A 72089-nucleotide genomic window follows, 5' to 3' on the forward strand; every position below is an offset into this window, starting at 1 on the left:
ATGAAGTTAGATGGGTTTACAGCTGCTGTTGTGATCCAAATAGACATGAACTACTTGAGAGTCTTTCAGACCATGTTGTTACTGATTTTGAAGGTACAGTTGCTTATAAGTAATATTTTGAGTTAATATATAACCTCAATACAAACTTATTAGACTCTTTGTTATAAAGGTATCCAAATGATTCTCTCTGTTGAAATCTATCTGTTAGTTGAAATCTATCTGTTAATACGAAACTCAAAACCTCAATGAATAGCAACTCTCTGTTTAGATCTTTTCTATTAAATACTTATATATCATGAGATTTAACATATATCTATATATCTCTACGTATTAACTAGTATTTTATGCCCCGCAAGTAAAAGTTAAGTTGAGGGCATATTGTTTTACCCCTGTTGTAGACCGTCTGTCCTATTATGCGTATATAGTTATTCTGCATTTCTCCACCTACAGTTTGAATGCTAATGTTTTCACATTGCTGTCTGTTTGTACACATATTGAAGATGTACATGTGGATGTGCATGTGGTTAGGGTATTGATATTTGCTTTTATGGGAGATAGTTGAACTTAGTAATTTTTGCAGTATAAACTTGCATATGAGATGCATAGCATTTTCTGAAAACTTCTCTTACAATTTGAATGCTATGATGTGTTCACTTTACTGACTGTTTTTACATATACTTATTGTGTGCCTGTGGTTAAGGTTTTGATTTTTGTTAATAATTGCTCTTTTGGGAGAAAGTTGAACTTAGTAATTTTTAGAGTATTTATCTGTATAAGAGGAAGTCCTACAGTGAACAATAAAACTATGTGCTCCCATGTTTAACTTTGTGTATTTTGAAATAAAACTTTGCATCTGCAGGGGCATACTTCAGAGGGGAGTGGGCGGGGGCATCACTTTGTCTAGTATTGTTAATAATGATAATTACAACCTATTACCTTTTTAATGAAAATTACTTATTTGAGAGAAATAACTGTATGTATGGATTAGCTTATGTCAGTTTTCATTTATCTTATATTTTAATGATGATCTTTTTTTAACAGTTTTTTCAACAACTTTTAAACAATGTCTGCATTGCCAAGCTGTATGTAATATCTTGCAAGAAGTTGATGGTTTTTATGACATCTGCCCAGAAATTCAGAAAGGTATAAAATATTTATTATATATACTGTCTGTTTTAAAATATCTGGTTATATCAATGAATATGTGACGAGAAATGGATGCCAGTTGAATATTGAAAATGTTTTCACACTTAAAACTCTCCTTCAGAAAAAAAAAATGCTTAAAAAGAGTTTACATCCTCTACAAAAGTTTTGCTTTTCAATTTTGTTTGATGCAGTGTTTGTCTTTTGGATACGAAAATGTCAATAAAGCAAATTCAATGTAGTAAATTCTCTCAATTGAACAATATTCATTGTTTTTTTGGGATTTGTTTTAGCAACACGTTTGACAATTTGAAACAATCTGATATAATATTTTTTAGGAGTTATAAACTTGGGAATTATTGCATTAATAATAAAGAAAATACTATTGAAAGTCTTCTTTTATTCAAGTCTGTTCTCATTCTTATTAGATTACACAGTATTATCAAATGGTACCTAAATTATTTAAATTTTGCAATTTAAATCCTTCAACTCCTGCTGTATTATTTTATTTACTGATGTATGTATTCTTTGCTCTTTTTGTTATGAAATTTCTAGTTTGTTTTGATATATTGTTTTAAATGTTCATTAAGTAATCAGGGATATTCCACACTCAGGCACTGAAGTCTTTCCCATATCAGGAAGAAGTATTAGTTGCATTTATATGGAGATTTACCAGTGATGAGCTTAGCACTATAACCTATGCAGCTACTATTTATTCTTTTGTTACAAATTGAAAATTAATTGTACTAATTTTGGTCCTTATAGACACTTAGCAGATTAAAAAATATTAAAGCTGTAGTGCTTCTGCAAATGGAATGAAGAAAGTCTGATAGTTTAAAATCATTTTTTTTTCAGATCATGATTACACCAATAACACATCGGCTAATGTTGAGGTAAGAGAATAGTTTCTTTTAACAAATATACTCAGACATTTGTTTAACTTATCTTATATGAGTTCACTTAAAGATTTAAATACCAAATGTGCACATGTCGTACTATACTGGTTAAATTAAATAATTTGTTTTCATATTTAGCACTGTTCATGGTCAAAGACTGTGTACATTTCTGTCATACGACATTACAGTTCTTTTTACATATAAAATATGTATCTAGGACTGTAGATATTATCTCCCCTTTATGTGTACCTATTTACAGGTTCTTGTTAATAGATAAAGGAAGATGTGGTATGAGTGCCAATGAAACAACTCTTCATCAAAGTCACAATCTATAAAAGTAAACCATTAATAGGTCATGGTACTGTTTTCAACAGGGAGCCTAGGCTCACACTGAACAGCATGCATATATATATACATTTCAGTATTTTATTTTAAATCATATGCAATGCCTACTGATGAGTCCCAATTGCATATGAACTTACATTAATTTATTTTAGAAAGGGACGAAACTCACAAGGCTAAAAAGACATTTATCACAATGATATAAACCATCACTTTGACACTTATACATAAAAATTGATATTTCAAACAAAATTTTAACAGAAAGATCTAAATCTACTTTTCTATGATAATGTCACGATAAATATCCTTGTGAGTCTAGGCACAATTTTGAATCTGAAGTTGCAAATCTATATGTGTTTAAAGGTTCTGGTAAAGGTCTAAAGCATATCAGTCCTTTCAACATAATGTAGTTTATAATCAGAAATTATTGCTTGCATTTAATATTGCCATCTTATTTGAATAAAAAATATGCAAGACAGACCAGAGCACTTTAGAAATACTTTCATACAGATATATAAGATATTAGAATAGTTCTCATCAATTGGATGCTTGCTCAATCACATTATTTGCATTCAAAAATTTCACTTTCAAAATTTCAGAATTTATATAATATATATCTAAGACTGTGAATATTATCTCCCTTGTATGCCTGACTATATGTGTTAAAGTTTATTGTTAATGTCAAAAGTACAGATGTACATGTATAATATGTATCTAGGACTGTAAATATTATCTCCCTTCTATGTTTACCTATTTACAGTTTCTTGTTAAGGTTATCAGTCTTCTCTCCATATAAAATATGTATCTAGGACTGTAAATATTATCTCCCTTCTATATTTACCTATTTACAATTTCTTGTTCAGGTTATCAGTCTTCTCTACATATAAAATATGTATCTATAACTGTAGATATTATCTCCCTTTTATATTTACCTATTTACAACTTCTTGTTAAGGTTATCAGTCTTCTCTACATATAAAATATGTATCTAGGACTGTAAATATTATCTCCCTTCTGTGTTTACCTATTTAAAACTTCTTGTTAAGGTTATCAGTCTTCTCTACATACGAAATATGTATCTAGGACTGTAGATATTATCTCCCTTTTATGTTTACCTATTTACAATTTCGTGTTCAGGTGATCTGTCTTTTCTACATATGAAATATGTATGTAGGACTGTAGATATTATCTCCCTTTTATGTTTACCTATTTACAATTTCTTGTTCAGGTTATCAGTCTTCTCTACATATGAAATATGTATGTAGGACTGTAAATATTATCTCCCTTCTATATTTACCTATTTGCAGATTCTTTTGTCAGGTTATCAGTCTTTTAAAATTTTGACTCAATCATTTTTATTACAAAAAATAAAAAGATATGAAGATACAATGTACGATTTGTATTTCATAGTATATGATAATTTAAATAAAATTTGGGCGTGAACGTGTAGGGTGCAAACTAGTCCAAATAATTATGACGTCTTGCAAGGCTATTTTAATTTTTTTTCTGTGACACCTTCCTACGACAGGTAGGCGTCACAGAAAAAAATTAAAATAGCCTTGCAAGACGTCATAATTATTTGGACTAGGTGCAAACAGACTTTGCGTTCGAACGTGTAGGATGCCAGGGGCGGATCCAGCCATTTTAAAAAAGGGGGGGGGGTCCTAACCAAGGACAAAAGGGGGGGGGGGGGGGGGGGGGGTTCCAACTACATGTCCCCATTCAAATGCATTGATCGTCCAAAAAAAGGGGGGGTTCCAACCCCGGAACCCCCCTCCTGGATCCGCCACTGGATGCAAACATGAAAGGGGGCGAACGTGAATCGGCGCGAACGGACCCGGATTAATTATTTAGGGAACCACTGTCGTACCATTAACAGGAGCGTGCTAATTCATATTCATCATCAATCCACAGAACCTACCTGTTCTTAAATACTAATTAAAAGATATGTATGACAATTTTTTAGTGTAGTAACTTCGTAAAATGTATAGTCGTTCTCTTTATTAACCTCAGTTCTTTTGTATCTTCTTTTTTGAAGAGTACATTATTGCAACAGCAAATTTCATTGGTTTAAATCAATGTGACGTTGCAGTCCTTCAGTTCAGTCCAACCACTTTTTTTGTGCATACTAATAACTCATATATATGATGTTTAGACGAGTTGTATATACAGAATGTACACAGCCATGTATCACCATCACTGCTGGTGATCCGATGGATAAATCTGTTGTAGAGTTGTCACTGGTTCAGACGTACTTATAAATATAATTATTTCTGTGACTGTATCTTGCATTAATTTGTAGGATCCTTCACAATAGATATTTCAGCTGATCTGTAACAATTCCATCTTCATGCCTTATATATCATGTACTGTTTTACGACGCTAGATTAAAACTGACGAGGAAAGGTAACACCCGGCCACAGAAAGCTTTATTATTGTGAAGCCTAGGTGGTCGAGTGGTCTAGCGCGTCGGATACAGTGCAGGCGATTTGGTGTCACGATATCTCAGTAGCACGAGTTCAAATCCCTGCGAGGGAAGAACTAAAAATTTGCGGAAGCAAATTTACAGATCTAACATTGTTGGGCTGATGTTTAGACGAGTTGTATACGCAGAATGCTCTACTGAAAATACGCAAAATGCTAGACTTGGACAACTACGTAAACATCTAGTTGTTCGAGGATACAATAACAACATCATTGATAGCGCTTTCGAAAGAGCAAACAAAACTAGTCGCCAAGAACTTCTAGAGTACAAAGATAAGAATAAAACAGCTAACAGAACACCCCTTGTACTCACTTACCATCCTGATTTTAAAAATGTGTCTTCCATTGTTCAGAAGCATTGGAAAATTATAGAAAATGATTCAAATCTTAAAAAAGTATTTTCCTCACCACCAGTCATGGCCTTCAGAAGACCTAAAAACATCCGTGACAAATTAGTGACATCTGTATTAGCAAAGCAGCCTACTCCATCTCCCGGTTGATACAAACAATGTGGTCGAAGGAACTGCTTGTGTTGTAAAGCTGCCAATACAAGCAGTTCTTTCATCAGCTCCGTTACTAAACAAAATTATACCATCTACTCAAATTCCAACTGTAAAACGGAGAACTCAATTTATATATTAACATGTGACACATGTGGCATTCAGTATGTGGGAGAAACAATGGACAAATTTAATATTCGGCTCAATAACCATCGTTCATGGTACAAAACCAACAAAAACTGTCCTCTCACAAGACATCTTCGTTCAACAAAACATTCTTTTGATAATGTTACCTTCCAAATCATAGAAGTCAACACCGAGTGGGACACCACGGCGAGAAGGAGAAGAGAAAATTTTTGGATCCACCAACTCCACACTTTAGAACCTGATGGTCTTAACGAAAAAGATGAGAAAAGATACAGGAAAGATAAAGAATAATTTAGAACACAGCATCGTCCTTTTTATCCTGTAATATTGGCCAATGGACGTTGCTAACTTCAACTACCAATTTTGTAAAAATCTTGAACTTCATCCAAATTATGTATTATTTTCAAGGCAGCTAAATTCAAGTGCAACATATACATTGAGCTGCAAAAGTTTCTTATCATCTACATCCGATTTCACCTGGATAGATGCACGCTTGATAAAGCTAGTTAGTCTAGCGAAATATTGCGTTTATTTTCATCATTTTGTAAATATTTTAAACATTCTTATATTTACATACTAAATAGTGTGTTAAAATTACATTGTTAGGCAATCTATATATATATATATATATATATTTATTTATATGTGTGTGTAGTATAGGCAATATAAATTAATGCCAAGATTTACTCTTTTTCGTCGTACGGCCATGACGATTGGATAACTTGTAGTCATTTAAAACTACAGTGCACAACCTTGTGTTTACATACATACATATGCAGAAGTTATGCCCTTAAAGCATGTTTAGTAATTTTCTGATGTACCAAGTGCGTGAGATCTTATATCCACACTCAATGTATCGCTCATCATATAAAATCAAATAAATCTCTTGAGTTTCAAAAACTGACAACTAATAGAATTTAATGTTTACTTTAAATGTCAAGTTGTTTTATATACAAACTGTATAGATAGACTGCAAATGTTCTCATAACATTAGATATAAAAACCATGATACAGACTTAATTAAATTGACTTTGGTATCTCTTTCTGTATTAGATACAAATTAAACATAAGTATAGAAGATTTTCGTTTAATTAAGATGACTGTTTTTTTACGTTTGCCAATTTTCTTTTGTATGAGTCAGGAAGGTGTAGAGGAGGTTAATTTCATATCTGATTCTACAGATATAGACATGATAAGATAAAAGAGCTTCCTTTAATTCCTGTTAACATTTTAAAATATAAAGAAAAAATACCGAATTACGCAGATGATGTTAAAAAGATCACGATTAGATCTATGAGTATATTTTTTTCTTATCATAAAACATCATGTGAAAATTTGCGTAAACAAAGTTAATTTGATAAAAAAAAATGATAAGTTAAGTTGAATATGAAGTTGGAAATGCCAACTGTTTCCACAAAAAGCTCAGTAATCTACCTGACTATGCCTGGTTTGTTTTCACGACTCATCCATTCAGAATTCCTTAAACATGTTTGCGTTATGGTTATACTGATGTTACTGGTTTTTTTTTTTAAATCCTAGTACAAGCTCGCGCAAAATTTCTATATATAATATCTGGTCATAACAAGGTTAAGTTACGGTCAATCGACCGAAAAACATTTAAAAAATGAAGATATAAGATACCGAAGGGACTATCAAAAACCACAAGTGGAATAAATACACAACGCATGCAAGGACCGTCTTAAAAAGGAAAACTACGAAAAAATAAACAACAGTTCCCAAAACACTACACAAAACTGTGACGTCATAAAATTGAGCAGCACTGTCCCCACCCGGGATGTACTCTGGTGCTCTGGAAGGTTAAATAGTTTTTGTTCAACTTAAAAAGTGATTTCAAATGAAAGGATACAAATAATAACAATGATTGTACAGTTATACTTAAAATTAAAAGACATGTTACAGTAACACTACTTTGACATTTAATATTTATAGACATATTTCATGTCCCGAAATTATAAGAAAATTTACAGGCCAAGCACATTCTTATCACTCCCAGGTAGTTTACAAAATACATAAAACTGTGTAATTTTCAAGACTTTTAGTCAACAACACAGTTCAGTATTGACTAGGATAAATGTCAACAAAAACTTTGAATTTTATAGAATATTATTGACATAGGTGAAAAAAAAGTTAGAATATTTACCAGACATTTATATACAGCTGATTAAAGATAGAATAGAATAAGTGTTTGTTAAGTGCAATACCAAATATAAAAAAAAATCTTAAAAAAGCAAGTTCTATGCATGCGAAAACGATAACATCAGGGTTAAAAAAGCTTTTATGTTGAAAATTTGATGAGATGACCTATACCAGATTTTTTATGTCTGAGATTTACAATTTAGGGGGGAGTTGAGCGATCACAATCATGTCATTTATATGTCTGTTCAAACACCAAGGGGTTGTCTGATGTCGACGGTAATTACTTTTTATGCTATTAGCTTTAAGTAGCTCTTAAATATGAAAGGCCGTTGATTTTATTTGTTTTGAATTGTTCTACAGTTTGTACGGTATTGGTTTTGCTTATTATTGAAGGCCACATTGTGCATTGTAGTTGTCTACATCATGAGTCCTTTTCCATAGTTTTTGGCAGATCATTGGCATCAGACCATATCTCCTTATTTTCGTATTATTTTTATATCACTTTGGTGTCCTAAGAGCAATAAGAGCGATCAAAGTAGCTATAGCATTTTAAAAAAAAACGTAAATTAACAATAGTGCACAAAACAGCGTCTCTTTTGTCGACATTTGAGAATATTTCCGTGTGAAACTGAATCTGAATTACAAAACGCATAATCATTGTTGTTACCTATTACTGTAATATTCAGTATTCAAAGTAAGTTCCTCGGGATACACAACTTTAGTATAATTAGAACATTCGTGATTATTTCAAGCAAAAAATATTATCATGAAACAAGATTTACGTAGTCAATCCTTCAATGACGGATGTTCTCAGAAGATGAAAGCGCTGCGAGTTAAATTCGGATAGAAACGTCAAAATTTTTACAACTGAAAAAAATACATAATTTATATTCGTTACCCTCTGATAACACGTAAAAAGCATAACTAATAAATTAATTTGCCTTAAAGTACATGCATCATATTCTTTAATTTTTGAAATATATTATATCTACATGCATATCGTGGAGTAATTATTTACTGCATCTTTATCAATACGTGTCAGTTAAAACAACATATTTATGATGATTTTTTTGCCCCCTACAATTCGAGGTCGTTTGATCTTCTTAATTAGTACAGCAGACCACAGGTATCTAAGACAAGCAGACAGCAGTTGCCAAGGTCACATTCCGGACATTGTTCCTACTTCTTTTAACTGGTAAATTTATAATTTATGATGCACAATAGAAAACAGCTTCATATTACCTCTTTTCACGCTATCTTATTTATGACTAATATATTAAAAGAATAAAAAGATACTAGTAATTGACTTATGGCAAAATATCACATAAATTTTGAAAGACGTTACTTTGTTGGGTTTATTTTTTATTTTGCAATTTAACTGTGTTTATTCACACATGAAAACATGAATGGAGTTCTTTATTATCCTAATTACCCTTTTCTTCACAGTTACGTTTCTGGCAGTAAAAAAATATTATCATTTACTGTATGAATTATCTAACAATACGTAAAATTGTCAGATGAACAACAAACGAACTTTTCCTCCCAAAAGGGTAATTTAAAATTGCTAAGTGAAGATAATCAATTTCATGTGTACTAGTTCGTTTACGGCCCGAGTTTAAAATACGAATGCCTCTCAAGTAATTATGACTCTGGTATCCAAACGATTTTAAAGAAATAGACTAAAAAAAAAGAAAATAACCGAAATCCTTAGGATAATATATGATATATTGGTAAAATGATATGTTGTATAAATTCAAGATATAAAATCAATACATGGACATGAAAAAACTCAAATGCAAAGGAATAATATTGTTGTTCTTCATCTTATATAATATCACGCCTTCATCATTGAGCAACAACTCTCACCTCACTGTAAGTTTAAAAGGCGACCATCACCACCGGTTTAAGTGGAGTTCTTTGCTAGATGTTGATCACGATAAATCTCTGTGTTGAAAAATAAGGCCGTAATGAAACATTTACAAATTATAAATTATATCTGGCAAATTAAAGAAATCTAAAAAAAAATACTGTCATAAATTGCCCTACAAACGACCTGTAAAATATATAGACAATAAAAACGTTTAGCCAAGCATGGGGCACATTAGACTGCTAACCGGCCGTTATTTGTCAAGTTTGAGATTATATCTGTATATTCCGAAGTCATACTGAATATTTTACGGAGGGAGCCAACTTAGGGGCACATCAAGATAGTATATGTTAGATAACTTGGCAGGAAATTACGTATGGATAGGGCAAATAACTCGGATGTACAACATAACAATTCCATCAAGCAAACTGACCGAAAGCAAATAAATGGAGAAGCACACCGTAAAAAAAGTCATCTCAAGAATAAATAAATTAATACGCCCTAACTTGAAAAATATAAGAGCATACAATTCAAGCATGGATAAAATGTTAACAGCCTCCAGATAGCTACGTCTGTGAAGCTTACCGAATGCAACTTATAAGCAGTTAGAATACACCATTAATTGGAATTCAATATCCTATTAAAATGTAACATAATTGTACCTTTATGTACTCTTGCTCGCGGTAAAACTTACCGAGCTTCTGTTGTCCGAAACTGTTTAACTGGTGTACAACTAAAAAGACCAAATAATAGAGGACGATAGTTACTCGTTCAATATTAATTTAAGGCTGAAGAACGAAACGAAATAACGCACGTACTACCTCTTATTCAATGATTATTTCTGAATGAATTTTATTCAAGAAAGTGAATCCCAATATTGTTACTTGGGGAGCAACAGGAAGTGTGCAACTAGTGGAGCAGTACTTCTTACACTTACGTCTAATAACAAAGCATCAGAGTTAAATTAATCGTAGATCTGTGTTGACTTGTGTTTGACTTTTCGCCCTCTTTCTTTCTTTTGCCAATGGTGTTGTTCGACCTTCTTCGGCCTGTCATCTTCGTTGACCCTTAGTATCATCTTATTGTTACTTTAAGAATTTTTCAGTAATATAGTCACATTAACTTTAAATTCTCCATTGAAAAAAAAAAGGCGGGAAATTTAAAGGGACATTCAAAAAAAAAAGAAGAGAGACTAACAACGCCATGGCAAAACAAGAAAAAAAAACGACGAAAAGACAAAGAAGTCCACAGAACTCTACAAAGAAAGCTAAAGACTGAGCCACCTCACCAAACGAACCATCGACGCACTTCAAATTAAGTAAGATATTTTGACCTCTATTTCGCTCCTCGTTCTGTCTCAAACATGTCTTTAAAATTGACATTGTACAGTATTAAAAAAAATGTTAATCACTGACATTGATTAAACAGTTTACCATCTATAGAACTCATTTACTGATCTTGATTTTTTACGTATCTGATTTGAACCTCAAACTATTTGGGCTTTTCCGAAGAAATATATTTATTCTTCTAGATTAAAAACCCCACTTAACTACAAACTTCATAATTTCAATCAAAATTGTATTCCAATTCGTGTTAGTAGTATAAACTGAAAATGGAAACTTTCACATAAAACTTTGTATTTTTGGTACATTTAAGCCTGCAACTAATAATTGTCAGGATTTTATTGACGTTATTATTATACGCAATGCATTAGCTATATATCTTAAGACAACCATAATCAAATCTGGTTATACATGTAATTCATAAGACTAAAATAAAAAATGAATGAACATAATTGAATAGAAATAGGTAGATGCCGAATTAGCAATTTCAGAATCTAATTGACTAATCGGATGAAAATCTAAATAGTATGAACAGAACGCCATTCTATTACACTGCGTGGCGTTGTCGATTCGAATGGGATATCGGATAGAAAATCGTATGGTGGATTCGTATATATTTGCTTGAATTTTCATTAATTTTGCTTAGGACTTTGCTAGCCATTCAGATCGTTTTGTTGTACGTTTTTGAAAATATTACCCAGAATGCATTAGATTCTGAAACGGCAAATTACTCATAATGTGTTTCAGCATTAAGTTGGAATACCCAGTATTTATTAACATAACATTTGACCATCCTGCATGTATATAAAGACTGCCACAATCGCTGGAAAATCAGATGCGTCGATTAGGAAAACAGATATAATCTGGCTGACAAATTTTTTCAATGTAATTTCTTTTCATATTATACGAAAAAAAAAATTTTTTTCTTAGTTGTGTGGGTACTTACTGATATATTTTTTTTTAAAGTTTGAGGTAAAACACATACAGACCCGCATATATATTTAAAAAATATTTTGAAAATAAGATCCTTTAGGGCGACATATGTCCTAAATCGTACTATTAGTAAGTTCAGCTTCAAATTGAAAACATGATAATAATATACATAGAATGTGTTTGATACAATTATCGAACAAAAAAGATTTTGATATTGCAATTATTAAAATTGTATGGTATGGAATGTAAAGATTATTGTTGTGTTTTATCTCTTTGTGTGTATATTTCCTGTCTGCCTGGTAGGTTTTGAAAATTTTATACACGACGCAAAAAGAATGAAAACATAGACACGACCTGATATTTTTTTGCGGTGAAAATGAAAATACCGCCCATGCCGACACTGTGGTCATACTTTTTTAAAGAGAAAATAATAAGTTGCGGCGACTCTTATCAACACATCCATGGCTATAAAAATACCAATAAAGTTCTCATACCTTCAAGACTATTATGAGTAACATAACCATAAAAGCAATTGTATTTGATTTGTAGACCAGGGGTAAGTGTGGGGTATAAGATATGGTCGTCTCTGGACTTCAGCCGTCCTGGAGTACAATCCTTGCAAAGTAGGGCGTCCGTTTGGTCGTGCGGGATGTATAAATACGCAAACAAATCCGGTCAGAACGGGAACGTAAAATCAAATGCGTAGTGTAATGAGAATGCACACTATGCATGTTAAACAACAACTATCTACTGGGTTCGTGCAACACGCGGATAGTCTGTTGCATAGTAAAATGTAATCCCTTAACCAACATCCCGGTCAAAAAGAAAAGCACCAGTACAGACAAAACTACAGTTCGCAACACGAACCTCACTAGAAATTTAAGCGTTCTTCGAAAAGCGCATCTAGTGCAGCAAAACTGGTACTTTTTTTTTTTTTTTTGAGATTTACTAGAAATATGCATTTTCGTCTTTTATAATAGTAGATAAAGTCAAAATTTATGGGGGAAACTAAATACACTCGTAGCTGCGTACTATTGTTTCAAGGATCGAACGTACTGAATATAAATTGTTCATTCACTTCAACTTTTTCCGAGTTTGCTGATTGGTTCACAAAGTTAGTTTTTCAATCAATAAATTTGACTTTTTTGTTATGGGAATTAATTTTTATATGTTTGAACTTTTTCAGTAGAAAAGCAAAAATGATAAGTTATTTATAAAAACTGCAATATTGCGTTATGAACCCACCAGTTAAAGGTCACACGTTGGAGAAGCGCATGTATAGTCCAGTTATCTTATCCTATAGAAGAAAAAACACTCATCATTCAGTGCATTATTTGAATATCATAAAAATAGGTTTCGAAAAAAATAAAGAAATGACAATTTCTTTCGAATGTAAAACCTGTAGAACAAAATCGTTTTTGTTGTGTTAACCGAGACACGGGAACATTTTGTGAGAATTTGTAGTGCTTAATTGCTGATTTTTTTTTGTTTTCGATCTTGATCTGGTACATATATATATGAATAAAATACTCAAATATTTCCACGCCCCTACATTGTAAATCACTAACTCCTAAATTGTACTGTAAATATAATAACTAATATATCAGTTTCGCTTCGATGCATTCATGGAATATAATTCAACAAAAACTGAATTTTACTTTATCTCTAGTCCTTAGTCGATACCAACAAACGCTAAATCATGTAAATTGGCCGCCCTTTTTATTTTTTCATACTTTCAAGAGTCAAAAGTGGTCAACTATTTTTGTCACATCACTATCCGAGTTTTGGATAAATGAATAATTTATTATTAATTTTACTCATTGCTATTTGCGATCAGTCTAAAAACGAAAACGGCATTTAATCGATAAAGGTTTGTGTGTTAGTTTTTGAAATAGAAAAAAAACCAAGCAACAAAAACATACAAAAAGAATCCAGCTTTGGTGAATTCATGCGCCCCGGAATGGTAAGCAGTTCAACCTTAAAATCCCAAAATGAGACAACAAAAGACAATCCAATAACCAAAAACAGAAAACTACCCCTCCCAAAAAAAAAAAAAAAAAAAAAAAAAAAAAAAACCGCAATCATTATAAGTTAGAAATTAGAAACATAGAACAAACAAACAAACAAAATACCTTAGATCAGCAATTTTACAACCAATCGCAGAACATTATAAATAAGTTCTACATTATATGAAATATATGAATCTTTCTAGTATATCAAAGGATTGAAGCAGTAAATTCAAGACATTCTGGCAATAAAATTTCCAAAGTATCGATGACGTACAAGAGCTGATTCTTAATCTTGATAAGATCGACCTGAAGTAACAGACAAGATTTAATGAAGTATCTGTTTTTTAAGAAATATTTTCAGATCATTGACAGGAAGTTGCGGTGAGGATAAGATAAGACAATTCTTTCTGATCCCGAGGTCACACCAAGACTGCGACTTGTTCGTCAGAGATTGAGTTACGACATCTGCTGCTGTGTGTGGGAGATACGATCTATGAGAAAAAAATTGAGTCTTGAAGTTGTTGTTTTTGGAGTTAGACCATGCTGAAGTAAGACTGTGGAATATTGTCCTGTTAGTTTCAGGGTAAGTTGTATTTTTATGGACAGTTGTTTGAAGAGCATTGCATAAAATTTGCATCATTACGGGCAATCGTTTTAGAGAAAATAAAGCTGATATCATCGTTGTACAACAGTATTACTAAGATATAACATTGAGGCTGAATATAGTTTTATAATGCAGCTATTTTCGTGTTTATTATGCAATCATACCACAATAACCAGAAATTGATTGAAAATTAGCTGTTTTATTGTTATTAAGAATTGCGTCAAATTGCATTCAATTATCTACGAAATCACGATAAATTTCTGGTGCATTATTTATTATTATAACTAATATCTTTTCAAATAACTTGACTGCAGTTATTCAAAAATTCATAAACTTATCATTTTGAGAATCAGAAACTCAGATACCTCTCACAATTAACACGTGAACTTGATAGTTTGAAGTAAGAACACTCTCTTGCACATCTCGTGACCACTTGCATGATTACATCTTTTTTCTCATATAGCAGCGTAAAAAACATATGTTTAACAGTTGATTATGTTAACGAAGGTAGCCCATTGGTACTAAGGGTTAGCCAAATGACCTTTGTTGACCTTTGTCTTTCTCACAATAACATCGTTGCAAGATTCGACTTCTTCGTTGATTGTTTTTGTTTTTTTCAAGGTTTTTTTCAGTATCTCATGCACAGCATTTGTCTCTGAAATATTTTTCCTATACACTTTAATATAACACAAGGTACTTAACTCGCATTTTTGAAAAATGTCACCCGGTCGCAAACTTCCGTTTTATTTCGATTTCTCGGTTGTCAACCCTACTATAACTAGTTATAAGGTAAATCTAAATTGATTTATCTACACAATGGTGTATAATACGCATACCTTTGTTGTCGGAATCATTAGTAGCGGGCCTCCCTAATTATGTCAACAGTAATTATTTCGTCTACCCACAGCCGATTGGAAATATAATTTCACATTATTCTATGGCTTTTTATAGCTTTCAATACGGTATTGCTTTTACTCATTGTTTAAGGTCGTATGATGATCTGTAGTTGTTCTCATTCCTGTTCTTTAGTCCATTTAAACTAATTTAAATATTCGTAATTTATTATAACAATAAACTTCAAAATTTGCCAAATTAACAATCAAACCAAACATTTTTTTTTATAAAGTACCATTATCAAACCCCAAGCGGTTTCCAGATTTAGGAGAAAACGATTTGTAAACTGAGTAATCGACCTTGACCTTGACCTTGACGTTCGACTGAAGTTCCAAACTTTATTCGAGACGCAACTTACACAATCATCAAAATTACACAAATTAAAACAGAGTGGTATTGTAAGAAAAAACACGGTTTGTGAGGCGGCCGACCAAAAGTATTGACGCACGGACAATGTATAAGACTTCCGCATAGGGCTTATGGTCATAAAATGAAGATAGCCTATCCCAAAGTTAAATGATTAAGTTCTTCTGCAAACATCTGAAGAAATCCTTAAGATGTATACATACATTACAATGAAATGATGATCAGTCTTAGTGTCATTGATATAGGAGGGTCTGAATGGGGGTCTTTCATTTCTGTATTCTTTAATTGTTTAGGCCATTTTTCTCCATTCTTTATACTTGCCCATTATTCTCTAAATCTTCATATCTTAGCACTTCATTTTTCTCTATTCTTTATTTTTTGGTCCATTTTTCTTTATTCTGCATAATTTTTGCCCATTATTCTCTATTCTGTAAACACCCATCCACACCCTCATATATCATTGTAGGTTAGAAACGTAGATCATAACTAAGATATATTGGTAATAGTGTAGGTAAAATTATCAGGAGTTATCTAGGAATGATTAATACATGTACTATTGAAGGAAAATGCATAGAATGAGTCAATTTGAACTTCAAAGCTGTAAATATTTTCTCATTCATAAATGTAACAAAATGGAAAAAATACTAATTGGCAAACATTTGAAGGATACTGCCAAGCTTTAGTTATGTTTGTGCACTTTATATGCGATACCATACATTTGTTACCTATTTTACAAAGGATATATGATTGATAATGGATGCATATTATATGTACAATCTTAAAAGATTCGAAAACATGTATGACTTCAACAATGTGACTTACTCTAATCAAATTGGTCAATATATTCCTAGAATATTAATAATGTTTGTCAATAAAAAAAAAAACCATAACGAACAATTATATCATAAAGAGTTTGTATTAAAACGGCCGTTTTGATCTGAACCAATCTTAGAATAAGTAGAGGAGTGGCCATTTGATTCTGAGGGGATGGAGAATGGCAGATTTTGAAAATATTCTGGTCCAAAAAAGATGAACATTTATATTTTGACCTAACTAGAAAGTAATGAAATACGTATAAAATTAGACACAAATTGAAAAAAAAAATATTGTCTTGTAAAATTTGGAAACATATATATTCGGACCCGACCAAAAATTTCCATAAAAAGTTAGTGAACAATTAATTCTGCAATTGTTATCTATGAACATCATGTGAAAAATAACTTAAACGCTTAACATGACATTTCAATGTTTAAGTCGAATTTTAAGATCACAATGACCGCTTTTGTACGACATCTTCAGCGACCCTATTGTATACAGTAGTACAACCACTGTTATAGGATCGATTTCACTTGACCATAAGAAAGTTTTCATTTTATACTATTATTTTATATTTTATTATACGACCGCAAAATTTTTGCGTTCGTATAATGTTATCACGTCGTCTGCGTCGTCGTCGTCGTCCGAAGACATTTTGGTTTCCGGACAATAACTTGAGTATCAGTGCATGGATCTCTATGAAATTGTACGACAATGTTCCATACCACAACAGGAAGGTTGGGATTGACTTTGGGGGTTATTGTCCTAACTGATTAGGAATTTGGGGCCAGAAAGGAGAAAAAAAAACTAGGATTTTCATGTTTCGGACAATAGCTTGAGTACCTTGACAATGGATCTCTATGAAATTGTACAACAAGGTTCCATACCAAAAAAGGAAGGTTGGGAATGATTTTTGCGGTTATGGCCCTAATCGTTTGGGAAAAAAAGGGGCCAAAAACAATACTTTTTTAATACTTTGTATAAATTGCTTATTTCTTGAACAATTTATATGGCGTTTACTTCAAAGTCTTGAATTCTTGGGGTTCTTTGATATGCTTAATCTAACCATGTATTTAGATTTTGGATTTTGGACCCCGTTTTTAAACTGATCTACATTGAGGTCCAAAATTAAACTTTGTTTGCTATCAACAAAAATTGATTTCTTGGGGTTCTTTGATATACTGAATCTAACCGTGTAAACAAGATTTTTGATTTTGGGCCCGGTTTTCAAATTGGTTCACATTAAGGTCCAAAGGGTCCAAAATGAAACTTAGTTTGAATTTAATAAACATTGAATTCAAGGTGTTTTTCGATATGCTGAATCTAAACATGTATTTAGATTTTTTATTTTTGGCCAAGTTTTCAAGTTGGTCCAAATCGGGGTCCAAAATTAAACTTTGTTTATGAATATATGGGGGTCTTTGATATGCTGAATTTAACTGTGTATTTAGATTTTGCATTTTTGGTCCCATTATCAAATAGGTCCACATTGAGGTCCAAAGGGTCAAAATTGTTAGTAGATTCATAGTTAAAAATAGATATAGCATCATGTTCTAATTTTAGAAATTATGTATAAATATAGTTTGAAATTTACAGTGACTGTTCATTATTAGATACTTTGAAAAATAGTTTGAGGTAAGTTTAATAGATTTTTGAGGACTTTATATTAATGTTGAATAATATTTTTTTGTTTTTTTTTTTTATTTTTTTTTGTAAATGTTTGGAAGAACTTTGTGGTAGGTTTGTTCGTTATTCTGTAGATTAATTTTCAGAATGCTATATATGTATATATATGTTGTTTGTGCTGTATTTAGACCTCTCTACCAATTTTGTTTTGCATGCACACGTATAAAAGTTGCGGTTTTTAACCAACGCAATCATAGGTTTGAACGTTGTTTTCAATTTAGACTTATCTATATATATATATATATATATATATATTTTATGATGTGACTCCCTTTAAAATTTAACTAATATTATCCATTAATAAATAGATAAATTAAATTCTTGGTGTACTTGGATATGCTGATTCTAATCCTGTATTTAGATTTTGGATATTGGACCATTATAGGTAAAATCCAATTTCAAATTTTTCAGTTCGTTGATCACATTCATTCTGTGACAGAAACCTATGCTGTGTCAAATATTTTATTCATAATCCAAATTCAGAGCTGTATCAAGCTTGAATGTAGTGCCCATACTTGCCCCAACTGTTCAGGGTTCGACCTCTGCGGTCGTATCTACATGCACCCGGCGGAGAACTTTCTGAAAAAATGTCAGCAATTTAATAATGATTTAATATAGTTCTATCTGATAGAGTTCCCGTACATACACGAGCATTATAATTATATCGGTGAATATTGTGTGTTTCTTGATTTTTCTCCTGTCTTATTAGTTATTGTCATTCCCCAATGACGGTATATAATTATGGTTCTTTTTAACGTTTTTTCATTATTGGTAAAATCCATATTTTTCTTTTTACATTTTTGATGTACTTGCGTGAAAGTCAGTTTAAGTTTTGAAATATTCAAGAATCTTTCTATTGTTGTTATTTCTGAGTCATATTCAAGTTTTCGCAAAGCTTCGCTGCTCGGTCGTTGACCTGAGGAGTACGTGCACTAAAATGAATTCTGATAACATCCAATGCAGAACAGTATCTGCATTGACGTTCTGAATACTATTTTATTACGACATAAGCACGTTTGCATAATCTAACAACTGTAACAGTTTAAAGGATTTTCTTTTACTAAAATGTGATATTCATTTGTAATAAAACAATCTTTTTGTCTGCCACTACCCGAAGATTTGAATTAGTTGTACAAGTATGTTGAGATGTTTGATTATGTACCATCTGTTGTAATTACAGATTTGATCAAAATAAACTATAGTGAAATACGGTATAATAGCTCATTGATTAGATGATTTGATAGGGATGGCTATATATATCTTACATTTGGTACTTTAATATATTGTGATACATGGTACCACATTGGGGAATACATTTTTGTTGACGATGCAACCTTGCTATAAATATGCAAATAAAACAAAATAGCTGCTAAATAAACTATTAGTCTATCTTTCTACAATAATTTAATTTGGGAGTTCAAAATTGATTAGTTTTCATTTACTCAGTCATTCAGTTCCAATTTTAATACTTTACATAATTTTCTGATGATTATTATTTTATCAGTATTAGACAAATAACAGAAAGTCTCGAAGCACCAACATTGATAGACTAAAAAAACAAGACAAAAATGAAAAAAATGAATAGATAGCGAAATTAATTTCACGCACCATATGAACAATATATATATAACACAGTCATGATATATAATAGAAGTGTATTTCAAGGTGTAAATATGTAAATATGTAATAAGTGTCCGGTGTTTTTGTAGATAAATGAATGAATTTTAAAATTTAAGCATTTGAAATGTGTACTAAAAAGTTAAAAAAATATATTCTGTGCATTTTTTTATATTCAATTTTCAATTTCTAATATCCTTGGACTTTTCCTTTTCTTTTCTTTGATTTTTTTTTCTTTTCATTATCTTCATTTTTTCTACCTTAGTAAAACTTCAGACACACGAACGGTTAAATCGAATATTGATACACCTGACAGAAAAAATACTAGTCGTCAAAGAGGAAACTTTATGGATCGAGGATATTAGACCACTTTCGAGTTCGTTGCATTTCCGTCAAAAATTTTGGTTTTAGTGAACATCATTCGTGCGTTTAGGGACATCGTCACTTCCTCTCCATGTTGAGCGAGCGGTTGAAAAATATGATGCTTTATTGCACGAATTATTCGGCAAATTAAAATCTAATAATTGATTATTAGCGCTGCTGTCATCAGGGAATTGTGATTAAGTACCTACGGAACAACAATTATTTCTATCTTATCATGCATAATGACGATCACGAAGACGCTTGATGAACTTTAGTAGTCATGCCAAGAAATCCTCGCTCAATACTCCGGTAGACCTCCTACGGCAACCATTAGTAGTTAAAGATTTGAATTCATTCAACAAATTAATTTATGACCTGCAAGTACGTGTCGCTTAGAACACAGCCATATACCAAATGGTTAATATTAATCATCCGTGTAATTTGCTCTATGGGATATTTGCAAAATTTCAACGGAAGCAATTTCTATGCATGGGAGAAAGGAAAAAAGACATTCACAATTTGTCTAACATTTTTTGTTTTCTCTTTTAATTTAATAAACCAAAAATTAAACCTTTCAAATGTAGAGTTAATAAGATAAAAATATTCCCCGTGGAACAACCTACCCCCTTTTTTAGCACTTTCCATTTTCAAATCTCGAATTAAGCTTTCCAATCTAATTAAAATTAAAACCTTGCTTTCTTACCGATCTATTCATGTACAGGACCGGTAACTCTCTTAATTTAAAAATACAATATACAGTGCCGTTATACATGTCTATTTGAAGTCCCCACCCGAAAAGAAAGAAATAGCCCAACTCCAAGATAATATATTCCTGCATCACGTAATTTTTACCACGTGGTAAAAATGAGCTTACATTAGAATAAATACCGAATATGGAGAGTGAAACTACAATTCAAAACTAAAAGTCCTGAGGCACCTAGAAGAAAAATTAGGTTTTTTTTTGGCAAAGGGTGCCGGGATTACCCTCTCTGTGTCCAAAATATCCATGAAATATTTGCCACTGCACCTTGTCTGTTCTATGAATTTTAACCCTGATTTTTCTATCTGTTACATGCCAAGAAATCCTCGCTCAAAACTCCGGTAGACCTCCTACGGCAACCATTAGTAGTTAAATATTTGATTTCATTCAACAAATTAATGTATGACCTGCAAGTACGTGTCGCTTAGAACACAGCCATATACCAAATGGTTAATATTAATCATCCGTGTAATTTGCTCTATGGCATATATTTGCAAAATTTCAACGGAGGCAATTTCTTGGCATGACAGGGATACAGGCGGTCCTCTCTATTTGGTAAATGACGTCTTAAAGGCGCGCACAATTGACAAACTTTTCCAGTGTAGGACATTACTCGAAAATGGTCTATTGGTTATCCCGTATTAACAAATCAAACTAACCCCTTAATGAGGAAGAAGTAACGATAGACGTAAACAAAGGAGAGAAGATACCATAGGAACTGTAAAAAATAGTAAGAAGAAGAAACACGCATGTATAATTTATACACAGCTACTTTAGTACAAGCAATCTTGGCATAAGATGCATACAAATTGTATACCGGTATAGATGCATATAAACTGTACATCTGCGCAGCTGTATATTAAATGTACATCTGTTGAGATGCATAATTGCGTTGAAATACGAGCCTCGCTTTTCGTCCTGTTTCTAAGGCTCGTACAAATAAATTTGATATTTTCCGACCACGTGCATTAAATGTTTTTATCCTGCAATTTACACGCGGCACATGAGCTTTAGTTGTTTAAATCCAAATCATTGTCTCTGATTTTCAAAACCGACATAGTTTAAACACGGAACGCGAAGAGGACTCAAAAATGAACTGTTACCCAGAAAGAAATATCTTCATTACCGTTTGCTCAACATGGAAGCGGATAACAGGAGACAAAGCAAAACAAATTTTGTGTACCTGATATTTGTACAATAGTTGGCTGATTGCAGGATATAACTGTACATCTGTAAAATTGTATATGAACTGCATATCTGTAAAGAGTTTATATGCATCTTTAAAGATGTATACATATTAGATACATCTTTTAAAACAGATGCACAGTCAGTTTACATGTTTTTCAACAAAAGTACAGTTTATACGCATCTCAACAAATATACAGTTCATATGCATATCAACAAATGTACAGTTTATATGCCTCTTAACAAATGTACAGTTTATATGCCTTTTAACAAATGTACAGTTTATATGCCTCTCAACAAATGTACAGTTTATATATGCCTCTTAACAAATGTACAGTTTATATATATGCCTCTTAACACATGCACAGTTATATATGCCTCTCAACAAATGTACAGTTTATATACATCTCAACTGATGTACATTTGTTACTAAATATGCATCTTTTAAAACATCAATATTGCCTATACTAAAGAAGCTGATGGTGGGTGTCTGATGCTGTGTTCTGAGATGAGGGAAATGAATATCAGAATTATTCCAATTTGTGACAGAAATGAGAAGGGCTATACATGGTGTTGGTTTATGTTTTTTATTGTTTTGTTTGTTGTTTTTGTTGCTTTCTTTTAAGCGAGTCAGTTACTGGTACTTTTTGCAGATTGCGATGCTGTTCAATAATTGTAGTGATTTAAAACAAGATATATATAAGAAAAAAAATGAATTTACCCTGTTTTAAGGGAGGTCCAAACAGAAGTCTTTTCCGTTTAATATTGCCTCCTAAAGGTTATGTTTATATTCTAACGCTTCAGCTGATTACACATGAACTGGTTAAACTATCTTAACCATGTATTGTTATGTTGTTGAATTACAATGAAGTATAAAGACTTCACAGTTAGCACCCTTATTTCATCGCGATAGATATTTTTGAAGGAGACAAAATAAGAAAAAATGTAAAGCTAATTGAACTAGAAAAGTAATTGGATATTCAACAAGCAAAGGTGCCAATGGAAACAAATTTCAAATAAAATTGCCAATTATAAAATGTTATAATACCTCGAAATATATCTACTTTATATTGAAATAAAGCGTCTACTTGTATAGTCTATTACACGTCGTACACATATCTAATCTTTACTAGACAATGGCAGTAGACATGCTGGTGATCTCCCCGATAGACTGTGGCATTACAGGGGTAAAACTCCTTTAATGCCGTAGCCACTATGAATATCTATGTTAAGGATTCACTGGGAGAGGTGATAAAGAGGAATGAGTAAGTGAACGAAAAAGATATTGAATGAGTGAACAGATGACAATATGAGAGCGAGTCTTTGAGTGCGACTGAGTGAACTAGAGTGAGTTTTAAAGAGACAGTGGGTGAGTAATCGACAGATTATGTGTGGAAGTGAGTGAACGATAGAGGGACAATGACATAACTATTGTCACTGACTGAACGAGAGAGTGAGTGGAACGGACGGACTGAGTGAACAAGTGAGTGAACGAGAGTGACTGGAAGAGGGAATGAGTGATCGAGACAGCGAGTGATCAAATAAGAGAGTGAGTGAACGTGAGTGAGGGACTAAATGCGAATGAGTGAGTGAACGAGACTGGAGTGACTGAGTGAGAGAGTGGGTGAACGCGAGTGGAAGAGAGTCATAGAGAGAGAGAGTAAGTTGAAGAGGGAAAGAGAGAGTAAGTGGTTGAACGAGAGAAACTGAATGAATGCGAGTGAGTGAGTAAACGAGACAGTGATCGAGTGGAATGAACAGTTAGTTGGTGAACGAAATGAAAGATTGAGAGAAAGAGAGTGTGAATAAACGAGACAGGGTGAGTGAACGAGAAAGTGAGTGAGTGAACGAGAACGAATGAGTGAGTGGCTGGAAGAGAGTGAGTGATTGAACGAGAGAGTAACACGGTGAACGAGAGAGATTGTGTGAACGAGACAGTGAGTGAGCGGAAGAAACAGTGAGTGGGTGAATGAGAAAGAGTGACTGACTGGTGAGTGAACGAGAGAGAGTGAATGAACGAGTGAGTCAGTGAGTATAGAAGAGACAGAGAATGAGTGAACAAGACAGATACAAAATATACATCATTGGCTATAGGAATAGGGGGAGGGTTGAGATCTCACAAAACGATTTTTACCCTGCCGCAGTTTTGCGCCTGCCACAAGTTATGAACATCTAGCCTTTGTAAGTCTTGTGTGTTTTAAAAAAGAATGGTTCATTTGTATGTTTCGCCCGGGAGTTTTGTGTGGTGTCACATTTCGCTGAACTAGTATACCCGTATTGTTTATGGGCCGGCTAAAGCCCGCCTTCAGGTGCGGAATTTTTCGCTGCGTTGAAGACCCATTGGTGGCTTTGGGCTGTTTTCTTCTCCTTGGTCGGGTTGTTGTCTCTTTGACACATTCCATGTTTCCTTTCATGTTTCCATTCTCTATTTTATCTTTACATTTTATAGATGTGCATCTTAATCGGTTTACAGTTTATATGCATCTTACTAAATGTACATCAAGATTGCTTGTACTACAGTAGCTGTGTAGTAGCTGTGTATGCGTGAAACTGGTCTATAATAATTCATATTTTTGAGTTATCAAGAGTGTATAAATATTTTTGGGCGAAGAAGCATCTGTCTTAGTTTTCAGACATTGGTATTACCACATCCAAATGCATGCCTACGATACTCCATCATCTAACACTTTCTTAAGTGTACGTTGCTATAACAGGTGCATACAAAGTGTCTTTTAATCACAAAATTATTTAGATGTATCATTTTGGATCATAAAAACCTTCAAATTGCAGTTTTACACTTGTTATGTCATGACCCCGTTAACAGAAACCAATTAATGTAAATAATTTAATAAACTTTATAAAAACGAAGTTGTTTTTTTAACACAAAATTGCACTGGAAAAACTCTTTACATCTGTCACTAGTATCTCCGTCCTTGAAAACGCACAGGTGATGAAATCAATGCTGTTTGTAATTTGCGATAACGACTTTGAATATTTGAATATGTTTAAATATGATTGGGTGTTTACTAAATTTATAAAACTGAAGTAAACTTATATATGAATTCAACACGAGTGTAATTGATTCCAAGCATAAGAAGTCCTTGCTAATATCAAGTAATCAGGACATTTTTAAGACCACGAAGCATATTAACTTACGAATTAAATGCCTCTTTTTGTCTTCCGTCGTATTACAAGCCAAAACTAGAGTTAAGCTGACAATAAGCAAATAAAATAGCGAAGATATGCATTACTTCGGCTAGAAGCTAAGGTTTAAACTTTCTTAAAATACACAGTAATTTTATTTGGGTGTTAGAGCATTGACCGATTATTATGGAGCCACTCTAAAATTGAGGCACAATCAACGCTTTTACAACTGACATTGTCAAGGGAAGTGCTGTCAGGAATGTTAAATTTTGTTTGGAAATAAAATCTTAGATATTGAATGCATATCGATTGTTGTTAGCCAATCAAAAGTACGGATTCTTATTCAACATACATTTAATAGGACCAAAGGATTCATTCGCAGACATATTGTTGTTTGATACTTTTTCTTCTAACAGAATGCCCCAGGACTTTATGTGCTGGCTTGTATATTTAATTTAGAACATCATATACATTAAATTCTTTACGGTCAGAGAAATTGATGATAAAACAGTGTGAAATATTTTTCAAGAGCTTATGATAAATATTTCAAATCTTTTTATATCTCTTTTAACTTATATTATATTTCAGGTGAATAAACTACCGTATTCGAGGCAAAGTGTTGTAAAACAGATAACCTTGCTGATCATACAGACTCATCATCGCTTACAGCAATCAAGCTTATATACATTAGTATTACCGAACTCAGGGATACATAGAAGTCATAGAAGCAATCACGCTTTCAGGATTAGCTTGTAACGGATAACCAACTAGGGGAAACAGAAGGTATGTACATTTTGCTATATTTAAACCACAAGTTCAGTACTCTCTCGCTGAATTTTGTTGCAACAACAATTTTATCCACCCAGGATTTTTTTTTTACAAATTTACTACATCTACCGTTAGACTGCAGTAGTTCTCAGGATCTTCCATCAATTTTCATGTACTTTAACGGGAGAGAAAAATGTTGGAATTTAAAATAAAATAGTTATTTTAACTTTGGTGTAACAGTTTCAAGTTTGTATGAAATAACTATGAAATTAAGGTCTGCAATTTTGTATTTAGTGTGAAGAATGTAGTATTCATAGGAAAAAGACAAATGAGATCCTCCAGAATCGATAGGACATATAACGAATTAAAAAAAAACAAAGACTAAAGCATAACTTTAATATATTTTGAATAACTTTGTGTTTTTAATTCCTTTGTTTGAGTTGGTGGTCCCACTGTTGGTAGCTGCGTTGGGCAGGTTTTTATTTAAATATGGAACGAGATATGGTATGTAGGCAAAGGAAAAGTTTCATTTTAATTCTTTCTTTTTATTAAGAGTAAAACTCGATTTAGAATAGTACTTAAAATTTAGGACGAGGATTGTATGTACATAATACGATACCATTACTAGTACAACATAAAATGTCATCTCAATTTAAAAATAAAGGGGTTGTCCCAACTTTATAACAAAAGCAAATCTTCTTTATCAAGTCAAATTTTCATCAAAATCAAAGGTTCTTGAGTCTCTTCTTGTCAGAACTTGGAACATTGAACATTCGATAATTATACAAAAAAAATCAAGTAATGAAAATTCAACAATGTTTCTGTTATTTTCTGTATTATTGTGTCAAAATATGTTATACAAGCTGACAGGAACATTCGGTTACCATTGCTTTTTATGTAGCTATAAAAGCAATGATGAAGGGTGCCAAACCAATTTAAAACTACTAATTAACTATCGCTAATATATAAATAGCGATATGTTCTGACAACTTACAATGGTTCATTGCAACAAATACACTATCTGTTTAATATAACCCGCAGATCATGGTAATGTTTCGAAACTAATAGACGGTAGTAAATACCTATGGGACAGGTATTTAGAGTGCAAAGTAAGGATATTTACTCTGGAACATGCAAGAAATGGCATCAGTGGTTATCTGATAGCAGCTTTATTTAATTTGATAGTTTAGCACCCTCCATTGGTCACTTAATTGAGTACTTATTGGTAAATCGGCTTATAGCAATTTCAGCAATATTCGATGTTTGTTATAATAAGCTTCTACAGTCGCGGTGATAGAAATTCTATTGTGCTTTGAATAGTCAATTTTCAAAAGAAATTAAATAGACATTAAATAGGCCGTACGGTGACCTATAGTTGTTAACTTCTATGTCATTTGGCCTCTGGTGGAGAGTTGTTTCATTGGCAATTATACCACATCTCCTTATTTTTCATATAAACCCATGTCTTAAGACAATAAAATAGAAAACATTATGTAGCAGACTTTTCGTGGAAAACATTAAAATGTTAATCTGCAGTCTATATATCCAGCCTAAGATAGAAGGGTGTATTACGTTTTATTGTCTGTGCGTCCGACCATTTATCCGTCTACTTTTAGGTGAAAGTTTGCGTTAAGGTTTGCTATGAAGTTGTGGTCACACCAACTTGAACTGATTTAGAACATTCTGAAGTATATGCTGGTTGACCGTGATTTTACTGAAAATTGAAAGAAAACTTGAGCAGGGGTATGGTGTCATCAGAGCAGGGGTATGGTGTCATAAGAGCAGGGGTATGGTGTCATAAGAGCAGGGATATGGTGTCATAAAGACACATATTCTTGTTGTAGCTGTTAAAGATTAAAAATTACAGTCTTTTTGTCCTCGGTGGGATATATCCCGTCTCGTAATTAATGCAAATCCACAGCTAATCATTTCTAAAACAAAAAACAAACTGGGTTAATTTGGGAACATTGGCGCACATTTTCATTATTTGAAAAAAAAAAATACTGACGAATATTAGATTTTGTACTAGTAGTTGTTTTTGTTTGCCCTTATGAAGGTCACCAAAGATATGCATGCACTTGATTGATTTTGATTCGTCTTTGTCCAGTATTTTTGAAAAATGTACTTGCATACATACTTTTTGGTTAGTTTATCCGTGGAAAGTTTTCGTGAATAAAATTAAATTTCGAGTTAGAGACAACACCCCAACGTCAAAAATTAAAGTACTGTTTTTAACCATAGACCAACCAGTGTCTTCACATAATATATACATGTATCAAGCTGTAAGTCTTTCCCATTCTAAAAAATGGAATAAATTATTGAGTACAAAAGCTTAATCAAGAGGAATAGAATTTCTTTATTAATTCATTTTGTAGAAGGTGGTCAGTTTGTCTATGTTTTCGTCATATATTCTTAGGTCATTACCGCTCCAACCTTTTCAAGATAACACTATCTGAAACAAACAAGGAAGAGAGCATATTATTTGTGACAAAATGCCAGTTTTAATACTTTCATCATGTGCACCCACGTGTAATATAGAATTAACTGTGAAGTTAATCATTTATCGACAGCCATCCACTACAACCATTCGTATATAATCAGATGGATCTTTGGCATTATGATGCTTTAGAAATAGTTATTCTCTAAATATATCATAGATTTACAAAATCAAAACATAATTTTTGGATTATATAGTTTTCATCATTGTAAGTATCGTAATTCAGTCTAACTTTTATTCTCATTTCTCCTGCTATTTTTAATAATAATTGTGTTCTACAATATATATTGGTCAAATGCTTATAAACTTATAAAAAGACTCGTTGTAATCTGGAATATTAGTTTAGAATTCTTCTTGGAAGCAGCCTTCCTTGAAATAGTGTTTTGATACTGAAATGATCTGATCTGACCAAATTTTGAATTTAAGAGATACTATTAAAGACTTGTCATCAATACCATATTTCCAAAATGTCAAAATTACACTATTTTGAAATTACACTATTTTGACGGTTCTTTGAGGAGACGGTCTAAGATTTAAATTCAGTTTTAACACATTCGTTTTTACTTTGCCATATATCGTTTTCATGAAATTTTCGTGTTTTTTTTATATTGGACATGTCATACTTTGACTTTTTAAAAACATTTTGAATTTTAACTGATGTGAAGGTTTGTTGTATAAGATATTAGTTGAAATGTGTATATTGATGCTTTGTGCCATTTTATTTTACGCTTCTCTTGGTTTTTTTAGGGGTGGGATGGTAGTATAATTCTTGCTGTAAGAATTAAAATCCGTGTTCAATACAGAAATTAATTTTACCTTCTAGAAGATATGAAAATTTCCCTTGCGGAATGTACGATTTAATGTTTTTTTAAGAATACTTGTGAAATTAAATTAAATGCTTAATAGTCAAAACTATGACTGAATTATCATATGTATGACACCGAGAGATGTTCTCCATCAGGTAAGCGCCAAGTAACAAAGCCAAAAACATCAAACGTTTAAAGCATCAAAGCCCGAAGTGTAAACCTTGTCACCAACAACTTTAGTTTTCAATATATTTTTTGAACTGCAATGTTAACGGCTATACATTGTTTTTTGGATATTTGTTATATCGTTAATATTCATTTTAATAAGTCTATTGTTTTGACATTTTTATAATAAGTCATGTAGGTTTCAGGACATCTCTGATAGGTACTCGCAAAGACCTCTGTAGCAAAGTTTGAAAACAAAAGTTGAACAGACTTTGTACAAACTGAATATAAAAATAAGAAGATGTGGTATGATTGCCAATGAGACAACTCTCCACAAGAGACCAAAAGACACGGAAATTTGAAGCACCCTTTAATCATATATATCTACTTAATATTCTCTTCCATGTGGAAAAAATTAAAACAAATTAAGCTTTGTCAATCAACACGTCACATCACAAGGTGAAGCCAAAGAAATAATGTGCTGTACAACAGAGCAATTTTGTGTTATTGAATCTTTCGATAATTTACTCTCATTTCTGTAATATCAATCATTTGAAGCACCTGTTAATTACATTTAAGTAGCATCATCAATTCAGTTATGGCGGATAAGAGACTTTGCCATATGTTAATAAATATGTCCAAAAGTTGGATCATCGTCAGTGGTTGTCGTTGTTTCTTAGTATTTTAGTCCATTAAGGGATGTGGTTTAGTCCCTGTTGAATTCATAACTTGCTTAGACTCGGAGCGGTTATTAAACTCTATATGTCATTTTCTGTCTCACAGGTTTAATGGTTACTTTTATAAGGGTATATTTCATTCCCCCTTTAGGGAGCTACCATTTGATTTTTATGGGGGGGGGGGGGGGGGGGGGGGGGGGGCTAGGATGAAATTTGACAAAAATAGGCAGGACAGGAGTTTTGAGTAAAAAAAAAGGCAGGATGAGACACTTGCAAAAAAAAAGTCAGGATGACAATTTAGGTAAAAAAAAAGTCAGGATAAACTTTAAAAAAAAAGCAGGACCGAATAGAGTGAAAAATAAAAAGGCAGGACAGAGATTACAACTAAAAAAAAGCAGGACACAATTTGTCATCCTAGCCCCCCCCCCCCCCATAAAAATCAAATGGTAGCTCCCTTATTCATGTTAAAGAGACGCTGATCTGTCGTATTAATACTAAAGATCATATGCTCTTTGTGATTTCGATAAAGTTAAAGAAATCATGTCACAGATCGATAGCACCCAATAATTACATGCTTCGGCATGATTATTTTCATATATATGCATTAGGTGTATTTATTTCACAATTGAAGCAGTCGCAATGCAATGTGACGTGGCGTTATTCAGTATGTGTTCGACGTGTTCACAGGTGCATCTTTGTTTATTGTAAATTTTCATTATAATGAGCGAAAAAACATAAATAGAAAACAGAATGGAATACTCTATCTGCAGGGTACATTTTTTCATTAAAATGAACGCATGTTTGTTTCATGACGAAGTTTTAATTATTGTAGGCGGTTTACAATTTAAAATACTGTCTGGCATGAAAATTGTTTCTTTTAAATTTAGCATTTAAGAATTATTTTTAGAAACAAACGAGAAGTTAATATGGCAATTGTGGAAATTAATTTATTTTATATTATCTGTTTTGTTCGATCATTATTAAAACATACGTCTCAGGTGGATAGTTGTCTCGTTCGCAATCAGACGACATCTTTTTATTTTATATAGTAAAGTATATCTGATCCAAAAGCAAAACATTTAACTCAAGTTACATTTTAAAATTCTATCCTTACTCAAAAGGTAAATTTTAGCCTTTTTTTAGAAATTAGAAATTCTCCGAGTAAAAAGCTTTCTTTAGTTATTTTGAATTTATTCACAATTTTTGTTGGGTTCGTGTTGCTCAGTCTTTGGTTTTCTGTATATTGTGTTTTAAATGTATTTGTCTTTTGGTCGTTTTTCGTTTTGTTACCATGGCATTGTCATTTTTTTTTTTCGACTAATGAATTTGAACTACTCTTTGGTACCTTTCGCCTCTATTATACCAGGTCTCAGTTCGACTTGGAACATGCTACACCTAATCGTTTGTCTATCATTTATGATTCCACAGTTGAATTCCGGGATTTGGACTCATTTCTTGGGAAGAATCACATTAAAATTGACCAAAGCAAATTGATTGTATCCTCCCTAATCCAATTAAAAAAATCTGGACCCGCGCTTTCTATCAATGACAAAGTCATAGACATCTAAATGTCTACTTTCAATTAGATTATGTAGGTTTGGCTGCTGTCTCATTGATGTTTATTTCTCAACTTATTTTATCATTATAACAATGTTACATACATTTGGCAACATCTATATTAAATATGTCTGAAACGTCCACCCATTTGGCGTATACTCTCTATGATCCTAGACATTTTTGGCATTGTATACATGGTTAAAGAACCAGAGCCAAATATATTAGTTATAAAATGTTCATTATAAGTTACTTCATAAAGCAACGGTCATCTACATGTAGCAGTCAGTGTTTTAACACCAACATGAACATTAACAATAGAAAGAAGAGGATTAAGATGGGTCCGTCTGAAGAGGAAAACATGTCGAATGCTCCATTTTTCAAAATCCTTTATCCACCATCTATAATAAATTGTACTCAACCTATATTTCAAACTACCGTTAGCCATTAAAAACAATAGAGTGTTTTGTTTTATTCCCATTTTCAAATATTTCAAATACCAGCTGGGGATATAATTTGTTTTTACACTCTTGCATTTTGACCATCGGTACCCCGTTGTATCGAAGAAATTATTTAAGAATCATGCACCCAGTCCATAATGTGGAATATAAAGGTAGAAACAATTCAAAATGAATGGTAGAAATGGTTATTATGGACAAGTGGTCACATTCATCGGAGGGTTAGGCGCCCGCAATGATGTTTAACCCCGCCACATTCTAAATGTGTCTGTTCCAATTCAGAAGCCTGTAATTGAGTGGTTGTCGTTTGTTGTTGTTTATCATATTTGTTCTCCGTTTATTGTATTGTACAGTTTGTTATTGTGTCTCGCTGTAGGACTGCTGTCCCAGGTTAGGAGAGGGTTGGGCGCCCGCAAACAATCAAACATGTTTAACCCCTCAACATTCTGTATATGCCTGTCCCAAGTCAGGAGCCTGTAAGTCGGTGCTTGTTGTTTGTTGCTGTACATCATATTTGTTTTTGTTTTGTACATAAATCAGGCTGTTAGTTTTCTCGTTTTGATTGATTTACATTTGTTATTTCGGGGCATTTTATTGCTTGCAATACGGTATGGATTTTGCTCACGATTGAAGGCCTTGCGGTGACCTATATTTGCTAACTTCTATGTCGTTTGGTCTGGCAGAGAGTTGTCTAATTGGCAATCATACCACATCTTCTTATTTTTTATACAGGTGGTTGGTGTAGATTGCTGCTGATGTCATTAGTGGAACATAACGATTGAAATTTTATGATAACCTGTTACGTGTACACCTGGTGTTGGGTTTTGTCAGTGCTTTTAAATCTCAAGTATTAGACCGCTTTATAGTTTCTTCTTTCCCCTTTTGCTGAACTTTTGATATACTCTGAAGCAAAATGTTTTTTTTTCATCCTTGCTCAAGTGGTACCACAGCTTGGGATATAAGGCTTTGAATTTTAGATTCACATTAATAATTTGTACTTTTCTCGTTATTGTGATTTGAACAGCAAAACATATGAAATCTGTAATATTCGTTGTCTATCATTATACAATTATATCTGGCAAATCAATTACTTTAAGAACATGCTAATCAATTTGAAAGTGATTCCCTATCTGTAATTACGCTGTTTAATGCAATAAAACAATGACAGTTAAACGAGGAAATAATGATCAGCAGATTATGTTGTGCTTATTGCCATAGCAACAACAACCTGCAATTTGTAGAATTGAACCCTATCGAGTGTTGTCTTTTGTGTTAAATCAAGCTTTTCGTGATTTCCACTCTTCATACAAAATTTGTTGATGAAGCAATTTTTTTCATTGATCGGGAAGTTTTGAAAAAATATTAGCCAAAGTCATGTCAAGTTCAGGATAAGTTAACTCGCTCTAATCTTGTAAATTCCAGTGTAATGAAGCTCTCACGCGGAGAAAGATGTTACAAATTATCTTGTTCACTCCCACGCTTGAATAATAAAACGTATCAAATGCATGTAAGTTTTTTTTATCAGCAAAATACATCGACAAGAAGCAGTGTTTGCGAAAAGGCCGAATACGTTATATTTTTTTTACTTCCGCTGATAATCATGATGTTGTCATGCAAAACATTATTTTATATTTTTCTCTCGGAGTAAATAATCTCCTGTTTGTGCTTTTTTTTACCTCCATTGAGGAGAATTAACTTCATGTCACTCTTTTTTTTTCTTTTTTTTTTTATGGCATATACATTTATTTTCTTAAGTATTAAAATAGAGAATGGAAATGGGGAATGTGTCAAAGAGACAACAACCCGACCAAAGAGTAAAAACAACAGCCGAAGGTCACCAATGGGTCTTCAACACAGCGAGAAAATCCCTCACCCAGAGGCGGACTTCAGCTGGCCCCTTAACAAAAATGTGTACTAGTTCAGTAAAAATGGACGTCATACTAAACTCCTAAATATATAAATGAACTAAAATTAAAAAAAAACATACAAGACCAACAAAGGCCAGATGCTCCTGACTTGGGACAGGCGCAAACATGTGGTGGGGTTAAACATGTTAGTGAGATCTCAACCCTTGTTTTTTTTGTAGTATTTAGCGCAGTATACATGTAGCTCCCCTTCCAGGTCCAACTTTGTTACATTGTCAAACCATAAATCGTTTATTTGATATATGTTGAATCAGTATAATTCTCGGGGAGCCACTTCCTATATACAAGGTGATAGGACGTGTCGCTGGAATAGGTCACATTTTCCAGCTTAAAATATGTGAATAGGTGGGGAGAACTATCAGAAATATATAATAAGGTCAATAAAGTTCCCATTACTTGTTATATAAAAAGCCCTGTAATTTTTTTCACAGCCGAAAGTCATCTTACTTGTGTTCCCGGCTGTGTTTTTATCCACAATTTTTTTCCTCTTTTAACACTTTGGTATTCCACTTTTCCAACATATCACACGAAACCCAACCAATATGGGAAAAGGTCACACACATTTTTACCTACGCAATATATGAAAAGGTATACATTTTTAAAATGTAAATTATGTGAAAAGGGTGGGGTAACAGAACCCCAGCGGCACCCCTATCAATGAAGTAATGAAGTGGCCCGCGAGGTATCGTTACGGATTTCGTAACAAACTGCTCCAGTTTCAGATACAAATAGACTTTTGTACATTAAGGAAGTTATATCGCATAGCAATTCTCTTTCAAAGAAGTAGTTTCATTTCTTTTCCAGACATTTTGAAACAAATAAATTGATGTCTGAAAAAAACCCATCAAAGATTAAATAGACACAGAGAGAAAGATATTATCTGGTGATTTTGTAAACTGAATTTTAATGTTATTACGTTTATCAATAGTCTGAGTTGCATTCGTTATGAATGTATGCTAAAGTAATTTAAAAAATCTGAATTAATTAGTAAAAAAGAGTCGACCCCAGCATCATTCGTTACGAGTACGATCATTAAGAGACAAAGCGAGGCTAAAGTTCCGCCCTTCCCAACTCTCCAGATATTTCCCGTATAAGTTAAAAGAGGGATGAAGTGCCACATCTTTTCACTGTCATTTTGAAACAAATAATGGCTAAAATAGATACAAGATGCAGATTATATCTTGTGCATTCGTGTTGATTGAAATTTTATTAAATTTCCCGAAGAAGTTTAAAATTCGTTCCACTTCTATGCCCAGTCTGAATCCTTTTCACATCATATCCAGGTATCTCATTCATTTTTTTGCTACTTGGGTAAAGAACAACCAACACTCTTTGTTATCCTTCAATCAACCATAGATTTATGACGTTTTGGTTGTTTTATTTTTTACCGATAAACAGAATTTTTTTTCTAAAAATTATCAGATTAAACCAAAAAATAAAAAATAAAAAATCGATATGTTGTTGCCAAACCATTTCTATTTAAAGAATGAGAAATGATAATAGGGTCAATGACTTCGATGTGTGCATTCATCATTTAAACCGTAGTTATGGTTGAATATCCCCAACAAGAATGTGTCCATAGTACACGGATGCCCCGCTCGCACTATCATTTACTATGTGCAGTGGACATTGAAATTGGGATCAAAACTCTAATTTGGCATTAAAATTAGAAAGATCATATCATAGGGAACATTTGTACTAAGTTTCAAGTTGATTGGACTTCAACTTCATCAAAAACTACCTTGACCAAAAACTTCAACCTGAAGCGGGACAGACGGACGAACGGACGCACAGACCGAAAAACATAATGCCCCTCTACTATCGTAGGTGGGGCATAAAAACGAAAATTAGCTCCGCAAGTACTCAAGTGTTTATATATCATTGACTTTCATTATTTTCTGTTTGAGCGTTCCTGATAATGATAAGCCAAAAAAAGCTAATCGGACGCACCAAATTCATAAAACGTGAACTGCGTTGAAGACCCATTGGTGGCCTTCGGTTGTTGTCTGCTCTTTGGTCGGGTTGTTGTCTCTTTGACATATTCTCCATTTCCATTCTCAGTTTTATTAAAAATGAAAATAAATAAATTTGAAGAAATCCAAACTATGTCAATTATAGTATAAAAATATGAAAATGAAAAGAGTGTCTTAAAACATTTTCACCACAGACTTATATATTAACCTAAATGTTGATGAAACCGACAACGGTTTCGCCTTCGAAGGCGAGATTTCACGATCATAAATTCTACTGGTGACCCTATGATTATAATACATCAACTAAACGGTAAATCAAGCAACAATAAACAGTTTTTTGGGGAGTGGGGGAATTTTTTAAAAGATATTTTTTTGATTTTGTTTTAGCTGAATTTGTACGAAAATCTTTCCAAAAATCTGTGATATCATCTGTAACTTGACATGAAAGTATTATGTTTAAACACTTAATTTAAAAAAGATAAGGCTATAATTATGAAATCTACGCAACTTGTTAAAATGTTCAACCTCGCATGCAGTACAGAGATAATTAAAAACTCAGCATAGTTTTTATTTTTATTTCTTCAGAAATAATTCAACGTATAGTTTTAGAAACTTATGATAATATATTTTGTAATCACGTTTAAATATCTTTATAGTGTTAGTTCGGAGTAAAATAAAATCAACAATTTTTTTGATAGTTAAAGTACATGTACTCATGGATACTAACGTGATACCAAAGAAAGATTAGAAGTTCAATTACGGGTTATGCATTACATTATCGGACATATTTTCAAATATCTCGAGTATAAGTGTGGTAAAAAAAATACCGTACTCCAAGGAAATTTCAAAACGGAAAGTCCCTTAACAAATGGCAAAATCAAAAGCTGAAACACATCAAAGGAATGGAAATCAACTGTCATGTTCCTGACTTGGTACATAAAACAGCACAAAAGTAATCTGACATTTTTACTCGTATCAAATAAAGTCAGCCTTTCTAGACCGTGCGTTTTTCTTTGTTGTTTGCCTTAATGTGTATGAGGCGCCGTTTTACTATTTATTACCTATTTTCTGATATCAAAAAATGATTTTCTGATATCAAAAATTCTATTTTTTGATATCAGAAAATCGATTTCTTGATATCAAGAAATAAAGAATATTTTCTGATATCAAGAAATCGAATTCTTGATATCAAGAAATATTTCCTGATATCAAAAAATCATTTTTTGATATCAGGAATTCAATTTTTTGATATCAAGAAATATTTTTTGATATCAGAAAATAAGGAATAAATAGTAAAACGGCGCCTCATAAAAGTGTGCCTATTTCTTCTCGGAGGAGTCGGGTTGTTGTGGTTTGATGTACTGCCCAATAATTTTGATAATTCCTAATATCTTCTACATGTTATATATTCACAAATCATTACATGTAAAATAAAGTTCTGTTGTATCTATTCGTCAATTGCACAGTGCAAATTTATGGTAGTTTCAATATGACAGACATTAAATCTGGATTTAACGCACAAAAGCAAAAGGTCAAACGTGAACCATTGAAAATATCCGTCCCCTTTTAATTTGTTAGTGATCAAGAGTTCAGTTTTAAGGCAACACGCACTCTCTGTTCGTGGAAATAATGCGTACACGAAAAAAAAAACAATTATAAAACAATATCGTTATGATTTTCCCAATAAGAAAGACTGTCATTTTTATTTGCATAATGAATAAAAGGATATGTGGCTATACGTCAATAAGACAGCAAACCAACGACAAATATTACTAAAATATATCTGGACGGCAGCATACGGTCACCTAACAATGAACAGGTTTTCATACAATATACCAAGCTTTAGAAAGTTGTAAATAAATAAAAAAAAACTATCAACGATCTGCATTCAACACAAAATTCTTCAAATGGCAAAATATAAAGATATGATTTTGGACAGGCATATGAATAAGTGGCGGATTTAAAAAACTCTCCCTTTTGATATCGGCGTTTAGAGACCATAATAATTGTAAACCAGATTTCCACAAAGGAAACATAATTATAATGACAAATTGTTCGTTTAAACTTAAATTCGCACCAGAAATATGAGAAATGACAAAAACCGTGTAACTTCTAGAAAGCAGGTGATATTGGAAGAAAAGAGTATTGAAAAAAATATCTATCTTATTCTCAGACTAGTATTCTCTTATTTCGGTAAATATGTTATCAATTTTTTTATTTTGTCTGATTTCAGATTTATTATCTTAGAAGAAGTTATAGATTGTTACAGATTTCCGCTCATCGCACGCCAAATTTATATAACAAGGATCACTTCAAAATAAATTAAAGAGATAAAATTTCTTCAGAACATTGAACATACGGGTGATAGGAATCACGAAAAACATAAGGAAGGCGACTTATCAAACAGCGAACTCCAATCAGAGCAAATGAAAAGTCATAAGTCATGTAGATTTCTTCGTTTACTCTAAAGATATTTGTAATGATAAAAAATTTCTTTATATAATCAGGAATCAAAATAAAGAACAAGAATACCTGCTGTGACTATGACGTCAAAATAAATAATCATGCACCACTTGGATTATATTGGGGATTTTGGATAATCTTCTGCATTCGATAGTGCTAGTCCCAGAATTCAATAGCAGCAACAATTCGTTGTTACAGATTATACACATACTTGTTTTAAAACATACGTTTTCAATCCGTAAATTTATATTACAGTGTTGGCAACATACGCCGTTGTTATCATTTAACAGGTTTTGTTTAAAACGTGTGTTGTTAAAGCCTACATTTTCATATCGTACAAATTACAGCAATCTAACCATGGCGAAAAATCATAAGCTTATGAAAGAAATATCTGACCAATTTCTATCCTGCAAAATTTGTTTGGAACCATTTAAAAATCCCAAAACTTTGTCATGTCTTCATACATTTTGCTTTGACTGCCTACAGCAACATTTAGATGCAGAAAGTTCCCGATCTCGTTTTGCTATTTATAATCGTAACATAACATGCCCTCTTTGTAGAAAAAAGACAGAGCTCCCGTCTGGAAGTATACGACGTCTTCCGGATAACTTTCTTCTTTCGAATCTTACAGAAATAATAGATCGACGACGACCGTCGACAGTACCACCATGCGAAATATGTCCATCCGGTAATCGAGGCAATAACGCATCATCAAAATGTCTTGACTGTTCAAAACTGCTATGTAAAAGTTGTGTAAAACTTCATTCAACTACTAAGGTCACTCACGATCATACTTTAATTGACATTGAAGGTCAAAAAGATATTGAATGTAAAGAACATCCAGAGGAAATAGTCCGATTTTATTGTGACCCTTGTGACACGTGTATATGTGTCGTCTGCACATTTCAAGAACACAGAGACCACGAAATTTGTTCTTTCACAGATGGATATTCACGATATAAAAATTCTATGGAAACTTTGTTGGACAAATGTAAAAAGCGTCTGGATGATGTTTCAGAACGAATCGGAATGATAGATAAATGCGAAAAGACAATAAAAGAAACGCGCGAGAATATACGAGACTTAGCGATTAGTTACATACAACAAGTAAGACAAACAGAAAAAGAATTGCTGAAAAAAGTTGAATCATTCTTCAGTGAAGATGCTATTAATTTTGTGAACAATAGGGAATGGCTACAGGAAAATGCAGACGGACTACAAAGTGCATGTAACCTGGCGGAAATTGTAATGGCTGATAGAGGAGTCGAAATGCTTCTTCTTAAGAAAGAAATGGAAGAGAAGTTGACTTCATTGTTGGATCCAGGATTACCTGTCGTGCCTCCAGACTTTCAGCCACAAATGATAAGATTTGTTCCAGGTTCCGTGTCATTTGGAACATTGAATGTCAATAATAATAATTCTGAAGAAAACTTGTCTGATTCCTGTCGAACGGCAGAACTTGTCACATCAGAAACGCAAACGGACCAATCAGAGACTATTGACTGTGACTTTGTGAAACAAAACCAAAAGGAATCTAAACATTTATCAACCCAAACAACATTTACAAAGTCTGCACAGAAAGAAGTTAACACAGAACCCCTTACGTTCCGTGATAAATTTACAGGAACAAATCCTCAACTTTCTAATGGATATCAGGACCAGAATACAAATAAGGTTAAAATGGTCGATAGTTCATTACAAGTTGTAACCGATGCAGGATCCCAAAGTTCTGGAATATGTGTCAGTTGCTGCGAAGAACTAAAAGACAAACCAACTCCCGTTGAATTTGGAGAGGCACCAAAAATCCAAGAAATTATTCTTATGAACAGCTTAGATAAAAGTGGCAAAGAATGGAGGCGAATGCGTAGAAGTATGATTAGAAGCCGACGGGTTCAAACTGACATATCTTTGTCAAATGAAAATATTGCCATTAGTCATGGATTTACAACCAATGTTGCTCCTGTTTCACGAAGCTTCTCCTGTGATGATGTTATTGACGAAAAAATAGTCAGGTCAATTGGTCTTGATCCTATTACCATTGAAACACCCAAATCTACGGTCGCAGAGCCACCTCGTAAGCGCATGCGTCATAAAACGACAATGACCACTTGTGAAATGAAACCAGTTGTCCCAACTAGTGAAAAATGTACATTGACAGCTCCGCCAGCTGTACGAACTTTTTCTTCTCAAACTGTGATTGAAACATCATCAATTCTTACACAAACGCCAATAGTACACAGATCAAGCAAAATTGCAGGAACAGACTATACAGGACAAACTGACCAATCAACAACAACTCCTCAAATAACACTCGTGGACAACGAGACCACCATGCCATTAGTTACTCAAAATACAACAGGAACGTGGACTGAGGTTTTACAGACTTCAGAACGTGCAGTCTGTACTGAAGGTTGTGAAACCAAAGAAATTGGAACTGGCATGAGTCATCCAATAAACTGTGACCAAGGCGTGCAGATCGTACCGGATCAATGTGATAAAAATATAAACACAGGACCAGTTGATGTCAGAAACCAGAAATCTCAAACTGAGGCAATGGAAGATGCATCAGAAAATCGAAAAAGTTGGCATGGGGGTGCCAGTTTCTTTTCAAAATTATTCAAGGGGAAAGGGTCGGGATCAAATACAAGTCTTTCGTCTACCTCATCTTTACAAGTAAGCATGGTCGACTCTTCCACAGAGACTAATGAACTAGTTCTCTGTGATAAAGAAACGGGTACACCAGTCCCTGTTTCAATGGACCAATGGACCGAAACTCCAAAACCTGTAATGATAAATACGGGTATATCTCCGCCAAGACCTTTATACGTAGATTCCTGTGTCGAAACAAATCACATTACATCTATGGACCAAGCAACATATACAGAAGTTGTGCACCATAAAGATGTAGGGGTTGACACTGTCATTATTGTACACGACAACGAAACATTAACAGATAAAATAAGATGTCAGGATGCACAAACAACAGTTGACATTGTTTTCGAAACTAATGAAACGAACACGGAAAACAAAATATTGATGGACGCATCTGTTTCGACTGTGGACGACTGGGTTCGGCTTTGTAAACCAGATTCGTACGATGTTTGGACGGCCACACCATCACCCGATATACTGAATACAGGGACCAATACAAGTTATGTTTCGACGGCGGAAAACGCAACAAGTATAAGTCCACACGAACTGGTCAATAGCGTTGAACGTTCAACCACACCTATCAACGTTGATAAACGAGACTTTGGAACAATGGCCCTGTCATTTGGCCATTCGTCATCTTCTGTTTCGGATGAAATGACACAAACATTTACAGTTGCTCTTTATGATAAATCTGTATCTACTTCCAAGGAATATATACCTGACCACGAAAGAAAAATCGAGAGCTGTGAAATGTCGACGTCTACTGAATCCTTACCATATATTGGACTTTTGAGTGAACTTGAAGGAGACGAATTATATTTGATACCAGAATCTGCATTTGGAAAGAGATCATCGATTGATTCTTTAACATTATTTGAAAACGACGTCGAAATGGTGGATGATTGTACTTCGATGGAAGATCTTGTTCAGGAAGAAATATCAACACAAACATTAGTATCTTCAGGTATATTAGACCATATTCTGTTTTCGGATGATGACAAATTCAAAATGACAAGGGAAGAAAAGGGGGATAACCTCGTCGATGTTGGGATAAACACCTTACCAAAACTTACATTTGAAAAGGAAACGTCGACTCCTCTCCGCCATTTGTTTTCTAAAGGTACAATGACATTTTACATATCGAAAACGGACAAATCAACAAGTACTTTTAGCAGTACACGTCAGATTGCTGAGTCCGTATTTAACCAAAGACCAATGCCCGATAAGGCTAATAAAGAGACAATGACGATTCACCAAGATCTGAAAGATGCATCAACGGCTACAGAAAGCGTTGTAACTGGTGGCAAAATGGCCGAATGTATATCTAGATTAAAAAATGTTTCAGACCGTCTACAAAGTCCCACAAATAAAACAGCTCCAGATGCTCCTTGGACGAGAAATTCAAGCGATAATATTGTTGACCTGAAGAACAACGAAGATATACGGAAAAAACAAGTCATGGACCTGGCTAAAGATACTTCAACTAAATCAAAATTAAAAGGAAAGGAAAAACAATCAAGTAGAAAAACACAACCTATTACATCATTGAAGGGAAAATTAGCTCCACCGGATCCTAGCCCAGAAGACTTAAAGTCAAAAAGTCTACCACGGCAGGCATCAGCAACAGTAAAAATGGGGAGTCAAAGTAGTGCTTCAACTCGTAAAACTATGCCAAGGTTTAATTCAGCACCTGGTAGAATTGCAACCGTTCCTAACCAACAAGCCACAAAGAAAAATACTTCCGCACAACATAATTTAACGCCGAGTAGCAAACTTCCCGTTAAGGATAATCAGGATCGTCCCAAAACACCAGTTGGGACACGTAAAGGGAAATCGTCTTTGCCAGCAATTACCGAATCCCGAGCATCGTCGGCTAGCTCCGATGCAGATTCGTATGTTTCCGCTGTTTCCGAACAGTCGTCTGATGTACTTGACTTGTCCTCATTAAGAATTCCTAGTCCTCCTACGGTTTCAAATCGAGCATCTTCAAAATCTCCCGTTCCAAGGCGAAAAGTCAAAACATCTGAAGATAAAAAAGCGCAAAGCAATGTTGGTTTTATGCAAAAACTGTTTTCAAAGAAGAAAAAGCAAGAAGAAGAAAAGACTCCACCCTCACCTAAAAGACAACATAAAAAGTTTACTCTGCCCCCGCCGCAAATCCCAGAACCTGTCAAGCCTCCTAAACCACCAAAATCGAAGGCATTTGTTTATATGCGACAGCGAATTTTCTCAATAGAACATGACAACGAAAAACCGCCAAGAAGAGGATCAAAAGAGGACCCATCTGATGGGAGACCTGTTTCATCAGATAGCTCCTCGTCACAAGTAAGCGCCACCATAGACGATCGTCCACCATCAACATACGACAACCTATGATTTATAACAATACCGCTGTTGATACTCTGGTTTTCGATACTTTCATGAACAAGTAACCAGTTAGCATTCATCGTTGACTTGCTTAAGATATATCGGTGAAGATATTATGCAGAGAAATAAAAAAAAGAATTGATTACTTGGTAATGAAAAGTATTTTTTTCGTTTTACCGGAATATCATATATGAACCGCCGGTGAATACTTATTTATTCTTGGACGCAAAACAACCATTTGCAACACAGAACATAGCCATTAGGAAACATTCGTTTACTTAATAAAATTTGTTGGTTCAAAATAATTGAAGATGAAAACGTGAGGAAGTTTCCCAAACCGGACTAACCCAAAAATATTTTTGAATATCTATATGCACATAACATAGTTTCTGAATTTACAAATATAAGCACATGTAGATAAATTATATTATACATTACCATAACTTTGTAAATGATCGGTTTCATTGTAGTTTCTTTTTATTAGTGTGCTTTTGCTTCAATTGCAACTTTTATAAATATCTTGTTGGAGTCAAAAACCTGTGCTTCATGCTCAAAACGCAATTCAGCACACACTTTATAATTAGCAGAAGGAATTCAATACTAGTAACTAGGTGATAATAAGAAACTACCTTGAAATAGGTCATATTTATAGTAACTGTGATAACATTGACTCATCATATTTATATTATTCATAATGTGTCATAAAACGGATTGTTTCTATTCTCGTGTTGATGAACATGCACTTAAGGGGTTCGATACAGGGGATTCGTGAATTAGTCAATGCCTATCGCTCATTTTTACGTTTAGCATTGTTTTTATTGATTGGAATTGAACCAAAATATCAAGTAGGATATTATTAAAACACTTTTCGACAAACACATTGGGGTTACAAATAGTAGTTATCTAATCTTTCTAGCATTAAATCGTGCTATTTTTACAGTACTACACAAATCACTATTTTGAAAGGTTTATTGTATCACTTTATTTTATAGTTATTATTTTTTCATGTTTACGCAATGTATTTTATAAATAAACATAAACATGATAAAAACATATCATATAGTATAAAATCAATAATAAAAAAAATAGATATTAAAATCAAAGAGATAGTATATATTTCGGATTGTCTTTCTTTATTTTCTGGTTACATTAACAATTATCAATATGACAATCTAGATGTCTTGATGAATGTTAAAGTTTACATCTTTCCTGAATTTTCAATTTCATGACATGCGATATTATTGTTAGTATACTAAGATTCTATTTTTAGGGGAACGCTGATATTCTGGCCTTGAAACTTTGTAATATAAAATAAGAAGATGCGGTATGATTGCCAATGAGACATCTTTCCATCAGAGACCAAATGACGTAGAAGTTATAGCAACTCTAGGTCACCGTACGGCTTTCAACAATAACCAAAACCCATACCGCATAGCTATCTATAAAAGGCCTGGTAATGGAAAATGTTAAGATGTACCGAGTCTGCCGGACAGTCACGTCCTGTTTGACATTTTTTTTAAAATATTTATAATGCAAACTGAGCATTGTTCATCAATGTCTAATAACGAGTTATGGTATATACTTTGCGTAATTTAAAAGGTGGTTTTGAAATTGTTTATTAGTGTATGAATAATAACTGTTTCAGCATATAAATTTATCAAACTTAGATGCGTCTAAAAATATGAAAGAAAGAAGAGGTTGGGTATATGTAAAAAAAAGACAGTTAGAGGTAGTATCTACAAAATATGCCAAAGCTCTTAATCACGCGAATAAAACAGGGACTTTTAAAGAAGTAATATTTTCCTACTGACCTGACGGGCTTTCGTATCCATTTTTTCATCAGATACATTAGTTTCTACAAACAGGCAATTACAAGTCTTTGACAATATAGACACGAGTCTGTAAAAAAATGAAGCTTTATGAATAAATGAACATGCGGGATAAACTTCTATGAGACAACATCCGACCAACGCAATTTATAATAAAGGACATCAAGAGATCAACACAAGGTTTTCTAAATGAGTTAATATCCATACACTAAGATAAGTTGTAAGTCTACCCCTTTCCCTAGTCTGAATATGATTGCTTCCGTCCTCGACCTTTGTTCTCTGGTGGATAGACGTCCCATAACCATATCTCCTTGTTTTTAAATGTAGAGAAATTAGAAAAAACGAATTCTAATCAACTCCTCCGTCATTCAAGGAGACGGTAAAGCCAGAAAAATATAAACATTAAGAAAAGGTTCTTCACTGGGTTATAATAAGCCAACACTCATGAATGGTACACCTTTTAAGTATTCGTTTTTCAGCCTTACTTGCCATAAAAATGTGAACTTATCTTTTTCCAATGATATAAAAGGATGATACCGATTATTCGATCTAAAATGAATGAAATATTTGCCACTGGACACTAAGCAAACAACAGTCCATCATGATACTGATGTCTGTGCACGACACGTGGTTTTTTTTCTCGAAAAAAAAACAATCCATAAACTTCATTCTAGATCAAAACGTTAAGAACCCAATATCCATTTGTGAAAATTTTATTGATTGATTGTTGTTTATTTAACATGCAGAAATAAGGTCAACTGAGGTAAACTGATTGATTGTTGCTTGCTTAACGTTGGGTGGCAAATAGATCATGCATAATCAGGACAAGAACAAATTAACTATTGATACAATCGTTAGGTTCTGCAATTTACATTGTATATCAACCGAAGTAAAGGGCAACCGGGGTAAAGGGCGGTCTATTAAAATTGCCATTGGAAAATGCTAGCTAGGGCAGATATTTTGCCTTGCAACAATCATGTCAGCTTAGTGGACACCTAAAGAGTTGTTGCAAGGTATTGTTTAACGTTAAGAGACCGAAAAATTGACTGATTGGTTTTTATTTGCTACAAGTCCAGTGGTAAATAGTTCATGCATATTCAGGACTAGAACAAATTAACTATTAATACGATCGTAAGGTTCTGCAATTTCCATTGTATATCAACCGGAGTAAAGGGTGGTCAATGAAAACTGCAATAGGAAACTGCGGGATAGGGACAGAAATTCTGCATTGAAACAGGTTACATACGAACCTCAGATAGTTTTTGCAAGGTGTCTTAAATGTGCAGAGGCAGTGGTACTCATCCTACACGAGAAATTGGATTTAACGTCCGGTCAACTGCTACTCACGGAGCTTAGGTTTCGAAAAATTGCAAAATCTTAAACCGAAAGTTTTGTCAAAATCTGTTCTACATCAAGACAATAGCAAATCAGAGTTATTCGATGGGCACAAGATGTAGTTGCATTTATTATTGTTGATAAGAGAACCAAACACAGGTATTTGAGCTTAGTTCTAACTACTACAAAGAACGTTCAAAGTGTGAGATTCGAACTTGGTACGGTTGTAGTCTAATTTCTACATGACATTATTGCTAAGTATTTGCCAAGTTTGTCTGTTATTTACATGTGACCTACGCATGTCTCTGAATGGTTTTTGTCCGTTTTCGTGTGTTTTTATGTTTATGTGACCTACTCATGTCTCTTCATATTTTTTATCCGTTTTCGTGTGTTTTTCTACTGACGTATTATATTGATTGGTCTTGTCAATTGTTACTTCGGTTTTTTTAAGTCTCTGAAAAAAGAAACCCAAGACCACTTTTTATCTAAAAAGACTAGAGTAAAGTAAACAATTTGGGGAAAAAGAGGAAACAGAAAGAAAGACAAAGAGTGGCACACAATAATTTACGAAGTTATGTAAATGTAAAGAATAACATGCATAATTGTGCAATGGTGGATTATAAATTCCGTATTAACGTAGACCAGCTTATATGATCGCCGCAATATAGCCTCTTTGTGCTGATGCGGCGTAAAGCAATCACCAATTAATCAATATATTAGTATGCACCCTTCTGTGGTCGACAGCCTCGGAAAAAAAACCAGTTGGGCGCAATATCTCACAAGGCTTTAAAGCAAAGCTACCATAAACATGTCTTTCTCTTAGTTTAGTTTTTTAAAATCTAATCTTTCTAAAGTGTACATCAAACGTTGAGGTTGGCTTACAATTTCCTAAACAACGGTAATTTAACAAATGGCGTGAAGTTATTTTCAATGAAATTAACCACAGGAATTTAAGTTCGGAAACGAGAAAGTGTTTCTTTATATCTACAACCTGCAACTCTTTTACTTGCACAACAATTTGCCCCTTCCCACTTTAACTCTAAAATGAGATCTTTTCCGCCGGAATTATATAATGGGTTATGTAGAACGAATTATACAGTCACAGTACAGCACATGACGTAAACTATAATCCATAGGAATTGGATATTGATTTGAAAAAAAAGATTGTGGATTACACACCAATGAAACAGCAACCAAACAACACAAATACGTAGTAACCAGAATACGTCTGTTAGAAAACCCTATCTTCCCATCAAAATAACATTTTTGCAAGTTTCTAGATGTGAAAAATTATTTGTCTATTTTAGACAGGAAATATTAATGTTGTAGATAATATGTACAGTATCACATATCTTTATACAAAAAAGACATATTTTTATGATCGGAAGTCCTTATCTGTAGACACGATGAACTCAATTTCAACTCTTTTTATTATTTATTTTCATAAATATTATTAGATAAAACTCTACTTAATTGATTCTTAATCGGATGTGTCAAAAACTAATTTTGAAAATGACACCTGCTAAAACATGAAAAATAGCACTCGAAGACCACCTTTAAAGATGATCAATTCTACGTAACACAAAAGATTACCGACTTTAAGATGTAATAAAAGAAGAATCGTTAAGCAGATTATATATATATACAGCATCTGTTCAGAGTAGTAGGTAGTCTTTCTATCAAATTCCATTGATACGTGTTATGATAGCATTCTGGCTGCTGTATGTAATATCGTTTGATATATAGGTACTCTATCATTAAACCCACTGTTTGCTGGCAAACTGTAAAATGTGGTCAGGACATTAAACATGGATCACAAATTCAAATGCATTATGATTGACTTTGTTTCCTGGCTACATCGGTCTAGAACTGTCTGACTTTTAATGTTTACCAACAAGAATTTATATTTCTTTATGAAAGTAACGATTATAAATCTTATGTATAACAAGGAGAACCCAATGTCGAAAATCATAGAACAAGAAAAAACCTGAACAAGTTCTAGTATATAATTAAACGAAAGTATGCAACATACATCATTAAGAACATTGATAGTACGAACTCCAAAGATATCTGCGAAATCATTCCAACTAGACACAGAGCTTAATCAAAGCATAAAATGCAATGCAAGCATTGCTAGATTATATGTGGTCTTACTATCGGAATTTCTTCGACCATTAATTGTGCACTTTCTTACCCTGCACTTTATTCAAAGAACTAAAACACTAAAAAAGAATATATACTAGTATATAAACATTGTCTGTTCTATGGTCGGGTTGTTGTCTCTTTGACACATTCCCCATTTCCATTCTCAATTTTATTGGAATTTGTTTACGTATTTTGGCAAGGCCTGTACACGCGAGATATACCAACGAACTACTTTAAATCGTTCTTTTTTCCGATAATCTAGCTGTCTAAATACTATCTGACTTTTAAGGATAACTTGCTATTTCTTACTAATTTTATATTGAGATTTCCTACATCGCTGCGAGTATAACTGTTGACACAGAGATATGTATCGCCTTAGTGTACTTTGGCTAGTATAATGCATATGTGGAATTTTATTCATAGTCAATGAACAATTGTAATAAGATGTGGCATAATTGCCAATGAGACAACTCCCCACCAGAGACCAAATGACATAGAAGTTAACAACTATAGGGTCAACGTACGGCCTTCAACCATGAACAAAACCTATACCGCATAGCCAGCTATAAAAGGCCCTGAAATGACAAATGTAAAAAAACCAAGAAAACTAACGGCCTGATTTATGCACAAAATAACGAACGAAAAACAAATATGATATACAGCAACCAACGACAACCACTGAATTACAGGCTCCTGACTTGGGACAGGAACATACATAATGTGGCGGGGTTAAACTATTTTGAAGGAACCAACCCTCCCTCTAACCTGCAACAGTAGTGTAACAGTACAATATAAGAACTAACTATAAAAATCAGTTGAAAAGGGCTTAACATGACTGAATAAGCGAGGCAAAACAAATTTCACGGAAAAGAGATGTGATAATGCTAATGCTAACAGCATACCAAAAAGCACTGACTTACCATTATAGGTTCCCCATAAAATTATATTTTCATAAACTATAACAATTGCTGATATCGCTGTCAACAACAACGACGCCTACCATAGAAACATCACTCATAAGTCTCATGTCCACGGCCTGGTGGAGGCAAGAATATCTGAGACAGCCAATGATCAGTCGTTTATATCAAACGCTCTTAATGGTTGGTTCTGCTTTGCCAATTAAAATTTGTAGAGTTGAAATTTGAATAGATTGAATGCAAGCTTCTCCTGTTTCATTCCATGTCTAAGTCAAAACAGCCAAGCTATAAAAACAAGTCATATCCGTGCATACAGCAAGCAGTTATTCATCTAAAGCTATCATTGGTTGACAGCGATAAATATTTAGCATATGATTAAAAGGAAATTTTAATTCTGAATGCCGTACTTTGAATGTATTCCAGTCCAGACACATTTAATTCCAGCATGTATATTTTCCTCCTTGGAGACCCCAACGTCAACGGTAGTTGTCAGATAAAAGAAGTGATTCAATCAGTTATATGCTTCTCACCTGTACATTACGTAAAAATATTCAAGTTTCATCAGCGTTATTGTTTATAATCACATAAAATCAGTAACAAACATTTGATAAAAAGAAAGATTTTAATTTTACTCCCCCGCAAAGTATAAGCAGACGACCGAATTTAAAATAAATAAACAGAAATAACAAAAAACGTTGGTTTCTTGCCATTTTTTATCACAAATGAATTCAAATAAGAAGCAATTGTTAAAATGTCAAACAATTGGTTCGTTCATTTAATACCCAATTAAAATTATATCGTAACAAAAAATGTCCGTTTTTATTTCATCGAACCATACATAGGCAAAAGGGACAACAAATAATTCCTTACAATTGTAACAGTAATGTTATCCTGATAATTCAGAAGCTTTAAGTTAAAAAAAAAAAAAAAAAAAAAAAAAAAAAAAACGGAACAAAACTACTAAAATGAGGGATAATTCAAAATCCAATAAAAAACAGTTAAGAAATGATAAATCTTACAGTTATCTTTCTTCCCATAGTGCATTATTAAAAGTCGGTTATCTGAAACTGAAAATGAAAATGTTTTAAAGGAATTGAATTCAGACAAGCAAAATTTCTGAATGTTTAACAAATTTGAATACAAAAAGTTGTTTAAATTTTAGAGACTAGTAAATACAGGAATCAAAAATATATAACCAAAGAACCATTCACGAGTTGATGATAAAAGGAAGCAGTAAACTCGACTGAATCGTAAAATAGAGTCCGTATGAGTTCTTTAAATCTTCAAAAATAAATAATTAAAAATCCGATTTTTTATTATTTTTTTTTTCATTTTAGAAACTTAGGTGCTGTTTACATTTTTTAAATGCATGTACAATGTAGTGACTTATTTAATAAATTCATTTACCACTTTTCCTGACTGAGGGCTAGTTAGAACTTGACATATAAAGCATGTATGCTGACCTCTAAAGGTCAAAAGTTTTTTTTAATTTTGCAGCGTAACCTTATCAATCTAGTATACGAATTCCTAAAATATTTAAAAAATATTAATAAATATCAAAATTTCTTTAACAATGTTAATACAAGCTAATGGAGTGGTGAAAAAATCGACTGGGACAGCAACTGGTTAAGTATTGTATTCCCCTGTCTATATATCATAATTCATATTTTAAAGGAATTCGTAATGGTCAAGCGTCTGTCATTCCTATTTCATTTAATGAGACTGTAAGTGACAATCAAATGGCTATCTTGATCATAAAGTGTATCTCCCTCTGTTATAGAAAAATAAATCTCATCATAGATATCAGACTTGTAATTGTGTACGCCAGACGCACGTTTTGTCTACAAAAGACTCAGCAGTGACACTCAAACCAAAAAAGATAAAAGGCCAAATATGGTATGAAGTTGGAGAGCATTGATGATCCTAAATTCCGAAAGGTTTTGCCAAAAACCCAAAGGTAATCTATTCCTGAGGTAGAAAATCCTCAGTTTTAAAACAATAGATGGATTAAAATTTATATATTTACTTCAGAGACTTAATGGACAACTTTTAAAATTTTAATTTTATGAGATACAAAAATCTTAAAATAAGAAGATGGAATAGATATTAATCAACCACATATACAATTTAGATTTTTGGCAATTTATTTTCAAGATATATTAAAATTCAAACGGATACTTATTTAGGATACGTGATTTAGTATGATATATGCACACAAATGGTATTGCTCGTCCACTTTAAAACTATTAAAAAAATACATATAGTTCATATTGATCTGTTTTGAAGTTTACAAAAATGTAATCCTTATCAGAAATAGTATAAGAATAACTTATGTGGTAAAATAGATGCCATGCATATGTATTACATATACGTTGCATGTGTATTACATGTACGTTCCTGTACAACATACATTATCATCATTTTGGTTAAAAGCAATTTTTTCGTTCATTTTCGCATTTAGGCTTCGATCTATTGATATGTAATAATTCAAAAGACTCGTATGAAGCCATTCATGTGTGGCATCGTATCAAACATTTACATGAATAAAATATCTAACACGTTATCTTCAATAGACTATTTGTTTTTGTCATTTGTAAAGCGGACATGTAAAATGATGATGATGATGATGATGATGACGATGATGATGATGATGATGATGATGATGAGGATGAGGATGATGATGATGATGATGATGATGATGATGATGATGATGATGATGATGATGATGATGATGATGATGATGATGATGATGATGATGATGATGATGATGATGATGATGATGATGATGATGATGATGATGATGATCACAATATTGGAATGGAAATAGTAGGGCGTAGCTTGACCCCTATTTCTAGTGAGGCAAACAATTTGAAGCTTGGAAGTCAAGGCCACAGCGCGAAATCAAGAACTCGATGTTGTTTCACGGTGAATGGTTCAAAGTCGAAACTGGCGTCGTAAAAGAATTTTCAGCATTTATATATATAATTATAGATGCAAAAAGCAGTGTTTATACAGGTTTCACTGATTGATTGATTTTGTTTGCTTAACGCTCAGGAAAAATAAATCAGGCATATTTAGGACATGAAGAAATTAATCATAACTATAATATAAGGTCTGAAGTGTTGGTCGACCGTTATGAAAGACATGCATTTCTGCAACTTGAAAAGCAAGGTATCATGTAGACAGAGTAGGAATTTGCCCAGCCATGGAACAGGTCACATACGAACCCCTAAAAGAGTGGCTGCAGTCAACCATTGGTGTTTAATCATCAACAATAAATAAGGTTAGGCAAAATGGTTCGACCGAATAAAGGTGAAATATTTTGGACTCCAACTGGGAAAACAGCATATGTTGGGATGCGACAGAAATATTGCCCTGCAACAGATAAGAACCCTTATTAGAACTGTTGCAATGGTTTAAATTGCAGAAAACATGTCACGTGCCTACAGTAGGCATTGATTTTACATCCCTCATCTGCTAGGACGTATCTGAGAATATATAAATATATATATACAAGTCTAAACCTATGATTGCGTTGGATAAAAACCGCAATTTTTATACGTGTGCATGCAAAACAAATTTTTTGGTAGAGAGGGGTCTAAATACAGCACAAACAACATTTTCCAAAAGACCAAAAAAAGTGAAAAAGTATATTTTAACAAATCGCATTTGACTAGCAGGTCGAACAACCCTGCTGACTGCCATTGGCGATTGTCAAATAAACGGACCATCAGATGTAACAAAATGGATCTTAACGATTAATTTAATATCAAATTAAAGAGAAAACAATAAACTTGCGGAAAAGATGGTGTACCGCAAACAAAAGGTGCAAAAATTAGTACACCATATCCGGATTTCGACAATTAATGTCTCTTCAGTGATGTTAGGAATCGAAACGGTATTTGGAAGACCATATAATTTACCTCAATTTAAGATAGACTCTTGAATTTTGAAGAGTCGTAATAGGATGAACAGATCATATATTAAGGTCCATTTTGTTACATCTGGTGATCCGTTTATTTGGCAATCGCCAATTGCAGTCAGCAGGGTTTAAAAACATCCATTGTTCGACCTGCTAGTCAAATGCGTTTTGTTAAAATATACTTTTTCACTTTTTTGGTCTATATATATATATATATATATATATGTATATATATGCAAGTCTATATTGAAAACAACGTTCAAACATATGATTGCGTTGGATAAAAACCGCAATTTTTATACGTGTGCATGCGAAACAAATTTCTTGGTAGAGGAGTCTAAATACAGCACAAACAACATTTTCCAAAAGACCAAAAAAGTGAAAAAGTATATTTTAACAAAACGCATTTGACTAGCAGGTCGAACAACGGATGTTCTTCAACCCTGCTGACTGCCATTGGCGATTGCCAAATAAACGGATCACCAGATGTACCAAAATGGATCTTAACTATTAATTTAATATCACACAGAAAACAATAAACTTGCGGAAAAGATGGTATACCGCAAACAGAAGGTGCAAAAATTTGTACACCATATCCGGATTGCGACAATTAATGTCTCTTCAGTTATGTTAGGAATCGGAACGGTATTTGGAAGGCCATATAATTTACCTCAATTTAGGACCACGCTGAAGTACGTCCATTATTCATTTTTCATTATTCAAAATTCAATAATGAATAATGAAATAGTTCACTATTCACTATTCAATATCAAGTGATGAATAATGAATAATGAAATAGTTTATGTTTTATTATTCAAGTTAAAGCGGTGAATAGTGAAATAAAAATAAAAAAATTGACTGTGACATTTTAGCTATATCCCGTATTTCTAAATTAGTCTTTTTAGTGTTATCTAACAAATATTCAAATTGATATCAGAAAAAATAAATAAAAACACTCTTTAAATATTAATTTGATTTATTCATCTGGTTCCTAGTTTCGGAGGATAAACTAGTGGGTTTTCCTGACTATTTTTAACAGGAATTCCTTGGTTCAATGTATGGACGACCTGAATACCAAAACATATATTTATAAATTTAAAAACTCTACGTGGTCTTTTTTTATTTTCACTGGACCTTTGCTATTCTTCGTCCACTAATTATAGATATAACAAGTCGATTGTTCAGCAATGACCATTAGAGGGGTTACGGAGGACCTAAATGCCAAAATACGCGTGAAAATTAAGAAATAGCCAATTTTGAATAATGAAATGGATATTTTGAATAATGGAATGGATTGCTGCGACCCTTTAACCCCTAATTATAGATATACCTTATACCTCATTCGAAAGCTTATTAAGAGAGGAACAAAAGGTATATAGTCAATATGTTCCGCAACGCATATTAGAGGAGTAACGAAGGACCTAAGTATCGAAATACGCGTGAACATTAAGAAATAGCTTATTTTGAATAATGGAATGGACTGCTGCAACCCGTCAGCCCCTAATCAAGGAAAAATTTATACACCAAATTAAGATTATTGATAGAGGAATAAACTGAGTATAAACGATATGTGCCGCAATGACCATTAGAGGGGTTACGGAGGACCTAAATGCCAAAATACGCGTGAAAATTAAGAAATAGCCAATTTTGAATAATGAAATGGATATTTTGAATAATGGAATGGATTGCTGCGACCCTTTAACCCCTAATTATAGATATACCTTATACCTCATTCGAAAGCTTATTAAGAGAGGAACAAAAGGTATATAGTCAATATGTTCCGCAACGCATATTAGAGGAGTAACGAAGGACCTAAGTATCGAAATACGCGTGAACATTAAGAAATAGCTTATTTTGAATAATGGAATGGACTGCTGCAACCCGTCAGCCCCTAATCAAGGAAAAATTTATACACCAAATTAAGATTATTGATAGAGGAATAAACTGAGTATAAACGATATGTGCCGCAATGACCATTAGAGGGGTTACGGAGGACCTAAATGCCAAAATACGCGTGAAAATTAAGAAATAGCCAATTTTGAATAATGAAATGGATATTTTGAATAATGGAATGGATTGCTGCGACCCTTTAACCCCTAATTATAGATATACCTTATACCCCATTCGAAAGCTTATTAAGAGAGGAACAAAAGGTATATAGTCAATATGTTCCGCAACGCATATTAGAGGAGTAACGAAGGACCTAAATATCGAAATACGCGTGAACATTAAGAAATAGCTTATTTTGAATAATGGAATGGACTGCTGCAACCCGTCAGCCCCTAATCAAGGAAAAATTTATACACCAAATTAAAGCTTATTGATAGAGGAATAAACTGAGTATAAACGATATGTGCCGCAATGACCATTAGAGGGGTTACGGAGGACCTAAATGCCAAAATACGCGTGAAAATTAAGAAATAGCCAATTTTGAATAATGAAATGGATATTTTGAATAATGGAATGGATTGCTGCGACCCTTTAACCCCTAATTATAGATATACCTTATACCTCATTCGAAAGCTTATTAAGAGAGGAACAAAAGGTATATAGTCAATATGTTCCGCAACGCATATTAGAGGAGTAACGAAGGACCTAAGTATCGAAATACGCGTGAACATTAAGAAATAGCTTATTTTGAATAATGGAATGGACTGCTGCAACCCGTCAGCCCCTAATCAAGGAAAAATTTATACACCAAATTAAGATTATTGATAGAGGAATAAACTGAGTATAAACGATATGTGCCGCAATGACCATTAGAGGGGTTACGGAGGACCTAAATGCCAAAATACGCGTGAAAATTAAGAAATAGCCAATTTTGAATAATGAAATGGATATTTTGAATAATGGAATGGATTGCTGCGACCCTTTAACCCCTAATTATAGATATACCTTATACCTCATTCGAAAGCTTATTAAGAGAGGAACAAAAGGTATATAGTCAATATGTTCCGCAACGCATATTAGAGGAGTAACGAAGGACCTAAGTATCGAAATACGCGTGAACATTAAGAAATAGCTTATTTTGAATAATGGAATGGACTGCTGCAACCCGTCAGCCCCTAATCAAGGAAAAATTTATACACCAAATTAAGATTATTGATAGAGGAATAAACTGAGTATAAACGATATGTGCCGCAATGACCATTAGAGGGGTTACGGAGGACCTAAATGCCAAAATACGCGTGAAAATTAAGAAATAGCCAATTTTGAATAATGAAATGGATATTTTGAATAATGGAATGGATTGCTGCGACCCTTTAACCCCTAATTATAGATATACCTTATACCCCATTCGAAAGCTTATTAAGAGAGGAACAAAAGGTATATAGTCAATATGTTCCGCAACGCATATTAGAGGAGTAACGAAGGACCTAAATATCGAAATACGCGTGAACATTAAGAAATAGCTTATTTTGAATAATGGAATGGACTGCTGCAACCCGTCAGCCCCTAATCAAGGAAAAATTTATACACCAAATTAAAGCTTATTGATAGAGGAATAAACTGAGTATAAACGATATGTGCCGCAATGACCATTAGAGGGGTTACGGAGGACCTAAATGCCAAAATACGCGTGAAAATTAAGAAATAGCCAATTTTGAATAATGAAATGGATATTTTGAATAATGGAATGGATTGCTGCGACCCTTTAACCCCTAATTATAGATATACCTTATACCTCATTCGAAAGCTTATTAAGAGAGGAACAAAAGGTATATAGTCAATATGTTCCGCAACGCATATTAGAGGAGTAACGAAGGACCTAAGTATCGAAATACGCGTGAACATTAAGAAATAGCTTATTTTGAATAATGGAATGGACTGCTGCAACCCGTCAGCCCCTAATCAAGGAAAAATTTATACACCAAATTAAGATTATTGATAGAGGAATAAACTGAGTATAAACGATATGTGCCGCAATGACCATTAGAGGGGTTACGGAGGACCTAAATGCCAAAATACGCGTGAAAATTAAGAAATAGCCAATTTTGAATAATGAAATGGATATTTTGAATAATGGAATGGATTGCTGCGACCCTTTAACCCCTAATTATAGATATACCTTATACCTCATTCGAAAGCTTATTAAGAGAGGAACAAAAGGTATATAGTCAATATGTTCCGCAACGCATATTAGAGGAGTAACGAAGGACCTAAGTATCGAAATACGCGTGAACATTAAGAAATAGCTTATTTTGAATAATGGAATGGACTGCTGCAACCCGTCAGCCCCTAATCAAGGAAAAATTTATACACCAAATTAAAGCTTATTGATAGAGGAATAAACTGAGTATAAACGATATATGCCGCAATGACCATTAGAGGGGTTACGGAGGACCTAAATGCCAAAATACGCGTGAAAATTAAGAAATAGCCAATTTTGAATAATGAAATGGATATTTTGAATAATGGAATGGATTGCTGCGACCCTTTAACCCCTAATTATAGATATACCTTATACCTCATTCGAAAGCTTATTAAGAGAGGAACAAAAGGTATATAGTCAATATGTTCCGCAACGCATATTAGAGGAGTAACGAAGGACCTAAATATCGAAATACGCGTGAACATTAAGAAATAGCTTATTTTGAATAATGGAATGGACTGCTGCAACCCGTCAGCCCCTAATCAAGGAAAAATTTATACACCAAATTAAAGCTTATTGATAGAGGAATAAACTGAGTATAAACGATATGTGCCGCAATGACCATTAGAGGGGTTACGGAGGACCTAAATGCCAAAATACGCGTGAAAATTAAGAAATAGCCAATTTTGAATAATGAAATGGATATTTTGAATAATGGAATGGATTGCTGCGACCCTTTAACCCCTAATTATAGATATACCTTATACCTCATTCGAAAGCTTATTAAGAGAGGAACAAAAGGTATATAGTCAATATGTTCCGCAACGCATATTAGAGGAGTAACGAAGGACCTAAGTATCGAAATACGCGTGAACATTAAGAAATAGCTTATTTTGAATAATGGAATGGACTGCTGCAACCCGTCAGCCCCTAATCAAGGAAAAATTTATACACCAAATTAAGATTATTGATAGAGGAATAAACTGAGTATAAACGATATGTGCCGCAATGACCATTAGAGGGGTTACGGAGGACCTAAATGCCAAAATACGCGTGAAAATTAAGAAATAGCCAATTTTGAATAATGAAATGGATATTTTGAATAATGGAATGGATTGCTGCGACCCTTTAACCCCTAATTATAGATATACCTTATACCTCATTCGAAAGCTTATTAAGAGAGGAACAAAAGGTATATAGTCAATATGTTCCGCAACGCATATTAGAGGAGTAACGAAGGACCTAAGTATCAAAATACGCGTGAACATTAAAAAATAGCTTATTTTGAATAATGGAATGGACTGCTGCAACCCGTCAGCCCCTAATCAAGGAAAAATTTATACACCAAATTAAAGCTTATTGATAGAGGAATAAACTGAGTATAAACGATATATGCCGCAATGACCATTAGAGGGGTTACGGAGGACCTAAATGCCAAAATACGCGTGAAAATTAAGAAATAGCCAATTTTGAATAATGAAATGGATATTTTGAATAATGGAATGGATTGCTGCGACCCTTTAACCCCTAATTATAGATATACCTTATACCTCATTCGAAAGCTTATTAAGAGAGGAACAAAAGGTATATAGTCAATATGTTCCGCAACGCATATTAGAGGAGTAACGAAGGACCTAAGTATCGAAATACGCGTGAACATTAAGAAATAGCTTATTTTGAATAATGGAATGGACTGCTGCAACCCGTCAGCCCCTAATCAAGGAAAAATTTATACACCAAATTAAAGCTTATTGATAGAGGAATAAACTGAGTATAAACGATATGTGCCGCAATGACCATTAGAGGGGTTACGGAGGACCTAAATGCCAAAATACGCGTGAAAATTAAGAAATAGCCAATTTTGAATAATGAAATGGATATTTTGAATAATGGAATGGATTGCTGCGACCCTTTAACCCCTAATTATAGACATACCTTATACCTCATTCGAAAGCTTATTAAGAGAGGAGCAAAAGGTATATAGTCAATATGTTCCGCAACGCATATTAGAGGAGTAACGAAGGACCTAAATATCGAAATACGCGTGAACATTAAGAAATAGCTTATTTTGAATAATGGAATGGACTGCTGCAACCCGTCAGCCCCTAATCAAGGAAAAATTTATACACCAAATTAAAGCTTATTGATAGAGGAATAAACTGAGTATAAACGATATGTGCCGCAATGACCATTAGAGGGGTTACGGAGGACCTAAATGCCAAAATACGCGTGAAAATTAAGAAATAGCCAATTTTGAATAATGAAATGGATATTTTGAATAATGGAATGGATTGCTGCGACCCTTTAACCCCTAATTATAGATATACCTTATACCTCATTCGAAAGCTTATTAAGAGAGGAACAAAAGGTATATAGTCAATATGTTCCGCAACGCATATTAGAGGAGTAACGAAGGACCTAAGTATCGAAATACGCGTGAACATTAAGAAATAGCTTATTTTGAATAATGGAATGGACTGCTGCAACCCGTCAGCCCCTTATCAAGGAAAAATTTATACACCAAATTAAAGCTTATTGATAGAGGAATAAACTGAGTATAAACGATATGTGCCGCAATGACCATTAGAGGGGTTACGGAGGACCTAAATGCCAAAATACGCGTGAAAATTAAGAAATAGCCAATTTTGAATAATGAAATGGATATTTTGAATAATGGAATGGATTGCTGCGACCCTTTAACCCCTAATTATAGATATACCTTATACCTCATTCGAAAGCTTATTAAGAGAGGAACAAAAGGTATATAGTCAATATGTTCCGCAACGCATATTAGAGGAGTAACGAAGGACCTAAATATCGAAATACGCGTGAACATTAAGAAATAGCTTATTTTGAATAATGGAATGGACTGCTGCAACCCGTCAGCCCCTAATCAAGGAAAAATTTATACACCAAATAAAAGCTTATTGATAAAGGAATAAACTGAGTATAAACGATATGTGCCGCAATGACCATTAGAGGGGTTACGGAGGACCTAAATGCCAAAATACGCGTGAAAATTAAGAAATAGCCAATTTTGAATAATGAAATGGATATTTTGAATAATGGAATGGATTGCTGCGACCCTTTAACCCCTAATTATAGATATACCTTATACCTCATTCGAAAGCTTATTAAGAGAGGAACAAAAGGTATATAGTCAATATGTTCCGCAACGCATATTAGAGGAGTAACGAAGGACCTAAGTATCGAAATACGCGTGAACATTAAGAAATAGCTTATTTTGAATAATGGAATGGACTGCTGCAACCCGTCAGCCCCTAATCAAGGAAAAATTTATACACCAAATTAAAGCTTATTGATAGAGGAATAAACTGAGTATAAACGATATGTGCCGCAATGACCATTAGAGGGGTTACGGAGGACCTAAATGCCAAAATACGCGTGAACATTAAGAAATAACCAATTTTGAATAATTGAAAAACGATTTTGAATAATGGAATGAAGTGCCGCGCTAATGCGACTCTTAGGTTCGCCAATTTGTTTACTTATTACTTATTTATTATTCGTTACTTATTCTTTATTCCTAATTCCGTATTTCTTACCTATTCGTTACTGAATCATTATTCCTTATTCGTTACTTGTTTTTCCTTATAATCTTTTCATATGTCCCCCCCCTTTAATGCTTTCTTTTTTTTCTTTAACTCTGGTTTGAGGAGGTAAAAATAACCTGTAAGCGCGTATGTACCCGTTTCAGCGCTCGAATGATACCCTATTATTTGTTCGCTACTTATTCGTTCCTTATTCCTTTTGATACGCTACCCTTTTTTGATGCTTTCTTTTCTTGTCTTTGGTGTAAGCTATGGGTTCGGTGAGTTGATATTTCCTGTTAAAGCGAATGTCTCCGTCTTTGCGCTCGACTGATACCCTGTTACTTATTCGCTACTTATTTGTTCCTTATTCGATTTTTATACGTTGCATCTTGTTAATGCTTTATTTCCTTTTCTTTTCTTGGTTTTTGTTCTTGGTTCGTAGAGGTGAAATTGCCCTATTAGCGCGTATGTATCTGTTTTTGCGCTCGACTGATACCATGTTGCTTATTATACATTGCCCCCTTTTAATGATTTCGTCTTATTTCTTTTCATGTCTTTGGTGTTGATATAAAAAATAAGATGTGGTATGATTGCCAATGAGACAAATCTTCACAAGAGACCAAATGACACAGAAATTAACTATAGGTTACCGTACGGCCTTCAACAATGAGCAAAGCCCATACCGCATAGTCAGCTATAAAAGGCCCCGAAATGACAAATGTAAAACAATTCAAACGAGAAAACTAACGGCCTAATTTATGTACAAAAAATGAACGAAAAACAAATATGTACCACAGCAACAAACGACAACCACTGAATTACAGGATCCTGGCTTTGGACAGGCACATATACACACAGAATGTGGCGGGGTTAAACATGTTAGCGGGACCCCGCCCCCCTAACCTGGGACAGTGGTGTAACAGTACAACATAAGAACGAACTATAAAAATCAGTTGAAAAAGGCTTAACTCATCAGATGGATACAAATAGAAATACATCTAACAAAAACACAGAGTGGACGTGGCCGGGTACTTGTACATCCCTTTTAGTTCTTTTCATGTCTTTGGTGTTAGTTCTGTTTTTGCAGAGTTAGAATATTTAAAGCCCGTTAGCGCATATGTACCAGTTTCAACGCTCGACTGATACCTTGTTACTTATTCGCTAGTTATTTGTTCCTAAGCTTATTCGCCTTTTATAGGCTGCACCTGTTTAATGCTTTCTTTTCTGTTCTTCTCTCTGGTGTTAGTTCTTAGTTCGTAGCGGTAAAATTGTCCTATTAGCGCATATGTACCCGTTTCCGCGCTTGACTGATGCCCTGTTACTTATTCGTTCCTTATTCGCTTATCCTTATTCTTTTTTTTTAAATGGTTGTAGGATTATTCTAACTTGATTTTTTTTTTGCATGATTGGAATGAAACATTTACACAAGTAATATATTGAACTGGGAAGGGAAGTTATATAAAAATAAGGAGATGTGGTATGATTGCTAATGAGAAAACTATCCTTCAAAGTTCAAACGAAGTGGATGTAAGCAATCATAGGCTACTGTACGGCCTACAACAATGAGGGGTAAAACATACCTTGTAGTCGGCTATAAAAGGCCACGACATGCAAAAATGTGAAACAATTCAATTGAGAAAACTAACGGCCTATTTTATAACAAAACAGTTTACAATAAAACAAATATGACAGACATGAACAAACGACAACAACTGAAATAAAAAAAACCCCTGACTTTGGACAAGTACATAAAGAATATGACGGGTTAAAACATGTTTGTAAGCGCTCAATCTCCCCTAACCTGGGTAAGTGGTGTTACATCACAACATAAAGCATCGAAATAAGAGTACTCGCAGTTACTCAAACCCAATTACCAGTAAAAGATAAATTATGTTATCCCAGACTTATATATCAATCTTTACACATCCAACATATTTAATGTGAAGACGTCATAAACAGTCTGAGAAATGCATTACCCTGTGCAATGCCCAAATATATGTTAACAGTATCGACAGGATGTAGGAATATATATAGCAATATATATTTAGTTTTCATGGTTTCAGTTTTATCAAAAACAAACTCAATGTTAATACCTATAAAAACAATCTTTAAAGATTTTTCTTCTGTGGTAAATTTATAACCTTTAATGATAAGTTTATATATAGGATCAATTAGTTTACATTGATCGTATTTAAATTTACGGGCTTTATAATCAACATTGTCGTAAAAATTAGGATGTGGTATTCCATTTTTAATAAGAACTCTTCAGATACAGCCAAACTTCTAAACTAAATATTGAATTTGGATGGTTTTAATTGATTTTTGATAACGAAATCCCTGACTTAATAATCTATCAGTTAAACATGAATTACGTTCATTGAAATCTAAAACATGACTACAGACATGGGCAAAGAGAACATATTGTTGAAAATACACACCGTAAAAGGCGAAAATTAACAATAAATCGTCTCTTTTGTCGTAAATTTTTGTATAGAGTTTCCGTGTGCAACTTTTACGGGAATCATTTTCACTGTCGTATGCGAGTATGTCTATTGTAGAAAAAAAAAAGATGATGGAAAAAACTGCGTTTGTTTACTTTTTGAAAATAAAAAATTATTGATTTGAAAGTATGTTTTAACACAATTTCATTAGAATATAACTTTGTAATGTATGAAAACAGGATTAAAGTCCAAAAAAGTGTAACTAAAGCAGCTGAATCCATAATATTGATTACTGAATGCGATTCATTTTAACTATAAATGCATTATCACTGTAAGTGCGATCATTTCTGATGTGGATTTTTTGGAGGTGCGATGAATTTTCATTGTTGTTTTATATGATAAATCGACATGCAACAACTGAAAATAGTCTTTTAATGACTTTAATATTGATGATATTTACAATCTGAAATGCAAGCTATGCAGATGCTTACTTAAATATACACGGGTATAACCAACGTATGGTTGATTCCGGACGTTGTTCGTTGTATACCGTTCGTCAATTTTTTTTTCAGTACGTTCGTTGCGTGTTTTCGTCAAAGGTCTGTACCGTTCGTTAGTAAAACATCGAGAACAAAATTAGCTGTTTCTATTGAAATACCTATCTTTTATTTTTTGTTAGCAAGCATTTGAAACTACTAAAACTATTTAACATTTCTAACATTTCATATTGAAGATTAAAACAACCTGAATTTTGTATTTGTTTGACGTGAAACAGAACTTACTGGAGCTAGAGAAGCCTACTCATCGGCAGCGCCTGATAGCAATCCAGTTTTTTTTAAAAATCCAGTATTTTGATCTTGAGTTCAAAGGTCAAGCTCATACGAAGGTCAGGGTAATATGCGTCACATCGCCTTAAGATGATACACGTTCATATCATGCATATTCAAATATTTTTTGATGAGTTTGCTATTAGTGTGTCATGGATCCGGAAATATACTGGAGTAGAACGTCAATGACTATGACGTTTTTTAAAGCTTTGTAAGCTTTGAAAATTTGTCACACCGTTTCATACATATTTCCTCCATATTGATAGGCTTTTGCACAACGAACAGTACAAGAATGTACAACGAACGGTTCTAAAGAAAGCAAACAAACTACAAAGAGAATAAATCGTACAGTGCCAAAATTCTGAGGTCAGTTTTTCAAATAAATGTCTGCAAATAGAATAAAACAACGGGTTTCTCATTCGCATTATGTATTTTAATCAACAACAAATCACAAAATACCCGGTCGCATTTAGTGTAAGAGCCAACCAACTATGCTATATATGTAGTTTAATCAAGTTTGAGTTACACAGAGTGTTTGTTTTAATCGATGTTTACAAGTAATTCACAGACCTGTCTATTTAAAATAGCCACATGGTGTTCATGTAATATAAATAATATACAATGCTGTCAGGGGCAGTAAACTTTGATTTCATAAACATCGAATACTTAACTGAACAGTACGTCAATTAGTCTTTGGTGAAAATATTAGGACGGTTTATCTACCAATATAGCTTTGCGATGCAGCGATTAACGTCCGGAATCAACTGTACGGCGGTTATATCCCGAACAATTTAAACATGTAATAATAAACTGTATTCAATATATCCTTGTATTCTTACAATTACGTATTTGCTTATTTGTAACAACGATTTATAAGAAATTCAAACATAATTTAAGGTGACTCAACTGTTGCTCGAACTTTCTTTACTGTATAAGATGTATACACAATGGCATGAGAAATATCAATTATCCAGTCATCCAAGCGTCAAATGTAAAGCAATTGTTTGTGCGAGATGAAAACGTTACCACTCATTCAATCGTGAAATGAAGATCGTCTTTTGAATGCTCTTTGTTATCTAAGATGCATCCATTAGAGCTATTTTCCTAATTCTTGTAGATTAAAGGTTTGGTTGGCATGCTTGCTTTGTTTTTATAAATGTTTGCTCAAATTAATTTCAATGCCTAAGCAAACATTTATACAAACAAAGCAAGCAAGCCAACCGCACCTTTAAACTACAAGCATTAGGAAAATAGCTCTAATGACGTTTTATTTGTATGTGATGTAGATTTAGACCGAAACCGAAAACTTTGCTTTTTCGGTGACGTGGATTGCCTTAACTGTCCAAGATATATGTATTCAATGATGGCGTGTCATATGAAAGGATAAATTTTATCCTACATATAGATCTGAATCTGGAAAAATTATTACAGAAAATAGAATGGACAATATTAGCAATAAATGCTATTTTTTTGGAATTTATTGATATATTACCCCAGACTTTCACTCACAAAGTATGCATATATATCAATCCTTCTGACTTCACAATTTTTGCTAGAAAGTCGGCTGAATTAAGACTTTATATGATGAAAATTAATTAATTTCCATCTGTGAAAATGCATCGCATGTACAATAGAAATGAATCGCCCCTACAGTGAAAATGAAGTCTAGTATCATTATTCGACAGTTAACATGAATCGCATAACGAAAACAGAATAGTGGAATTTAATTCAATATCAACATGCTGAATAACAAAACCTGTTTTAGGTTATACAACATTAATAATTATGTTAAAAGGTACATTTTTCAGCAAATGAACCTTAACTGCTGCGTTTCAATCTCTTGCACGCTCTGTTCGTGAACTATTCTTAATATTTATCTATTTGTGTATCAATTTTACACCTGGATGGCTGTAGGCGCGATGAAAACCCGTCCACATCTCATACCTATATTGTGAATTTATAAAAACAGTACATGATGTATTATTTCTTATTTTTGTTCAAAAATCATCTGTTTATTTATCATTCTATATTAGAAATTCATAACGGATACAGCAAAAATGGTATTTCAGGATTCGCAAATTATATACACTGATTTTTGCTTTTTAAGTGTCTATCCATTCTTTTTTTTATAGTTTTCAAGATAGTAGGCAAAGACGTAAAATATTGGTAAAAATCGACAGTAACTTCTACAAAAACTTATTTGTGGTACTTGACTTGCTGATCATTTTTGATTTCTTATGTTTTTATCTATCTGATTACAGTTTTTCAAATTGATAAAAAAAAAAAAGTCATTAGAGCACAATAACTCGAGAGTTGTCTGACGATTTCGACTATGTGCTTTGATCATTTTTGGAATATTAGCCAAAAGTTTTGAAATAATAGATAATAAGTTGACCTGATCATTTTGAACATTTCAACCTCTTTCTATTTGTCTATTTTTCTCTATTGCCTCAAATTAGTAGCAGTTTTCAAGATAATAGACAAAACCTGCATTTTATTCCTGTGTTCTATTTTAAGCCATGTCGGCCAAGTTGGTTGGCAAGCGGGGTCATGAGACATATTTCTAAACTAGATACTCTAATTATGATTGTGGCCAATTTTGGTTAAATTGCCCAGTAGTTTCAGAGGAGAAGATTTCTGTAAAAGTTAACGACGACGGACGACGACGGCCAAGTGATGATAAAATCTCACTTGGCCTTTATGGCCAGGTGAGCTAAAAAAAATGATATACAGATAGTAGCACAGATTTATCTTGCTTGGTGGAATGAAACTTATACAGATGGTTGATATAGGGAATAGGTTAAAATTACTATTAGTTCAAATACAGGTCCGGTACAGTATCCCATTATCAATTATTAATTGCAACACATGCATACAGACAAAATATTTTCAATGTAGGTTCCTGCTTCTTTCTCACTATAATTGCAAGCATATGTACATAAAATGTAGTTCGGGGAGCATCAGTTGGCAGTGAAGCTTTTACTGGTATTTTTTTACAAGCATATTTGTAAGATTCTGGTCCTTACTATCATTTGAATACGGCATTGCAGCTCATATTGATAATATCTTTTCTTCTTCTATAATTAGGGGCTGAAGGGTCGCAGCAGTCCATTTCATTATTCAAAATAAGCTATTTTTTAATGTTCACGCGTATTTCGACATTTAGGTCCTCCGTAACTCCTCTAATAGGCAATGCGGAACATATTGACTATATACCTTTTGTTCCTCTCTTAATAAGCTTTCGAATGAGGTATAAGGTATATCTATAATTAGGGGCTAAAGGGTCGCAGCAGTCCATTCCATTATTCAAAATATCCATTTCATTATTCCAAATTGGCTATTTCTTAATTTTCACGCGTATTTTGGCATTTAGGTCCTCCGTAACCCCTCTAATGGTCATTGCGGCACATATCGTTTATACTCAGTTTATTCCTCTATCGATAAGCTTTAATTTGGTGTATAAATTTTTCCTTGATTAGGGGCTGACGGATTGCAGCAGTCCATTCCATTATTCAAAATAAGCTATTTCTTAATGTTCACGCGTATTTCGATATTTAGGTCCTTCGTTACTCCTCTAATATGCGTTGCGGAACATATTGACTATATACCTTTTGTTCCTCTCTTAATAAGCTTTCGAATGAGGTTGAAGGTATATCTATAATTAGGGGCTAAAGGGTCGCAGCAGTCCATTCCATTATTCAAAATATCCATTTCATTATTCAAAATTGGCTATTTCTTAATTTTCACGCGTATTTTGGCATTTAGGTCATCCGAAACCCCTCTAATGGTCATTGCGGCACATATCGTTTATACTCAGTTTATTCCTCTATCAATAAGCTTTAATTTGGTTATACATTTTTCCTTTATTAGGGGCTGACGGATTGCAGCAGTCCATTCCATTATTCAAAATAAGCTATTTCTTAATGTTCACGCGTATTTCGATATTTAGGTCCTTCGTTACTCCTCTAATATGCGTTGCGGAACATATTGACTATATACCTTTTGTTCCTCTCTTAATAAGCGTTCGAATGAGGTATAAGGTATATCTATAATTAGGGGCTAAAGGGTCGCAGCAGTCCATTCCATTATTCAAAATATCCATTTCATTATTCAAAATTGGCTATTTCTTAATTTTCACGCGTATTTTGGCATTTAGGTCATCCGAAACCCCTCTAATGGTCATTGCGGCACATATCGTTTATACTCAGTTTATTCCTCTATCAATAAGCTTTAATTTGGTGTATAAATTTTTCCTTGATTAGGGGCTGACGGATTGCAGCAGTCCATTCCATTATTCAAAATAAGCTATTTCTTAATGTTCACGCGTATTTCGATATTTAGGTCCTTCGTTACTCCTCTAATATGCGTTGCGGAACATATTGACTATATACCTTTTGTTCCTCTCTTAATAAGCTTTCGAATGAGGTATAAGGTATATCTATAATTAGGGGCTAAAGGGTCGCAGCAGTCCATTCCATTATTCAAAATATCCATTTCATTATTCCAAATTGGCTATTTCTTAATTTTCACGCGTATTTTGGCATTTAGGTCCTCCGTAACCCCTCTAATGTTCATTGCGGCACATATCGTTTATACTCAGTTTATTCCTCTATCGATAAGCTTTAATTTGGTGTATAAATTTTTCCTTGATTAGGGGCTGACGGATTGCAGCAGTCCATTCCATTATTCAAAATAAGCTATTTCTTAATGTTCACGCGTATTTCGATATTTAGGTCCTTCGTTACTCCTCTAATATGCGTTGCGGAACATATTGACTATATACCTTTTGTTCCTCTCTTAATAAGCTTTCGAATGAGGTATAAGGTATATCTATAATTAGGGGCTAAAGGGTCGCAGCAGTCCATTCCATTATTCAAAATATCCATTTCATTATTCAAAATTGGCTATTTCTTAATTTTCACGCGTATTTTGGCATTTAGGTCATCCGAAACCCCTCTAATGGTCATTGCGGCACATATCGTTTATACTCAGTTTATTCCTCTATCAATAAGCTTTAATTTGGTTATAAATTTTTCCTTTATTAGGGGCTGACGGATTGCAGCAGTCCATTCCATTATTCAAAATAAGCTATTTCTTAATGTTCACGCGTATTTCGATATTTAGGTCCTTCGTTACTCCTCTAATATGCGTTGCGGAACATATTGACTATATACCTTTTGTTCCTCTCTTAATAAGCGTTCGAATGAGGTATAAGGTATATCTATAATTAGGGGCTAAAGGGTCGCAGCAGTCCATTCCATTATTCAAAATATCCATTTCATTATTCAAAATTGGCTATTTCTTAATTTTCACGCGTATTTTGGCATTTAGGTCATCCGAAACCCCTCTAATGGTCATTGCGGCACATATCGTTTATACTCAGTTTATTCCTCTATCAATAAGCTTTGATTTGGTGTATAAATTTTTCCTTGATTAGGGGCTGACGGATTGCAGCAGTCCATTCCATTATTCAAAATAAGCTATTTCTTAATGTTCACGCGTATTTCGATATTTAGGTCCTTCGTTACTCCTCTAATATGCGTTGCGGAACATATTGACTATATACCTTTTGTTCCTCTCTTAATAAGCTTTCGAATGAGGTATAAGGTATATCTATAATTAGGGGCTAAAGGGTCGCAGCAGTCCATTCCATTATTCAAAATATCCATTTCATTATTCAAAATTGGCTATTTCTTAATTTTCACGCGTATTTTGGCATTTAGGTCCTCCGTAACCCCTCTAATGTTCATTGCGGCACATATCGTTTATACTCAGTTTATTCCTCTATCGATAAGCTTTAATTTGGTGTATAAATTTTTCCTTGATTAGGGGCTGACGGATTGCAGCAGTCCATTCCATTATTCAAAATAAGCTATTTCTTAATGTTCACGCGTATTTCGATATTTAGGTCCTTCGTTACTCCTCTAATATGCGTTGCGGAACATATTGACTATATACCTTTTGTTCCTCTCTTAATAAGCTTTCGAATGAGGTTGAAGGTATATCTATAATTAGGGGCTAAAGGGTCGCAGCAGTCCATTCCATTATTCAAAATATCCATTTCATTATTCAAAATTGGCTATTTCTTAATTTTCACGCGTATTTTGGCATTTAGGTCATCCGAAACCCCTCTAATGGTCATTGCGGCACATATCGTTTATACTCAGTTTATTCCTCTATCAATAAGCTTTAATTTGGTTATAAATTTTTCCTTTATTAGGGGCTGACGGATTGCAGCAGTCCATTCCATTATTCAAAATAAGCTATTTCTTAATGTTCACGCGTATTTCGATATTTAGGTCCTTCGTTACTCCTCTAATATGCGTTGCGGAACATATTGACTATATACCTTTTGTTCCTCTCTTAATAAGCGTTCGAATGAGGTATAAGGTATATCTATAATTAGGGGCTAAAGGGTCGCAGCAGTCCATTCCATTATTCAAAATATCCATTTCATTATTCAAAATTGGCTATTTCTTAATTTTCACGCGTATTTTGGCATTTAGGTCATCCGAAACCCCTCTAATGGTCATTGCGGCACATATCGTTTATACTCAGTTTATTCCTCTATCAATAAGCTTTAATTTGGTGTATAAATTTTTCCTTGATTAGGGGCTGACGGATTGCAGCAGTCCATTCCATTATTCAAAATAAGCTATTTCTTAATGTTCACGCGTATTTCGATATTTAGGTCCTTCGTTACTCCTCTAATATGCGTTGCGGAACATATTGACTATATACCTTTTGTTCCTCTCTTAATAAGCTTTCGAATGAGGTATAAGGTATATCTATAATTAGGGGCTAAAGGGTCGCAGCAGTCCATTCCATTATTCAAAATATCCATTTCATTATTCAAAATTGGCTATTTCTTAATTTTCACGCGTATTTTGGCATTTAGGTCCTCCGTAACCCCTCTAATGTTCATTGCGGCACATATCGTTTATACTCAGTTTATTCCTCTATCGATAAGCTTTAATTTGGTGTATAAATTTTTCCTTGATTAGGGGCTGACGGATTGCAGCAGTCCATTCCATTATTCAAAATAAGCTATTTCTTAATGTTCACGCGTATTTCGATATTTAGGTCCTTCGTTACTCCTCTAATATGCGTTGCGGAACATATTGACTATATACCTTTTGTTCCTCTCTTAATAAGCTTCCGAATGAGGTTGAAGGTATATCTATAATTAGGGGCTAAAGGGTCGCAGCAGTCCATTCCATTATTCAAAATATCCATTTCATTATTCAAAATTGGCTATTTCTTAATTTTCACGCGTATTTTGGCATTTAGGTCATCCGAAACCCCTCTAATGGTCATTGCGGCACATATCGTTTATACTCAGTTTATTCCTCTATCAATAAGCTTTAATTTGGTTATAAATTTTTCCTTTATTAGGGGCTGACGGATTGCAGCAGTCCATTCCATTATTCAAAATAAGCTATTTCTTAATGTTCACGCGTATTTCG

The 72089-nt window shown here is 33.5% G+C and overlaps 2 protein-coding genes across 2 annotated transcripts in view; both read left to right on the forward strand.

Moving 5' to 3' along the window:
• Positions 1–2048, forward strand: part of LOC127724891 (uncharacterized) — a 23439-nt gene extending 21391 nt beyond the window's left edge. The window contains exons 4-6 of the mRNA XM_052231894.1: positions 1–93; positions 1042–1143; positions 1999–2048. The exon at positions 1–93 is cut by the window's left edge and continues 46 nt beyond it. Of these exons, the coding sequence (XP_052087854.1) occupies positions 1–93; positions 1042–1143; positions 1999–2048 (245 nt within the window). The remainder of the gene's footprint in view (positions 94–1041; positions 1144–1998) is intronic.
• Positions 2049–13645: 11597 nt separating this feature from the next.
• On the forward strand, positions 13646–44674 carry LOC127724176 (uncharacterized). Its single transcript, XM_052231066.1, has 3 exons — positions 13646–14403; positions 25844–26038; positions 38312–44674. The coding sequence occupies exon 3, from the start codon at positions 38899–38901 to the stop codon at positions 43567–43569; it is 4671 nt and encodes a 1556-aa protein (XP_052087026.1). The 5' UTR covers positions 13646–14403; positions 25844–26038; positions 38312–38898; the 3' UTR covers positions 43570–44674.
• The last annotated feature ends 27415 nt before the right edge of the window (positions 44675–72089 follow it).

This window comes from Mytilus californianus, unplaced genomic scaffold (genome assembly GCF_021869535.1).
Source record: "Mytilus californianus isolate M0D057914Y unplaced genomic scaffold, xbMytCali1.0.p SCAF_14, whole genome shotgun sequence".
Classification (NCBI taxonomy): Eukaryota; Metazoa; Mollusca; class Bivalvia; order Mytilida; family Mytilidae; genus Mytilus; species Mytilus californianus.

Bases quoted from the DNA above. Each gene is read 5' to 3' on its own strand.
- LOC127724176 (XM_052231066.1), top strand. From the start codon at position 38,899: ATGGCGAAAAATCATAAGCTTATGAAAGAAATATCTGACCAATTTCTA.